The 72,089-nt window shown below is 33.3% G+C and overlaps 1 protein-coding gene across 1 annotated transcript; it reads right to left on the bottom strand.

Annotated features, from left to right (window-relative positions):
• Positions 1 to 45,470: 45,470 nt before the first annotated feature.
• On the bottom strand, positions 45,471 to 68,937 carry LOC111047982 (transcription factor SOX-11). The gene is made up of 2 exons (XM_022333824.2): positions 67,622 to 68,937; positions 45,471 to 49,342 (listed from the first exon to the last, which is right to left on the bottom strand). Exons 1-2 carry the CDS (start codon positions 67,724 to 67,726, stop codon positions 48,293 to 48,295), a joined length of 1,155 nt encoding a protein of 384 aa, XP_022189516.1. The 5' UTR covers positions 67,727 to 68,937; the 3' UTR covers positions 45,471 to 48,292.
• Between the last annotated feature and the right edge of the window lie 3,152 nt (positions 68,938 to 72,089).

The following is a 72,089-nucleotide window of genomic DNA, read 5'->3' as shown; positions in this document are numbered from 1 at the left end:
TCCAAAGATGCCATCTGCAGGTGATGGTTGCCGTTTTTAAAGGAAACTGCCATCAAGAAATGGAAATCAATATTTTTTCAGTTTATGAATGAATCCTACGAAAGCTTGTGTTTTGCCTGTGGTAGTGGTATGACTTTATCGAACGATATCCATGCTTCCAGAGGGGTTCGAACCCACGACCAGCCGTAGCTATAGCAGATTGAAGGTGCGTTGCTCCAAACTACTCGACTAAACTATAACACAGTTCTAAAATCCACACATATAGAACGTCAGTTAGATCAGTGACAATCATTGTCAGAATTAAAACCGTATAGTCTCAGCCAATCCTCTTATCTTCTATCAATTAGTTGATACAGCTTGGGCTTTACAACCGACTCAATACTACCTGCTGATAACGAAATGTCAATGCTACAATGGTGATAAAATACTAATGAGTGTTTCACGAAGACAGATGTGTATCCCAAGGTTTTTGAACCTTTCATCCATTAAGAACAAGGAAGTTGTAGGAGTGAGACACTCGAATCAGTATGAAAATTGTCATCAGAATTATTCATATTACATCAAGATGAATTTGAAACATTACTGTCTTTGATTGGAAAAGCGTTGTACATATTTGGATTCCGATAGGAACGTAATAGAAACGTACTATTGGGGAACTTTGGAAGATGAATGAGACTTTTTGAAGCTTTAGAATAAACCAAATCACATAATAAGAATATCTTATCCATGATAATGAATAACAAACTAGAACTATGTAAAAATCAAATAAGTTCTTACATCTCGTGATAAAGTTTTACTGGACCACATACTTTATAATAATATGCACGGTATAAATAGCAGATTTATGTAGTTTAGTTATCCTATTATCTTCCCATATTACTTGCTCTATTCAAGATAGAATTCAATAATACATATTCAGTCTGAAAATAAATATTAAATAGTTACTGTGAATTATCTCTCTCTACTCACCCTTGCCGAATGAAGAAGTTGTTGGCTTTTCTACAAGGTAGTGAAAGTTTTCTAAAAAATGGATTCAATATTCAATTTGATAGATTTAAATTTAATAAAAAGGGTGAGAATGTAACAATCTGATATAGAAAATTCTTCGAACCAGTAGCCGCGATAAAATAAGTTTCTCATTGAGAAGAGATACCTAAGTGCAGAGATAAATGAAGAGATTGATTGATTGAGTACTTTATTTATATGTAGATTACAATATATACTGGCTTATACACTTATATACAATAGCTTACAATACAGCAAAATTATAGATGAATTTTCCAAATTTAAATTAAGAAAATAATTATTGAGTTGTATATAACATGAAAAAAACAATTTGTAATAACTATAGATAAAATAGATAATATTGTTATTAATCTAAATAAATTGGTGGAGCTTTGGACATATCAATGTCCATTCTTCGGAAAGAATATCCGAAGTATTCTTCCCACTAACTCTCTACCAAAAAATAAGAGATAAGAGATTGGTAGGTGGATATTAGCCTACGCCTATGCAAATAAACAACTAGATTTTTATTGTATCTTGAATGTAAGGATAAAACGGGTGCTATATACCGATCGAAATATATTAAGAATAAATCGTCTGATAACGAAATATTCTTACTATTAATGCTCTAAAAAGGATAAATTTTATTGGAATTTTCAGGGAAGTGTCAAATGAATGATTGATCTTGCTTGTATTGTAAACAGTGCTTATTTCCGTCGAGTCACCATATAGTGTTGATAACTATAGCTATAACTATACAGCTGGGCCGAGAAGACGCAGAGTTGTCTTTAATCGTTTACAGAAAGACAAAATTATTATGTAGGGTGTGTCCTTTTCGGGCGTTGGCCCTTATTCTACACACATGGCGTAGAGATGCGTGCTCCTTTGAAATAGTTACATTATAATACCATGGCATTATTGAAGTCGAAATATAAATGATTTTAAATATTTTTAGAAAAAGAATCTGAACAACCCTATAATCTACATTGTCGAACAACTCTTTATTTTAATGAAAAATATTATTCTGTCAAGAATGACAATAGATCTGGTTTTGAAGGATACTTCTGATGTATTGAGAACACAAGAAAAGCACATACCTATCATTCCTTTCAAGCCAAAAAAAAGGTTTCTCAAGGAAAAAAAAACAATAGATATAACAAACTTCCATAATATTTTTATATGATAGATCAAGGAAATCAACAAATCAATTAATTTGAAAACAATAATAATGAGATACCTTCTCGATCTAAAAGTTCTCTTAGATTTTTTACCACCTATTTCTGTAGATTCCTATTATTATGATGAATACCAATCAACGGAAGTCGGAACACAAATTACTTGATAAGGCTATCGTTTATTTACAGAAGTTTGTGATTCTGAAAAATACAATATAAAAATTACATAATCTTCACTTGCTCATTTCATCAGAATTAGGAAGACGAGACCTTTTAAAAACTGTCTGTTTCATGTTTCCCATAGAATTGTATTGATTCCATGAATAAAAATGAATGAAAAGTAGGTGAAAATTGAAAAAGACAATAAATAAATTGATCGATATTAATTCTAGTTCATTAAATAAAAACTGCAAGATGCAGGAGAGAATATTGCATTAGAAAAATGATACGTTGCCATCAAAATGGCCTAGAGAGCTGTTGAGCAAAATAACTTGAAAAGCACAATTACAACATTCGTGCCATTAAATGAAAGCATGATAAATCACTTCTTCATTTCAAGAGCACTGAACATTAAGGAGTATTGCAAATAGGAATACTTGATTCACATCATGCCATACACCCAATTTTAGATTTGATCAAGAGCAAATTTATTTCTGTTTAATTTTTGAAAAGATAATCCTAACTTAGTCATTTCTCATTGCCACAAACACTTGATTCAAATCTAATGAACTGAGGCGAGTGCACTTGAGGCTTGAGGCCCACCCACTTGCCTCATAAATACTGCATTTCTATTTTTAGTTGAAGTGTACAGAAATTTCCATTTGCCCATTTCTTTTCGGAATTATCAACAAGATACATTCCTGAGTGGACAATCATCTATATCGTTGAACAACATACATTTAGTATTGCTAATGTCTTCCTATGAATTATTAAACAATAATTATTCAGTTTTTTTAGTTTATTGCTGAGATTATTTGGATAGATTTGAGTTTAATGTTGAAATTGAATATATTATCGATTCTATGAGCAATATCAACTAAACCTTCATATTCAACACTAAAGTAGAATTTAGATTAATTTACCTGAAAGACCAGAATCAGAAATCACAAGCCAGATTGATTGAAATACCCTACCCTGGTAGTGGTAATTTACTATCCACATACATCGTTTCAATTTTATTTTATTCTGTCCCATTTATTTATCTTAATTGGTATAGAAATTGCACATTCAATTCCATACAGTTCGGAAGGATTATTCATAATTCTATTATTAGACCAACGTTGGATGAATTATGATATGGAATACATTTTCCAGTTTTGAATCAAGAAACTGAAAAGCATGATTTGATTGTATGGTAGGAAATGTTGTGGTATTTCTCCATTATTGAAAGATTAAGACGTTGATGTTGTCAATACCACTTCTATTTATTCGAAAATTAATTCATTATACAGAACCAGGTTTTATGGTAATACCTACCACATCTTCACAATCTTGACAATATCTTGACAACATCTTGGCAATATCTTGACAACATCTTGACAATATCAAAGTCTTATTCTTCCAATTATGAAAAGCATGAGGTAAGAAAAATATTAGTTGGATATGAATTTAAAATTGAATTAACAATTTCGTAATTAGAACTTCTATTTCGGAAATTACCTTTAGATTCTGAAAAACAACAATAAAATCAATGAAGAACATGTTTTTTTTTCATTCCATGACACCCGTTCTAGATTCTGAGTGGACAACACATCAAGCTAAAGATTTTGTGAAAATGAAAAGTGAGAAGATCTATAAAGGAAAACCTAATCATAATATAGAATAGACGGAGACTAGCAGTCTATCATAAACATTTAATATCTTCTAATTTCTCAAGGACATCACAGTATGTTTCATTTATTAGTCACATTGTTATCTGGAATACACTTCAACTCTCTACCATTGAACCGCAGTTGCGTGGTGAGAGTACTTGACAGTTGACCACAAAGTTCCTGGTTTCATTTCCGGCTGAGTCTCAATAATTTTAATCATTTGTCGTTTATCTCATTTACTACTTCTACAGTTTAGATTAAATTATCACTCAAACCTCAGAATTCTGTAATACTCGTACATGGTCCAAGAAATAATTAGTGTAGTATTTAGAGTATAGAGAATTCAGCAATCACATTACCACCCCATTTTATGTATCCTCATAATTACAACAGAAACGCAAATACAGTATATAATTATGCAATGGACGTGTTCTGAGCATTTGTAGTTGCACACTAAACAATCGAAAGATTTCATAACACTTTTTTTATCATGAACGTTATTCATACTTGATGTAGATTTGTAAGCTAACGTTTGAATTAATTACAAATTGGTATGAAGATAAAAACTCAAGTCTAATTAGTATTATGTTGCTGAAATTCCACAGAGAGTCTGAAAGGGTTTTTCCAAGGGTGATTATAACAAGTATAAGAACTCAATGATGAAATCATAATAAATATTTACCCGCAGAATCTATGTAAAGATATAACTCTATATTTATTTTCTATCATTAAAACCTAACCGAAAAGCCAATCAATTAGATTGAATATGGTTCATATAATTATTTTTCAAATTAGTACGTAGTATAATTATACTTTTTGAAGAAAAAATAACCAAACAATGAACTCTCAATAGACTCCAACCTGTCTTTGTTTGATATCCTGGAGAATCTCTGATATTCATCTCTCAAATATCATGCTACTGATGTCACAATTTATCAAAAGGACAAATTATAAGGAATTGAGTAGTGATACCTGGAATGAATCATTAAGAGCATGCATTTACTGCAATGTTGAGTTGGAACTCGCTTCAGAGCGAGAGTGCATCCTATACAAATTAGACAATAACTCCAATCACGTTTCAAAATGATGCCGATGTATGTGCTCCATTTGAGTGAGTGTCTTTACACACGGTGACGCCACTATCTTAATGAATTCTATTCAAAGCTCTGAATGTAGAAAGCAGAGAGGATCTTGTTCTTGAGAATGTACTCCCTTACTCCACTTACTTCCCTTGAACAGGGATGGGTGCTACAAGCGGCGAGAGAAAGCCCAACCAGACTCATCTTCCAACATCAGAATGAGACAGACTGAGTGGGAAATGTGGAGAGGAAAAGAGAGAGTGCAGTCGAGAGTCATCAGGGAGAGTCCCTTTATTTATTGACAGCATCCTTCAACGACTCTCATTACCATTCGTCATAACGTTTCGACTGTGCATTACAACTGAAATTATAATTAACACGTTATTTAATGTCCCGAAAGCCCTTCACTGTCCATTGATTACGGTTATTCACTCTATTGAATGTCGAATTTCAAAGAGCGACTTAATTATCGACAACAAAGCTAGTTGAAATTTGAATTATGATCAGCATTCACAACCACACAGTACGGTAGTCGTCTCATCATCCGCGTTCATAATTCAAAATTCCAAATATGACAGCGATATTGAGTGGAAATCGGTGGAAAACGATAATTAACTGAACAAAGATTACCTATTGTTAGTATGATGCGGGTTCTATGAAAAATGCTGTGAGAGTTTGTATCAACCTGCCGTATCAATAGAAATTGGAAATAGAACACAATTTTCATCATTGTACATTGACTATGATGCAAAATCTGAAATTTTAAACGAATTTTGTTTTCGATCCTCCTAATATACTTCACTTGTTATAACCTTTTTAATTGAAAGAATTGTAAGGAATAGTTTTTGATTTCAAATCAAAGTGGGAGATGATGTGTAAAAGTGATAGATGAGTGTGTTATTCAAATTATCACTTCTTTGTTTTGATGGATCAAAATATCTCCGAAATTTCCTTTCAAGATAGCTAGTGATTCTTCATAGAACAAACTGCACTTTGATTATCCTGTTAACGGGAAAACCTACCATCAAAACCAGAAAAACCTACTATCAACGAAATAATGTAGCCATGCTAATACATAACCAATTCCAACAAGATGTAGTTAATAAACCTAAGTTCTGAACAACATTTAATAATGTAGTATGGATGTTGAGTATTCATCTTCCAAGTATATTAATGTATGATCAGTGATCGGTTACCTGCTTTTCTAAGTTTACTGTAGTGTAACTTCATGATTTGTTTTGAAATGATTATAAATCAGTTAAGAAATTTAGTGAGGGAGAAGAAAATTATTTCTCACCCCTCATTAAATTTCATTTCTGATTTCAATTCTCCTAGGAAACTTATATAAATTAAATATTTTTCTTCGCCATATTTTGAAGTGCCAAAGTTATTTTGAAAGACGCCAGCGACTCATTAGCTGAATAAAGACACAGAGGCATTTGATTATGTGAGGCGAAGGGAGTGAATAGTTATTAGGGTCTGACTTGTGCAAACCTTGAGGTCCGGAAAAGCGAAGTTCTCACGGCGAAACAGAAAGTTTCTCGCCAGGAACACAGTAAGCTCTTACGGCCGCCGTTCAAAAGGATGTTGTTGTTACCCAACCCTTGCGCTGTCTCCTGCGTTTATAAGCGGAATTTATTCCTTAATTATGAAGTAAACAGTTTTGTGAAGTTTCAGAGCAGCTCGCTCCCGCGAGCAATAATCTACCAAGGGGCAGAGCGAACTGGACCAAATCTTTTCACTGAAACAACAGAATCTTTTTAAATTATCCATTCACCGTGTGGTCTTCTTCCAGAAATGAAAATATTCAGATTCTCAACAATATTCTAGATTGTTAGAGGTAGGGAAAAGATACCAAGAGAATAACTAGTAGTTATGTGAACAGTAGACCTCACGCAGTATTCTCATCCACAAGTACCTGATTGAAACTATGACCTTACAATACAGCAATCAGCAAAAGACTGGCTTCTCCACACATCTGTGTAATCACTTGTCAGCTGATTTATGATGAATAATTCTATAGTCTGATTTTTACTCTAATATTGGCGTATGAAGGAGGCTCCTTTTTCCTTTTATAATATCCTTGAAATGCAAAATTTTCAAAAACCTTGTATATAAGTCGACGCGCAATTAAAAAAGGAACATAAATGTCAAATTTCATGAAAATCTATTACCGCGTTTCGCCGTAAATGCGCAACATTTAAACATTAAGAGAAATGCCAAACCACCGACTTGAATCTTAGACCTCACTTCGCTCGGCCAATAATTCACTGTTATTGTAATGTATTACTTTAAAATACTATTTATAACTATATTTCAAGCTTCAGGTTTCGCTTTCTGATTTACGATATTCATTGGTCAAAATTTTAGGCTAAACATTCTAACAATCTTGTTTTTCATAGATAAATAAATAAACAGATCACGCAATAACGTTATTCTTTCAGACTACGAATAATGAGTAAAATAATGAGTTCAGGATAATGAGTAAAAGTGAATACTACAAGTGTGAATAGTCGGATGTCACTGTTCATCTCAATCATCGATCTCAACATGATCAATTCTTGATTATTGAGCCTGTATAAGAAAATTTACTATTTGTTCATCCCACTCAGCAACAAGTGTGGCTAGAACTGGTAAAGGTTTCTGGAAGGAAGTGCAATCATACGGAAGCATCTGATAGAATAAATAAATCGAGTATTGGTGGTTTTATTTTTTAGTTTAAGATACCAAGTGAATAATAATTCACTTATAAAGTAATATTTTACTCTAAAATAGTATCTATTATTATATTTCACCTGAACTCGGATGACTCTACTCAAAGATGACTCAGATGTTTCTTATCTCACTCCAGCAACAATGACTATACTGTTTGGTGCATGATACAAGTGTTAAAAATTGAAAAAAGTTTACCAGTTTTCTCTCTGTGCTATGGTACTAAATCATTTTCCAACTCATAGGTTCATTGTCGTTGATTCAATTAATTTATGATAACTCAACTCAAATCTTTTAAATTCGACACTCATTTCTTATTTAATAATACTTCAGATCTTATATCTTGAATAAAAAAATAACAATCTTGTTTGTAGTAAATCTCTGCATACTTTGTTGCAGTGCCTGGTGTTGGCCATGGAATGGCTCCAACGATAAGGGAGCATAGGCCTACAGCTTCGTGGAGCAAAGCAACTCCTTATTGGACTGTGTTTATCTATTTCTGTATTGGCTATATTTATTCTGAAGATTTATAATCTACACTCAGCACGTGGGTAAGTGACGATGATACTTGCCTGCAATGAGGAGGGGCTGAGGAGGAGGAGGAGGAGTAGGAGGAGGAGGACTGAACGCGATGCGAAAGGAGATTAGTGTCGTTTTAAATTATGATTACGGTGGTTCACAGTGAACTTCCTTAGTCTCCCAGTAACTCAACAACACGAACTTTTCTCCAGCTAAATCAGATAACTTTGAAGTTAAATAACACTTGCCATGGAAATGTATGTTTCGAGCTCGAGACCTAAAATTGAACCAACTGTTAGTTTCACTATCAAAAGTGTATTTTTATAGTTTTTTTTTCAAATTTGTTTCATGAAACGCTATTAAAATGTATGAAACCGACTCAGTTTGGAGAGCTTTGTCTACTAAGTTCCAGATTACTAAATTGTCGGGCCCTGCATGAAGCTGGTCATCTATTATAGTCTGTGTAAAATAAGTTGAGACTTGGCTCAACAGCTTTGCCAATTCGTGTAAAATTGCGACCTTCATGAATTTCCAATTTGATCACAGAATTGTATGAAGAATATCATCCTCGATAATCCAGTAGTGCTGAAAATTTTTCAGAGTCAAAGGTTCAAAGAATACGTGTTCAAAATTTGAAGCTGATTGATCAATTCTCACTCAAATTCTTGTGGAACATACAAACAGACGGACAACGACTTTGGCCTTCAGTAAGTCAAAAGTGAGAACTCGCTGACACTCGTTCAATTAATAATAATTTTATTATTATTATTATTAAACAATAATATATTGAGATAAATAATATTACACATCACAATCATAAATAAAATAAACTCTCAAAAGAGCTCCTTGTATACTACTAATAAAGTATCATGAACAGTATAAATTATAAAGAACATTCGATATTCGATAATATTTCAGTTCCATTTACTTATTGTCCCAATTAGTAATCTCGTTAATAAGTCTCGTCTGATAAGAATATTTTTTGAAATTTTACATCAATTCCAGAACGACTATCCACTACTCATCTCATCAATTCAGCATTGAACCAGTAGTTTATCAAACATTCAGCCCGGCAAAATCACAGCTCAAGGTCAATTAATAAAATAAATATAGTATAGAGCTCATTACGAAGTGTAGATAGAGCACGCTTCTCATAAGAAGCTGAAAACTAGTAGACTTCCTTCTTTGATCTGAAGGAAGCTTTGAATTATTACTCACAACTATCATTACCTCCAATACAAAATATGATTAAATAATCTGAAGGGATTCCCTCTAGCACTAATTCAGGCGTGACTTATCTGTCTGACATAGTTTCCGTAATACGTTTTTATTTATCCCTCATATTCTCTTTTCCGATTATCTATTGAGTTCACGAAAACAAAATACGGAAGCTGTTTCGTGAGAAACTGATGCACAATAAGCTTTTCAGTGTTCAACACTAAATCACTACACATTTCTCAGTGTTTGAAATGATCCTTGAAATAGAAAGCATTTAGACTGATTGTCTGAATTTGAAATACTGGAGGATGATTGATTTTCTATCAATATATTAATAAATTTCCCACTTATAGTTTCAACACTTCAATTTCTCAATTGTTATCTTATTATTTATTTCAGCAATGTAAATATATTTATTTTACAATACTGTTATTTATAAACTGCACATCAGATTATTCCTACCTATTTGATCATTTTCGGCCCTTGTTTTCTAAAAAAAATAGTTGTATGTAAAAATAGACGAAACCTATATCCATGCTGGAGACATCTAAATATTATCTAGAATATCAATAGACTAGTTATATGATGTAGGAGCTACAACAAAGATCATCGATAATGAAAGGGAACTCACAGTATATTATATAAATATTGAGTAGAATAGTTTCTATGTTCCTTCGATAGTCTATCGTGACTAAATTAAATTTTTAACCTATAACATGATGATCATCATTAACTGGATTCAACTATAAAGAAGATTTTATATCAGTTATCAATTTTTCAAAGTGAAAAAGTAAGTATTGGAAATAATCCACAAAAGATATTGAGCATTTGTAACCCGGAAGCGTATTATATTAGATGATATTTGATCCATTTTTGTCAACAAGAAATCTCAAGGATCGTTCCAGTAATTTAGGCAAAATCCTGGTCCTTCTTTCTTTTGTGCGCAAAAATTAATTAAAACTCTTTTTGAAAATTCCGTAGCATCGAAGAAAAGATTATGTACACAGACAACATGGTAGTAGAAATTTGCATTGGCGCGGAATTACCATATTTTTCTCTTTTGAGGGTGAATTCCAATTATACTATTGGATGGGCCCGTTTAGAAGGCAGTCCTCAAGCCAGACATTTGTGATGCGATGATGAAAGAGCCGCAATTTGAATATTGAGTATCTAATTTTTAATAACTTCCTTTGTAAGAAATAATGATACACTTGGCCAGTGACCGGCAATTTCGTGCGAAACCCTAGTTTTATTTTTGTATACTTCTATTTCTACATCCACTCCTTTATCAGCGCTCGACTTTCGGAAATTACTGGACATTGGAATGATGAAACAACGATAAAAAATGTTTGGCAGGTTGATTATGAATTCAGCCAGGTCCAAACACTTCTGTTTCAATAACGTAATCACGCGAATTTGGAAAGAAAACTATTTTCTGTCGAATTAGGTATTGATCTTCCCATTACCAAACGATAATCCAATAATAAATGTTGTCAATTTAGATACTGTACATTGTTCAACTAGTAATGGTCAAACTTGGTAATGAGTCTTCAATTTATGACAGGAGAATAAATTTATTTCAAGAGGAATGAACATTAGAAATAAGTACCTTTTTATTCATGAATGTGTTCTGTTCTCAGAAACTGAATCAAATAATTCAAGAGTGAGTCTGTGGTTGCAGAATGTATGACTTTTTCATTAATACAATTCATTTACTTTAGGATATAATCTTCCATGCATGTTAGAATATTATACTTGTATTATCAATTATAACTCATGCATTCATTTTATTGTTCCTAAAATAATATCAATTTAATAGTGTAGGATAGTTGCCTCTAAACATAAGTATGAATAAAGAGATGGTGAGAAAATAAAAAGTGTTCAGTTGAAAGTTTTGCAGACTACGAGATGGTGTGGAAGAAAATATTCAAATGCTGTTTGAATGGAAAATGGAAAATGACCTAAGTTATGATCGGAACTAGTCCTTGAAATATTTAGAGATACAAAGATGGGAAGTAGTTCAGGAGGAACAGATCACACAACTCAGAGAAATTACAAAAAAAAAACACACATCACAGCTTGAATTGAAACATGAAAATGAAGAATCTTTTTTATTAATAATAATATTATGTCTATACAGATTAAGAATAATCTCATATGAAACACTCACTGTTTTCCTGTTTTCTTTGATGCTGGGATATTTGAGAAAATAACGCATTGCAAATATTGGTGATTGGTGTCAATTTTAGTGGTATATTTCTGTCAACAACAAATATATCATTTTAATGTTAAAAACACTTCACTTATATGTGCTACTTCTGTGCAAATTAATAGAAATAATATAAAAACTTGTAGTACACTTTATTTTTAAAAAACTTTAAAATATTTCAAGGACTAGTTTCGACCATAACTTAGGTCATTTATATGGAAAATAATAAATAAATATAAATGGAAAATAATAAAGGGTACTACAAGTTTTTATATTGTTTTTATATGGAAAATGGAAAATGGCCTAAGTTATGGTCGAAACTAGTCCTTGAAATATTTTAAAATTTTAATAGTGAAGGGTACTACAAGTTTTCATATTGTTTTTATTCATTTCAATGTTATATTTCGAATCAAATTCCCTACAAATCTTGCTCAACTGCCAAAATCAATTAACAAAATTCATTATGAAGAACTTATTGTCGATTTTGACTCTCCTCTCCAAAGTAAGATCTGTTCTTCTGCATCTTCATCTATTCTCCCATCATCCTTGAGGTAGGAACAGAGCGGTCAAGTTGATGTTTACTTTCCAGTGTAGGTCGCGCTCGCTATCGACCTACATTATTCGCTATCGACCTACATTATTCGCTATCGACCTTATTCATTAGGACAAAAATACATTGTGAAGCATGGAAGTACGATCAACTCTCGATTTTGGCTCAGCACGATGACACTCAAATGTTTTTATCATTTCCAGCAGATTAGAGGCATCGATCAAAACAGAAATCTACACCGCGACCCACTCGTTCTGTTAGAACCTTTACAGTAATAGTAAGATAATGTTTAGTCTGAAGAAATAGCGCGAATATTAAGATCCGAATAGAATGTTGAGGATCAGAAGACCTAAACTAATCATTATGTCAAAAGTATTCGGATTTCTTGTGTTGACGTCAGGTTCAAGTCCATAGCTAGTATTCTGCAAGCTATATTTCAAGCCACGAGCTCTAATAAACTATAGACAAGAGACTTAATTAACGGTTCGTGAAATTATGAAAAACATGTATATAAGTGGTAGACTGGGTTCACTAACTTTCTCGACGGAAACGGTTGAATCTCATCAAGGTCATCATCTTCATCGGCGTCGTGGAGATGAATAAAGTTGACAACTTTAAATTGGAGGTCGCAAGTTTTGAATATTAAAAAGAGTCTCGAAGGTTAAGACCTTCCTTGAAATCTTCCGGTATGTTACATCTTGCATTGCAATGAATTTCATTCGCCAATACGTCAACTTGATGGAAATAAATTCACACCAAGCAGTGGCCAGCTTGCAGCTTCCTGCAACGAGTTCAGCTCTTCTAACATTGTAACGGTCTTCATCGACAAATTCTTAATTAAATCAACTTCCCAACTCGTTGAGTTTATATGGATCACCTCGAATGCTGATGGGTATCCCACTTGAAAAGAGAACTTTTCCACTTTGAAGTTTATCAAACTAATGACAAAAGTTGATAGCTTGGGAAAACACGTAATCTATTCAACAGAAACTACCTGGAACAAGATTAATTATTGTCTTTCTTCTTGTTCAGGTTTTTCAAACAAATTTTAATATTATCTGTACTGGAAGTATGAGGTGGTTGTTCTCTATAATATTATAACACTGCATTCAGTTTCAGACGTCTTTCAATTCAATAAATCATCATCAAACGAAAATAGAAATTTACTGCTATGAACCAATGTACCTATAATAGCACCTAAAATACCTAGTAATGTATTCTAGGTTCCTTGCTATGGACCATCCTGAAAATTCCTATTGTTACAAATATTGACAAGAAAGGTAACCGTGTCCAAGCTTCATAGCAGAAAGAACCGGGAGAACATCCATAAGGAAATCCGATAGTTATCAAAATTCACATTTGATTTTAGAATAAAAACAAAATTTTATAACTTTTAATATTTATAATCATTAATACTTCTGAGAATAGTAGTTCTTCATCAACAGCATTATTGAGAAGGAATTTTATCACAATTTATAGAACTTTCAATAGTTGAATTATCAAGACATTCACTTGAAATATTGATATTCGAATCCATATTATTATACTGTTATTTGACGTTTATAAAAAAATGTATACATTTGATGCTAATGTTGGAGTTTCTACTTCTTGCTCCAAGTTAACTGAATAATTTTAAAAATCATGGTTATGCGATATGGTTCTCTTGCCTCATGGTAATGTCAGATCTTAGAGAAATATTTTTTCCCACTATGAGGTATGTTCATTAATTTTCTTCTATTCCAGAGTTGTATATTTTAAAATTAAGCTTAAGAAAATGTCTAAATAGATTACATGATTACTCCACTCTTCAATATTCATTCATAAGAATGAGAAGGTAATCTTTAAAATTATTGAGAATTGCAAAATATGAAATAATTACATTGCCACGATTAGATTTAAGACACAGCTTGTTCAACCTTTCAGTATAAATTCTAGAGAACCTGTGAGTCATTGCCAAACAGTAGCGTCATTTCTAAATGAGGAATGAAAGTTTCATCGTAAAATCCAAACACTGCACGTTTTTAGCGAAATCTCACTTTTTATTATTCCCTCAATCTTAGATCAGTCACGCCGATACAAATAAATTATCAGTGATTATCATATTTACAATAGACTATAAGATTAGAGCCTGTATTCGAGTCTAAATACGTAACATAGGTAGCACCACTAAAAGCTGTGGAAGGATTTTTTACATCTTATTGTTACAGTAAATTGGACCAATAGTCATTTTACAACCCATCATTAAATCATCACTAATACTTGGGTTACTGCTACCACTAATCATTATCCACCATTAACTCATTACAGGAGAGATCAACTTCTGCATCCTTCATCCAACCATAACTGAGAGTTGGAAAATAATAGACAGCAGGAAGCTAGAAACGCTCGCCTCCCTCGCCCTCATTTCTTTTTTCTCAGTTCTCATCTCTTCTTATCAACAAGTTGATTTATTGATCCAATAATAGTTCTCCATCAACACCATTATTGAGAAAGAATTTTATCACAATTATTTATTTGACCGAGCGAAGTGAGGTCTAAGATTCAAGTCGACGGTTTGGCATTTCTCTTAATGTTTAAATGTTTGAATGTTAATGTTATTGAATGAATGTAAATGTTAAATTTACGGCGAAACGCGGTAATAGATTTTCATAAAATTTGACAGGTATGTTCCTTTTTTAATTGCGCGTCGACGTATATACAAGGTTTTTGGAAATTTTGCATTTCAAGGATAATATAAAAGGAAAAGGGAGCCTCCTTCATACGCCAATATTAGAGTGAAAATCAGACTATAGAATTATTCATCATAAATCAGCTGACTGGCGATTACACAGATGTGTGGAGAAGCCAGTCTATTGCTGTATTTCCATAAGGTCTATAGTTTCAATCAGGTACTTGATGTGGATGAGAATACTGCTTGAGGTCTACTGTTCACAGAACTACTAGTGGAACTATTAATTGTTAAATGTTCAAGACAAGACATTCACTTTTATGATATTCGAATCCAATATTATACTGTTATTTGACGTTTAAATAATAATGTATGCATGCGATGCTAATGTTGGAGTTTCTACCTCTTGCTCCAAGTTAACTGAATAATTTTCAAAATCATGTTTATGCGATATCGGTCTCTTGCCTCATGGTAATGTCAGATCTTGGAGAAAAATTTTTTCCCACTAAGAGGTATGTTCATTCATTTGCTTCTATGTCAGAGTTGTATATTTTAAAATTAAGCTTAAGAAAATGTCTAAATAGATTACATGATTACTCCACTCTTCAGTATTCATTCATAAGAATGAGAAGGTAATCTTTAAAATGATTGAGAATTGCAAAATATGATATAATTACATTGCCACGATTAGATAGATGTAAGACTCAGCTTGTTCAACCTTTCAGTATAAATTCTAGAGAACCTGTGAGTCATTGCCAAACAGTAGCGTCATTTCTAAATGAGGAATGAAAGTTTCATCGTAAAATCCAAACACTGCACGTTTTTAGCGAAATCTCACTTTTTATTATTCCCTCAATCTTAGATCAGTCACGCCGATACAAATAAATTATCAGTGATTATCATATTTACAATAGACTATAATATTAGAGCCTGTATTCGAGTCTAAATACGTAACATAGGTAGCACCACTAAAAGCTGTGGAAGGATTTTTTACATCTTATTGTTACAGTAAATTGGACCAATAGTCATTTTACAACCCATCATTAAATCATCACTAATACTTGGGTTACTGCTACCACTAATCATTATCCACCATTAACTCATTACAGGAGAGATCAACTTCTGCATCGCATCCTTCATCCAACCATAACTGAGAGTTGGAAAATAATAGACAGCAGGAAGCTAGAAACGCTTGCCCTCATTTCTTTTTTCAGTTCTCATCTCTTCTTATCAACAAGTTGATTTATTGATCCAATAATAGTTATCAAAAGAGAAAAAATGAACAGGCTTATTATTTTGAGCGACCAATAATTATTATTGATTATGTGTTGAGACATATGTCCTATGAGAGTTGCCCGGCTACCATGAGCTTAAAGGTGCTAACAGGACAAGTAAGTCGCGGTGAAGATCGATGCCATTGAACTTCTGTGCAATTATAATGACATTTGGAGTCATTGATATATCATAGATGTAATAAATAGATATAGAAGGTCGATAAAGAGCTGAAATCTATTTATATCGACCTGACCGTTCTGTACGTAACCTTAGTGAAGTATCATTACGGTATATGATAGGTAATTTATACGAATTGATACTGATGTGATTTCAGATGTCTTTTATTTCGAGAACTAAGATTCATTCAATTTGATTCGATTTGGATAGATCAGTTTATTTCGTGAAATTAGAGACTTACTAAAATATAAGTAAGAGGGAAGTGGAATAAGAGATTACGAAAAATTATAATTTATTACGGTATATTCCACCAGAATATATTATAAAATTAATTTACATTGATTGTAATTTGTTATCGATTTTATGGTTCACTCGTATACTATTGATACGCTTTCATAGTGTGTGAGTGCATAAGCCTGAGCGAATCTTTTTAGCTAATCGTACAAAACAAACCTTGTGGCTTATTGGAAGGATAAAAACCAGAGATGTTGTTAATACTACTTTTTTCATTTCTACCACACAACATCTCATACAACAGTGTGGGATAGAGAGAGTCAATTTCCATCAGGTTGTATTCAGAGCTCTTATTTATGAAAAATGAGAGGGATTATATATATAGATAGATAGTAAACATGTTTGATATTAATGCGATAATATGTATGAATTAATTATGGTATAATATGGTATATTAATAGCTTTGATATAATGCATCTTGATATAATACAAGTGACAGGGTGGAATCCCTCTCATTTTTCATAAATAAGAGCTCTGAATACAACCTGATGGAAATTGACTCTCTCTATCCCACACTGTTGTATGAGATGTTGTGTGGTAGAAATGACTGACTGACTCACTCACTCGCAGAACTAAAAATCTACCGGACCAAAAACGTTCAAATTTGGTAGGTATGCTCAGTTGGCCCTTTAGAGGCGCACTAAGAACGGATTTGCAATAACGTCAAAGATACGCCCAAAATTAGCGTTTTCCAGCGTTTTTTTGGCTTTTTTCAGATTTATCGAGAACAAATGAACAGAAATTGTTCAAATTTAGTACAGAAGCTCAGCTAGGGTGTAATAATGTTGTGTTAGAAGGAATTTGAAATAACACCAAAGATACGCCCAAAATCTGCGTTTTTTCAGCGTTTTTTTTTTTTTTGCTTTTTTCAGATTTATCGAGAACAAATGAACAGAAATTGTTCAAATTTAGTACAGAAGCTCAGCTAGGGTGTAATAATGTTGTGTTGAAAGGAATTTGAAATAACGCCAAAGATACGCCCAAAATTATCGTTTTTTGTGTTTTCTCAGTTCTTTCATCAAGTAATAAACAGAAAATGTTCAAATTTGGTACAGAGGTTCAGCTAGGGTCTAAAAAATTTGTGATGAGGTGACTTTGATATTTCATCAAAGATATGCCCAAAATCAGCGTTTTTCCAACGCTTTTCTCAGTTTTTTTGCGTTTTCTCAGTACTTTCACTTTCTGATAGAATGGAGCATTCTCAAATGAAAAATGCAGGCGAGCGAAGCGAGGCCACTGATCTAATTTTTGGACGATCCAGTCGGGGGTCCAGGAGGCGGAGCCCCCTGGCTAGACCGATATGGCGAGCGAAGCGAGCCTGACGGTTAGTAATATAATACAAATCATTATTATGCGGTCACTTTGTATTATAATGAAATATATTATATGGTGGCTGTTTAGTACCCCATTAAGTGAGAGGAGCCAGTTTTACAATTCCAATTTTGATGAATAATGATAATCACGATGAAAATCCATTAACCTTTATCCATTACAGACAAAATAACCAACTATTAGTTTCATAATCAATGCTTGAATAGAAAGTGGTTACTGTTAGTGCAAACTGGAATTGCAACTTAACAATGATAGCACATATTTGAAAATCTGAAAGCATCTTTCTTATTCCTCCCAATAAGAGTCGTGAGCGTGAGCTTAATCTTTCCTAATCATATTATCAGCATAATTAATGGATTCGTATTGAGCGTCTAATAACGATGATAGAATTCATTTCATTCATTTTAGATCATCCGAAATTGATAAGCAAATAAATTATCATCCAGCATACTTTGTAGAGTAAGGAGTGTACGGTTACATTGTGCAAGTATGTACGTCTCTGTAATAACATTTTCATATACGTTGCGTTATTGCATAGAATAACCAAATTGTATGGCTATCACTGATTATTACCAGGAATCGTTTCAATTAATATGATTACAAAATCCAAATGAATTATCTCAACCCTATCTAGTACTCAATAACATACTAGACACCCACATTCAATTTGCAAATTGCCAATTGAAATTTATCATTATGATACGATCAATATTTACTAAGCCTATGGCTAGCGTTTTCATCTATCCTTTGTAGGAATAAGTGGAAATCGGCCATTCGGCTATCAGTAGAGTTTCAGTCTGTCGAGACGGTCGAGACGTGTAGTGACAACTTGAACAGCATTGCTAGAGGAGAGTGATTCCACATAATTTCATAGTATTTCTGAAAGAAAATTGAACAAGAAGTTTCAAAAACAAACATTACATTACTCCAATAAACTATCGGTGTTTATTTGTTCATTGATGATTATTTTTATACTTATCCAATACAAGGATAATTCACAATTACTTCCCAATTGTAAAATGATTATATAGTAATAATCTCAAGCTCTTCCATCCAGAGAGATTGATTCAGCGGTTGCAATTTTATCTTATCACTGAAATCAGACAAGTGAACAAGTGAACGTGTAATTTCATTTCAAGTTTGAACTCTTAATGAGCTTCACCTTTTCTTTCCGAGTGAAATAAATGTATATTTATGAATGTATAAATTTATATCTTTCCCGATATAAATCAGTAGGTCAACTTATTTCTCTGTAGATCACTTCCATTACCCCATAGTCTACAGGAGGCAAATTGGGCATCATTCTGAAAAAATTGACTTTCATTAGAAAACCATTTATACATTATTATTCTAGTACCTTCATCCTTGTTCTTTATATCATTTGTTCTATGTAACCGGTTTTGTTTGAAACAATCCATATGATAATATTAGAGATAAATGAGTAACTAAATAAATAAGTAAGTAGATTAATTATTTTTAACTATCATAGATTGATGATGAATGATCGAGAATCCTATTATATTAAGCGAGCAATTTCTGTAAATATCTGGTTATTTATGTTTTACTGATCTCGAAAACTGCTCTAACGATTTTCACAAAATTTGGAACATAGTAGGTTTATGATATAAAATTGAACAAGAAGTTTCAAAAACAAACATTACATTACTCCAATAAACTATCGGTGTTTATTTGTTCATTGATGATTATTTTTATACTTATCCAATACAAGGATAATTCACAATTACTTCCCAATTGTAAAATGATTATATAGTAATAATCTCAAGCTCTTCCATCCAGAGAGATTGATTCAGCGGTTGCAATTTTATCTTATCACTGAAATCAGACAAGTGAACAAGTGAACGTGTAATTTCATTTCAAGTTTGAACTCTTAATGAGCTTCACCTTTTCTTTCCGAGTGAAATAAATGTATATTTATGAATGTATAAATTTATATCTTTCCCGATATAAATCAGTAGGTCAACTTATTTCTCTGTAGATCACTTCCATTACCCCATAGTCTACAGGAGGCAAATTGGGCATCATTCTGAAAAAATTGACTTTCATTAGAAAACCATTTATACATTATTATTCTAGTACCTTCATCCTTGTTCTTTATATCATTTGTTCTATGTAACCGGTTTTGTTTGAAACAATCCATATGATAATATTAGAGATAAATGAGTAACTAAATAAATAAGTAAGTAGATTAATTATTTTTAACTATCATAGATTGATGATGAATGATCGAGAATCCTATTATATTAAGCGAGCAATTTCTGTAAATATCTGGTTATTTATGTTTTACTGATCTCGAAAACTGCTCTAACGATTTTCACAAAATTTGGAACATAGTAGGTTTATGATATAAAGATTCAATTGCACTCATTCTTTGGAAAACTCGCTGAACGACATTAAAAGGATAATTCATCTTTGGAAAACAGATGATAATTTCGTCGTCTCTCGAAAGGTGCGTGTGCCTGTGTGGGAGAAAGACAGAATTATATCCAGCTGTGTAATCATAATCAATCAGCGAGAAATTTTATCTAGCTAGACAATTTTTAATCGATTTGATCAACATAATCTGATATGTTGACATGACATGATAATCCTCCTAAACTAGAGTATATCATAATTATTCTCAAAGTTGATCATTATTTGACAATTTCAAGTGATTAGTGAGTGTTATTTTGTTTCCAATTTGGTTTGTATTATAATTTATTTAATGATAAATACCTGCTTAGTCCTTTTATCAGTGGTAGAGTATGAGATCTTCAGGGGCTTAGCTGCCTTGTTGAACGATGATCGATGATATTCACGCACCCAATTGAAAAATCTTTTCATAGCATGACGTATACTTCTTGGTAATTCACAGCATTGATCTAATTGATATAAATATTGAAGATACCTAAAAAAAAATCATTTACACCTGTAGATTTCTCCTAACTTCTCGTGTCGAATTTCTTCTGCAAAGTGGGAAGACCCAATTCACCCAATCCTCACATAGCTGGTGTTTGTGGCCAGTATGACCAATGAAAACTTTGGGACTAATGGCGCCTGAGTTATTATTTCATAAATAATTTTTTTTGGGCTTTGGAATGCTCTTACAGTTAGCCTATTTTTATTAATACAAATAATCCTATTAATTATTTGATGAAAATACAAGAATTAAGTTGGATAACATGTACCACATATATAGTAGAATAAGTCGATAGATTCATTCAAAATTATCAATTTATTGATTTATCGATATTGCTGGTGACAACGATAATAAATTATCGATATTTCCAATTGACAATGACAATTGAGGTTATGTCCAATTGTTTTGGTTTCTTTGTTCAAAATATGTATCTTTATGACTAATATTTTTTGAGATGTCACAGTATATAATCTAAATTATAATTTTTTTTGTTTTCAAATATGTTTGAACAGAAAATTGAACCTGAATTCAAGTGTATGGAACATAACCTACTTTCTGGACTATTTATAGTGCATAAATCAAAATTCGGGAAAAAAACAGTTTTGGTCTGTGCCTGTTAGTACTTCCCCAATCATTTTTAAGAATTGTGTTCGGTTTATCAAAAGTCAATAAATAAATAACGAGCGAAGCTCGGTGCCCCGATATTTATTAATGTTACAAGAGTATGATATCTTGTACAATCAAAGCAAAGTTTAATTAATAAAGTATTTAAGTAATTAAGTATTGTGGATTCGCAAGAGCCTCTGGACGCTTAACACCTGTAATTCGGATAAAAAATAAATCAGCCGGCAGAGCTGCCTACACCCGTCCAGAATATCCTACAATTCCACAAGAAATAATATTTCTGCCGTACTCTGATATAAACCGCCTGAGAATCAGGTGTGATAGCCTACCAATATCTCCAGGCAATTCAAACCCGAGCACAGCGAATGTAATTTATTTCTTATGAATAACAAGTAAATTCAATATTGATATTCCAATACCTGAAATAATTCCTACAGAGGAAAACCAATATGGTAATCATAGACCGAACTGAGCAGGATCTAATTAGAGAAATACTGAAACTGGTTAACAATTATGCAAATTTATTGATGAATTATAATCGTTAAGAATCAAATAATAATAATTAATTAAATAATTGACAAATTGGAATAATAGAGTTTTCAAAATTTGGTAATAAATGTTCTTGATATGAGATAATAAAATGAATGTTCTTGGTAATATAGTGCAATTAGGATTTTAATAGGGGTTACACGGTATTATAGGAGGATATAGTCCTGCACTCTTTCACAATAATTAATTGATAGAAAATTGTAGCTTTCTCAATTCACTGATTGGATAGAATAAATATTTTTCGCTCACCAACTCGATCGTGGGGCCCCAATTCACTTAATAATTTTATTTCACTTGAAGATCTGGCATGGAATGGCGACACTCAGGATTTAGTTTCACAATTCTTCCTCAGGAATAAGCTTATACAAATTGAACTTGCCTTCCAATTTAATTTAAGAGCACAAGACTACAGAGGAGCTACACATTTAACACACTGGATATATTACATTTAACAAGAAGAGAAACCATTTAAACATTAATTTTAATAGGACAAATTAAACGAGTCCTGATAATTCGATTCTCAGAAGGCAAGTGTCTCTTCTTCCCAAAAAGCGGAAATCACCTGGTCTTCTTCTGAGAAGAAGAACCACGTCATTTGGGCAAGAACCAATCCTGTGCCTAATAAGAAAAAGTCCACCAATGGGAATTTTTCCACGCGGTTTTAATATTTAAATTAGACACAGAGGTTCGAAAAACACAGAAAATGACAAAAAATTACGTTAAACGGGAAGACTATAAAATTAAAGCAGATAAACAGAAAATAAACAGGGGTTGCAGAAATGAACAAGCTTGAGTTAGTTTTAAAATGAAAACAGACAATATAGAGATATCACAGTAGCACAGTAGCCGGCAGTATCAACAGCTGACAGATAAGGCTTGTCATCAATTTTGGCGCAATTCACTCTAACCTAATTATTGAAAATAAGGTAGTAAACAAACATTGGTAGGCAGTTGACGAATGACTCTGATAATAAATTGGTAAATTATACGAAATAATACTGTAAGAATTTAATAAAACTATAATTAAATGAGTTTTACATAATTTGACGTGAGTACATTTGATTTATGTCTCAATTATACATTAATTTTAGAAAATATGCTGGCATAGGCTTTGTATCCTGACATAAAGCCCCCAAATTAGAAAGGTTTTAGGCCATTAAAGGCTTTCTAATTTCAATCAAGAAGGGTACAATGACATATGCTAACTTAAAACTACGACTTAGGGTCTATCACAAAAAATTCACAGCCAAACAACAATCTGCACAAAAAAGCATGATGTTACAACAAATATGCATGGCTTTGTGCCGCAGCAGTGGTGCCAGAAACCACAAACTAAGGTCCCGGGATTTTTGCCCAGTCAGACTTACAAAGGAAGTACAGAGGTGGGATAATACCACATGCACAGAATCCAAAAAATCCCTACGGTGAGAGGATGGGTGCACAAGCCCCCCATCACTCCTCACAGAATAAAGAGCAGAGGTGCATGAGTGAAATAGACCTGCATAGAGTGCATAGAAGATGCCAGAATAACAATATCAAAGGGCCATGCCAACAATTAACAATTTTTATCAAAAATTTACAATTTAACATTAATAACAATTTTAATCCAATATTGCAGGTCTGTTAAAATATAACTATACCAAGTTTCATCAAGTATGCCAGCTTACAAAGATTGATAATATCTCTCTGTGATTCAATACATTTAACTAGTCTCCACTTGTTCAATCAAAATTTCTACCCTGTTTATTTTTAAAGCTTGATTCCAAAATTCCCTTCATTTCTCAACATTTCTATACAAAAATACAATAAGTAACATAATATTCAAATTTTCCTATAAATTAGTTGCTGAATGCATGTTTTAGATTTCTGATGCATCATATTTTTTTTTCAAAATACTAATCACATTCATGTGATTACAATAATTTCATTAAGTTAATAACAATAATAACATATGAATTAAGAATTCGAATCTATAGTGAGCTTTCATGCTACAAATATAATCAAGATAATTTTATCACCAAATGATAATTAATAGTTAATAGTGCATGTATAATGCAACAGCACAAATGATAACAACAATAATATTTCAAACAAACAATACTAATAATAATGAAGACCATTTAATGGTTGATTTTCAATCACAAAAATATCCTACACCTAAAATTATTAATAAATATCACAGCAGACTATTTTTCTATTTTATCTTCAAATTTTTTTTTTTTTTTTTTTTTTTTTTTTTAGAGTAAGTTAATAAGCTAATTTTTCCAAATTATTTTATATAATTTTTTTTTTTTTTGTCTGGATAATTCAAAATAATTTTACTTTATATTTTAGAATTAATTTCAAATTTAGTTGTAATTGCGGGTAGGCTTAACTTGCCAGTGAGCAAATCTTTATATTACAATAATAAACAATATAATACAATAAATAAACAACTTGCTTTGAGTTGTGGGTGCTGTGATGATAATGTGAAGATCCAACGATCTGATGTGGAGCAGCTGGTGCGATGTGGAGCAGCTGGACCGATGTGGAGCCGGAGCATCGTGGAGCAGCTGGTGCGATGTGGAGCAGCTGGTGTGATGTGGTCAATGTTTGGGGGCTTTATCAGCTTCGGGAGGCAGAACCCACAAACCATCACTACTAGTAGCCTCGTGTGGCAGAACCCGCAAACTGTCACTACTAGCTGACGCAATACGAGCAGGCAGATTTTTCTCTTCTTCATGACTGAATTTACCGCTGTCACGTGGTTGGGAGCAGTGTGAATTTTTTCCGCCAGACTGCAGCACCTCACGGTCGGTTACTCCTATGATTGGAATAACTTTTTTTCTGACTGTCTCGTTTTTATGATGATTGATGCCAGAGACAGTCGAAACTGGTTGTCAATTATTGTTATTACGACGCTGAGAATTATTTCCCTTCTGATTATTAGAATGGAACTGCTTTTTGTTGGACTGAGATTGTTGGTTGGGCGACGAACTGGTTGTTGATAAAGATGGCTGCGGTTGAGTGACATCATCGCTTCTGTTTATGTTTTGTTCTGGAGTTGTAGTTGAGTCGACTGATTTATTTGGAATAAATGAACTTCCCTCATTATAATTTCTCCGATGATTATCTCCAAATCCACGGCTATTATTTTGAGGTCGACTCGGTTGACTGCCTCGATTATAATTACGATGAGGAGTTTCAACTTCATTCACGACAACACCTAACCTCTCATCTTTCTGATGGTTTGTTTTGAAATTCCGTGAACCAAATTTATCGTCTACACTCTGTACTCGACTCAAACAAGCCTCAAACTTGTCATAGGATTCAAAACTTTGCGAGCTTAATGCCGTCTGAATGGAATAAGGTAACTTCCCAATTAATATTTCGATCAAATTTCCATTCTCGATTGGATTATCCATCAGATTGTTCAAATAGCGAATGTGGGCTGAAAAGGCACTCATGGACAGTCCCGTATTCTGCTTGTCATATCTGCGTGTAATGATGTAAGACAATAAATTTCTTTGTCTTGCAGGAGACCAAAAAGTAGCTAAGAAGTTGTCAATAAAATCCTTTAACGAGTTGAATTCAGTAATGCGACTTCTGAAGTGTATCAGTGGTTCTTTCTGTAGACATAGTAAAAGATGCATTCTCCACGTAATCCATGGTATAGTAGTAACGGAATCAATAGCCTGCAAATGCTGAATGAATGCCCGTGGTTGAATGGGGCACTCAGTATCATCAAATATTGGTAAAGATGACAAGATTTGTCCAGTATTATGATTATTACCACCAGAAACGTTAGCCAAACTATTCTTTATTTGTAGACACTCGGCTTTAGTTTGATCTAGCTGAGTTTTCAATCCCTTAATTACTTCGGGATTTAAAGTTTCAGCTGAATTCTGTGTGACATCTGCTCTCAGCTGGTTTATTTGGGCCGTGTGATTTGTTTGCTGAGCCTCCAATTCACCTAACCTCACATCATTCTGAGCTAGCTTAGCATTGGCCTGGGTAATCTTGCTCTCCAATTCACCATTTGCTTCAATATTTTCCCGGTGTTGGTTTAGAATTCTTTCACCAAATTCACTTCTCACCGTTTGTATTTGTTCATTTGTATAATTCTTAGCTTCAATTTGTTTTTCATCCATTTTTCGATGTAAATCCTCAACGTTACTTTTGAGTTGCAAAAAGTTTGCGGTCATTTCTTCCACTTTCTTGTCCAATCTATTACTGGTTTCTTCTATTTTCTTGTCCAAACTATTACTTGTTTCTTCTATTTTCTTGTCCAATCTATTGCCGGTTTCTTCTAATTTCTTTTCTATTCCAGCAGCAGTGGTCTTGAAAACTTCAAGTATGGTTTCGATCGTCCCAGGTGGTAGATATGGCAGCTTCTGCGGCTGTTTGGTCTCCAACTCAGCAGCAACGACATCATTGGAAGACGTTTGACGATCTACCTCGCGCCGATCGACGTTGGCGATTGGTGATGATTGCACCGAATTAAGTATTGGCTGACTTTCCTCTAGCTGAGTCGATGACAAACGCTCTCGAATGCCGCGCTCAAAGTCAACTGAAGTCGCGCTGGTTGCCGGTTTTGGAGAAGTTTCGGGTGAGACAGGATCTGCCGGTGTAAACAATGTGGTAGACCCATCCAGTTCCGTGGCGGGGTTTGCCATGATTCTCCCAAAAAGTGAAGTGTAGACGAAATCCAACAAGTGAAAAATAGTGAGTGAATGATAGTGGTGCGCGCAAATTGGAATAACAGAATCAGGTCAGTGCAAATTATCTTGTAGTTCTGAAGAATTAATACCGCTGACTAATTCCCACAACTTCAAAGCAAGACAAAATCGCGACAATAATACGTTTTAGAATACAATAATACTCTACAATATAATATACCGTAATGATCAACATAAAATTCAACACAATCAAAATAATATCCAGTGTATAAACAATCACAAATTAATAAATAAATCGACTACCTCAAGCTTGTTCATTTCAGGGATTAATACATCAGAGTAACACCGTGTAGCCCCCATTAGTGCAACAAAAAATACCTGCTCAATTCGATCAATAATTATTAAGAAATAAAATTGAACAACAATATTGAACAGAGTATTGATGGCTAGGCGACCCACGACTCCACTGAAAAGAAATATTTATATTTCTGCTCCCTCTCAAGCGTAGATAAGTCGATCTCTGAAATAAATTTATGATTATTAAGATGAAATAAGCTCCCTCTCCTTCACCGTCTTGTGTTCGGGCGCCAATCTTGTGGATTCGCAAGAGCCTCTGGACGCTTAACACCTGTAATTCGGATAAAAAATAAATCAGCCGGCAGAGCTGCCTACACCCGTCCAGAATATCCTACAATTCCACAAGAAATAATATTTCTGCCGTACTCTGATATAAACCGCCTGAGAATCAGGTGTGATAGCCTACCAATATCTCCAGGCAATTCAAACCCGAGCACAGCGAATGTAATTTATTTCTTATGAATAACAAGTAAATTCAATATTGATATTCCAATACCTGAAATAATTCCTACAGAGGAAAACCAATATGGTAATCATAGACCGAACTGAGCAGGATCTAATTAGAGAAATTACTGAAACTGGTTAACAATTATGCAAATTTATTGATGAATTATAATCGTTAAGAATCAAATAATAATAATTAATTAAATAATTGACAAATTGGAATAATAGAGTTTTCAAAATTTGGTAATAAATGTTCTTGATATGAGATAATAAAATGAATGTTCTTGGTAATATAGTGCAATTAGGATTTTAATAGGGGTTACACGGTATTATAGGAGGATATAGTCCTGCACTCTTTCACAATAATTAATTGATAGAAAATTGTAGCTTTCTCAATTCACTGATTGGATAGAATAAATATTTTTCGCTCACCAACTCGATCGTGGGGCCCCAATTCACTTAATAATTTTATTTCACTTGAAGATCTGGCATGGAATGGCGACACTCAGGATTTAGTTTCACAATTCTTCCTCAGGAATAAGCTTATACAAATTGAACTTGCCTTCCAATTTAATTTAAGAGCACAAGACTACAGAGGAGCTACACATTTAACACACTGGATATATTACATTTAACAAGAAGAGAAACCATTTAAACATTAATTTTAATAGGACAAATTAAACGAGTCCTGATAATTCGATTCTCAGAAGGCAAGTGTCTCTTCTTCCCAAAAAGCGGAAATCACCTGGTCTTCTTCTGAGAAGAAGAACCACGTCATTTGGGCAAGAACCAATCCTGTGCCTAATAAGAAAAAGTCCACCAATGGGAATTTTTCCACGCGGTTTTAATATTTAAATTAGACACAGAGGTTCGAAAAACACAGAAAATGACAAAAAATTACGTTAAACGGGAAGACTATAAAATTAAAGCAGATAAACAGAAAATAAACAGGGGTTGCAGAAATGAACAAGCTTGAGTTAGTTTTAAAATGAAAACAGACAATATAGAGATATCACAGTAGCACAGTAGCCGGCAGTATCAACAGCTGACAGATAAGGCTTGTCATCAATTTTGGCGCAATTCACTCTAACCTAATTATTGAAAATAAGGTAGTAAACAAACATTGGTAGGCAGTTGACGAATGACTCTGATAATAAATTGGTAAATTATACGAAATAATACTGTAAGAATTTAATAAAACTATAATTAAATGAGTTTTACATAATTTGACGTGAGTACATTTGATTTATGTCTCAATTATACATTAATTTTAGAAAATATGCTGGCATAGGCTTTGTATCCTGACAGTATATAAATAATTCATTAGCATTTGAATAAATGCAATATTTCAGTAATTTCCATCTGTAAATATAAGGAATATCCTGAGTAAAATATGAAAATAAGCCAAGTTTGTTACTACCTGCGGTAGTAACTGATGAATTCTTGTTGGACAAGTATATTTGTCATATAAATATTTTTCCGAAAGATGAAGAACTATTTTTAGTATTCACAAGTTCATGGGAACTGTATGGTCTGTATTATTTGTCCACATCTCCACAAAGATCTCCAGTAAGGTTTATCAAACAATTGTGCGGAAGAGAAGCGAGCGTGCGGAGGCAAAGGCAATATCGCAGAGCCTTGAATCTCAAGATTGCTTACAGTTCAGTTACACACAGCGAGTAACAACACCTTTTTTACTTAACAAGCACCCTTTGTGTCCTTTTTGGTCGTTATTGCGTCCGAGTCTATTCCGTTCACGTACGGAATCCTTCCGAAATTGGTCACACAAGTCTCCCGGTCCAAAGGCAACGACATCCCTTCAAGAGCTATCTTCCTCCTCATAATCACCATCCGCATCCCCGTTATCGGCTCTTCTTATCATCCTCGTTTCGGGATGCGACCAAACGCAACGCATGTGTGTGTAATGTGCCGCGGTTTCGTATATGGAAATATCCGCAGCGAACAGATGCCAGCCAGATGGCTAGACTAGCAAATGAGACACTCTTCCAGTCTATCTCTCTCTGTCTTCTCCAATAACTCTGATTCATGTTTACTTCCCTTGTATATTTTTTGAATAGAGTCAATTAAGGTGAACCTTAACAGTCACTTGTCCTGTCTCGTAGGTGATTTTCCGATTATATTATTATTTTGTTCTGTCTATTTCCACGTTTTTCACACACCTGTTCAATTAGTTCAATAACGCTCCTAAGTTATTGACTGGATAAACAGCTTATGGAACGACTGGGAAACCGGGCATATAGTTTATCGAGAGATTTTAGGATTCAATAAGTTTATGGAGCGTTCTAGAAACGCATGTTTATCGATTCATAAAGTTATTGAATGGATAAACAGTTTATGGAACGACTGAGAAACCGGGCAATAATCTAATTAAAACTCATATTGTTGATCTGTCATAAACTGCTAATCAAGCAATAAATGTTCTCATAGTGGTTGAAGCTACAACATTTATAAGACCAGCTGAAAATACAATCAGGGATCGTCGTATTAGATGAGGTTAGGGTTAGGGTGAAGCTAGTTGAAGTTAGGGAACGTTAGGTGATCAGGTTTTAGCTTTTAAATGGCAATATTCTAGTATCATTGAGAATATTATTATTTGATCATTCTGGTTGACAGAATTCCCACTTAAGAACTTCATATTTTATCTCCGTTTGAATAGTCAGCCTCTTGTTTATTATCAATTTTTTTTCAAAATGAAATTCTAATTTCAATAGTTCACTTCTCTTAGTTACCTACGTATTCATTTCAAAGTCTGAAGATAATAAAAAGTAATAGAAATCATCAGATATGTGAACATTGATAAATTTTCATCCTTTAGACACCAATAACTTTTATTGAGGGGATAACTGAACCATGAAATTGAAATTAAAATATTCATTCATTAAGATAACATGAAAAATATTATTTCTTGTTAACCAAGGAACTAGAACTCATATTATATCCTACAGGGATAGAAGCTTTTTGTTTTTTAATTTAGTTGTAATTTCATCTCAATCTATACTGATATCAATATCCAGTGTCACAATTATTTTTGGTTCGAAAATGGTACAAGCACAATATTCTATGATCAGATCATACAGTCTTACCACAAGCACAACAGACATCACGATGGTGTTATTCAAAGTTTAAACCTAGGAAATATTATATCATGAAAGTTTTCATCAGCAGGGAAAGGTAGCTCCACGAATCGTAACTTACTCATAACTCATAAACTGAAACCATAGGTATATAGCATAAAACAATCTCAAGTTTGTATAAGTTTTCTCTACTATAGGTAACTCAATCATTCATCTCAGTTGGATGCATTCAAGTAAAGTCTAGGAGCTTGTTCATTTTATAGTACTTACTCAATGACTAAACAATGTGCTACAATTCATCCATTGTGTAAGATCAGCGATATGCCTACAATATACATTAATAAATAAGTTGACGTGTATTATAGTTGGCGAGGATTGAGTGTGGGGAACAAGAGGTGACTGCCATCGGATAAGACAAAATAACCAACTGGTTTATGTGCTGGGCGGCGGTTGCCAGTTCCCGAGTGCTAAGTAACAGGGAAAGCAAAAGGAAATAAACAGTGCTCTATCGATTGCCTTGTTATGTAATTTCTGAAGTGTGAATTTATTCATGAATAACGCGGCCGCATAATTTCCCTGACTGCGCCCTTTGCTTGTAGAGCTTTATATCATTAACTCTGAAATCAGTTTGTTGCGTGTAAGAAATTTCCCGAGAGCTGAAAAGATGTGATGTTATTGGTGGGGAAGACGCGGCTCGTCTCGATATGCACGGACGCTATTAGCAGCCATCTATACATAGCTAGCGATTTGAAGCCCGTTCATACAGATATAGAGAGCGTCTTGAAACGCGAAGGTGAATCAGATATTGAGAAATATGGCCGCTTAATGTGTTTCCATCGCGGTTTACACAATACAATTCGATTCTGAGGTAGGGTCGTTATATTTTTAACCTACAGTATTTTGATGTCGGTTCTCTCGATCTGTATACAAACCGGGTTCCCCGATTTTGCTCAGTGCTAAGCAGAACCATAGAATAGAACGTATAGCATCATTATTCCCACCGTGATGTGCCTGAATATTACCAAAATAATATCGTTTGGGAATTCTAGTTCCAAATCCATCAAGGAATACAATTGTTATTTTGGATGAATTAGACCTTACATTACATTGCCAGCATACAATGTTCTGACTGATCTGTTTCATCTCCTGGCAACAGCATAAACTGTTACATAAACAGGTAACTCATAAGTCTCCCGGTTAAATATGCAAATTCCTCAAAGACTATGATACTCTAGCAAAAAGTCCAATAAAAGCAGACTATCATAAATAAATAGTTTATGTTTATTTAATAGTAAATATCTTGACAAAATTTAATTTTGAAGAGAAGATCAACATTCAGAATGGCCGTAAACCATCAGAGATAAAAGAGATTTGGAGGAAACGGAAGGTGGTGTAAAAAATCAACCAATTTCACCTGTTATGTTTTATGTCTGTTAGATTGATAGAGATAAAGGTTCAGGTTCTGATGTCCATAAAAAAGGTGGTAATCCATAACTTCCTTGTTTTATAATCAACACTCTAAGTAATCAGATGACTTCCGATAAACTGAAAATGATTAAAGGTGATGGTTTTCGATCCATTCCGAGCTGCGATGTATTAACACACTTTTTCTATGTATTCAAACACTGTTTGTATACACTGTTATGTATTCAATCATTGAAAATGATATTTTTCATCATTCCAGACATCAAAATTTCAACAACGCATTGAGCATCATCAAGCGCTCCCTCTACAATCTTTGAAGTTTCTTGAAACATATCTTGTAAATCACACCCATAGAAAATCAAACAAAGATTTGGGTAAACTCAAGTGAATTGCTGTGTTCACTGGTTGAAAAGTATGCTGTTGCAAAGTACCTATTGTTGATATCTTACCTATATTTGGTTCATCGAAGTTCCCCAAGTAGAACACTGCAGTTGATTATTTGTTGATGACTAATCTGAAGCGACCAATGAGGCAACTAGTATCTGAAAAATAGGCTCAAAAGCGAGAATTGAAGGATTATTAATGTAAATTACGTAATTGACACACTTTTCTATGATCCATTGCATATGAGCTAATAGGCCCGTATCTTCAATTATTACACCGATCACCTACTTTACTTACACTGTTTTTTAATAGTGGAAATCAGTGTAATTGAATGACATTACTGACACTTGGTTTTTCAGCGAAAATGGATGTAAACTTTCAAATAGGGGCTTGGTTTGAAAATTACATTGAAGGTTTTCACTGTTTGAAATTTGATTGATACCATATACCTGTTATTCTTAAAAACACTTTACATACATGGGCTACTTTTGTACAAACTAATAAAAACAAAATAAAAACTTGTAGTACCCTTCATTATTAATAACTTTTTAATATTCCAACTTCAAATATTTCTATTATTTTTAATATATCCTTATAAGGTATATTAAAAGGTAAAGATAAGATATATTCTTGCAAGGTATTCGTATTTTTTGACACTACATATTAGTTGCCACCGTATTTGATTTCTAAACTAACTGACCTGATTTCAATTAAACCAATCTATCATAGCAATCCTGTAAAGTAATGGAAATATTAGCGTAATCTCGGGGAGGATTTGTGTATCCTGTATCACAACTTTGAACTCTTGGACCCTACTCTCCACTTTACTCCTAGCAGCTGAGATCCATGGAATTCATTACGCCACACTACAGGACTACATTTCATCCTTATTATGATTACATTTAAAAACAATTTTTTTTGTCAATTTCTCTGTTTCCCCTTCTACTCTCCTATCTCATTTATTCTACATTATTTATCCTCCTCTAACCATTCTCCTTTATCTCCTCTTTCGCTTTCGCTTACGCCTCCTCCTCCTTCTTGTCCCTCTTCTCTTTTCATCGTCCTCACACTCCTCTCCTCCATATTCATTATAATTATTATATTTGGTTCTTGGATAGGACCTGAATTCTCTGGACTCAAAAGATTGAAAATCCTATCCACGCTTCCAAAACAAAAATCGTAATTCAAAAAATCATAATCATAAATAAATCCATGTTCTTTTGAATGTTCTATACTTTCTCACATTCTATACTCTCTGGCTCTTTTCAAGATCTTCTTCCTTCTTTCCAAATAGGATTTTGGCAAATGATACTTTCAGTTTCAGCAACTCTATTAATAATAATAATAGTATTAGAAATACCCAGACATTATTGTTCAATATTCTTCATCAAGTATTAAACAATGAGACTTACAGTTGCTTCTGGTATGTATTAATATTGCAAAGCAGACAGAATTCCACGAGAATTTCCAGACAGGTAAAAGAGTAATTAGGCTACGAGACAAGAATTACCAGACAAACGAACGGATTGACGTCTTTCTTTCCAAGTAAATGAAGTTTGACGATCTGCTCGACAAGCAGACAAAATCAAATATTTAGGAGGGCACATTCTTGGAATTCATCACTTTCCTTCAAGCTCCAGACATTGAACCCTATTCTCAGAAATGGTAGAGATTGAAACGTAATACTTTTGTGATTACGCTGATAGTCGTTCACATTTGATGGGAGAGTTTAAATTTAATCTGATGAAATCATAATATCAATTCAAGTGACTTTATCACTAAAAGCTAAAACTACACAAATGCAACAAATAATAATTCAGATCAAATTAAAAAAAACTCAAGTGACTTAATCTCTAAAAGCTAAAACTACACATAGGCTATGCAACAAATAATATTAAAATCAAATTTAAAATCATCATCATCAATCATCATCATCATCTCATCATCATCATCATCATCATCATCATCATCATCATCCATCATCATCATCATCATCATCATCATCATCATCATCCTCATCATCATCATCATCATCATCATCATCATCATCATCATCATCATCATCATCATCATCATCATCATCATCATCACATCATCATCATCATCATCATCATCATCATCATCATCATCTCATCATCATCATCATCATCATCACATCATCATCATCATCATCATCATCATCATCACATCATCATCATCTCATCATCATCATCATCATCATCAATCATCATCATCATCATCATCATCATCATCATCATCATCATCATCATCATCATCATCATCATCATCACATCATCATCATCATCATCATCATCATCATCATCATCATCATCATCATCATCATCATCATCATCATCATCATCATCATCATCATCATCATCATCATCATCATCATCATCATCATCATCATCATCATCATCATCACATCTCATCATCATCATCATCAGCATCATCATCATCATCATCACATCATCATCATCATCATCATCAATCATCATCATCATCATCATCATCATCATCATCATCATCATCATCATCATCATCATCATCATCATCATCATCATCATCTCATCATCATCATCATCATCATCATCATCATCATCATCATCATCATCATCATCATCATCATCATCATCATCCATCATCATCATCATCATCATCATCATCATCATCATCATCATCATCACTCATCATCATCATCATCATCATCATCATCATCATCATCATCATCATCATCATCATCATCATCATCATCATCATCATCATCATCTCATCATCATCATCACATCATCATCATCATATCATCTCATCATCATCATCATCATCATCATCATCATCATCATCATCTCATCATCATCATCATCCTCATCATCATCATCATCATCATCATCATCATCATCATCACATCATCATCATCATCATCATCACATCATCATCATCATCATCATCATCATCATCATCATCATCATCATCATCATCATCTCATCATCTCATCATCATCATCATCATCATCATCATCATCATCATCATCATCATCATCATCATCATCCATCATCATCATCATCTCATCATCATCATCATCATCATCATCATCATCATCACATCATCATCATCATCATCATCATCATCATCATCATCATCATCATCATCATCATCATCATCATCATCATCATCATCATCATCATCATCATCATCATCATCATCATCATCATCATCACATCATCATCATCATCATCATCATCATCATCATCATCATCATCATCATCATCATCATCATCATCATCATCATCATCTCATCATCATCATCATCATCATCATCATCATCATCAATCATCATCATCATCATCATCATCATCATCATCATCATCATCATCATCTCATCATCATCATCTCATCATCATCATCATCATCATCATCATCATCATCATCATCATCATCATCATCATTCTTCATCATTCTTCATTTTGATCCGTTCATAACACTCATAAGACAACTGAATCCTGTACTCTGCTAGTCCTAATCCTGTACACGTCACACACATTAAATTTATTTTGAATAGGTACTTAGTTACAGAATGCAGTTTGTTACGCATAATTTGAAAATCGTGGGATCAATTACTAAGTATACTGAACTTTTTCAGATACAATATATAATGCATATTCTCTATAATATTATGAAGAGTATAATGTAGTATAGTAATACTCTGTATAATTTTCTATTTTCAATTCTCATGTTTATTTGGGTGATTTTATGGTTAACGTTGAACACCCACAGTCCATGTTATTTACATACAGTTGAATGCATGTAGAGCCTTGACATTTTCTGCAGCATGATCAATAAATTAGAAATAAAAGAAAGAAAAGGTAATAGATTTTTCCATGTTAATCAAATTTATACAATTTGTAGAAGCTATGTAAACTATAAATCAATGTTTGATTTCTAATTCTCGATTTTCTCCTACAAGTTCCATAATCAATGATAAACAATGTATTGTAGATGTAACTCATTGTAGATGTAGAATGTAACTATGTACAATATTAGATGAATTAATACAATGTCATCCTCTGATAGAAAAATAAATACCTTACTTTAAAAAAGTACCTACATAAGTTGAAAATGATCATCTTGGATCAATTCTTATGAATTTTCAATATTTTTATTCCTGTTGTTGAGCGTTTATTTTTTTAATACAATAGTGTGAATTTATTATTGTATGTTGTTTGGCTATGACATATTGAATTTCATCCGCAATAAATACCATCCCCATCCCTGATTCTCAGATTACTTTGTATAACAACTTCAGATATCATTGACAGTAAAATGATAAAAGATATTTCCTGATACATTTTTGTGCAGAATATAAATTATAAATAAAAAATTCTGTTCTTACCTCGCACTACGAGTTCAGGCTTCAGCTTATTATTATTTTAGTACTGCATAGTTTCAAAGGTTATGTGAAGTATCAGTTCGTGGACTTCTTAATTCGAAAATTGGTTAAGATATTTTTGTATTGAATATTTTCTAAAAATACAGTGAAACTCAAGCTCTTTGTAATATATTACAAGAACTACAACGTTTCTCATCCAAAACTTCCAATACGGTAATGCATACGGAATATTCGTTCATGCCTTTCCTGTAACTTACATAAAAATATATGATAGATGAGAAATTGAACTTCATAATAATTATTATATATTTTTTAATTCGTAATTTATCAACGGCTACGAGAGTTTCTTGAATTCTTTAGTTCTTGTAATTTAAAACTTATATTAGTGTTACTTATTCAATTATCGATCAATGACAATAATTATTGGTTAATGACTGACTAGTTATGAATATGTGATTATGGGTTACATAGGGTTTTGTGCTTTCTTGGTGGCGGAGGGTTGGTTTTTAGTGGGTGATGGACTATAAAGAAAACAAGAGTTAACGTTGATCAAAATTATCGATGATAACCAAATACTAATAAAATAATTTAGGTGATATATTTATAATGGTTTTGATGAAGGGAAAAGTTTATTATTTATTCACTATGTATTTCCTATTCATTATTTTTAAGAATATTGCATATTATTTTTATTCCTAGGATAACAGTATCATAATTATAATTATCAAATTGTTAACTTTATTTTTAGTTTTGTTGATCGAAGGATATTAATCAGTTGGGATAAAGCATTGTAATAATGATTCAGTAGATACCGACTCCTGACAGACAACCTTCCGGTTATATCAAATTAGTCTTTTATACAGTTTACTAGGTTTATTAAGAAGTATTTTTTTGTTTTGAAAATTTTTTGCTCAATATATTGTATGCTTGATGATTCGTTTGGTTTTTTTTTTTTAAAAAATAAAGACGCTTATTATTATTATATTATTATCATTATTATTATTATTATTAGTCTAATAAAATATAGAAAATACAATTTTTATTGTTCTTCCTCAAGCTTATAATCACAATAGAACAATAATTTCGGATTATTATTTTTATGTATTCCAATGATAAGGCGAGCACAGGCTCACCTGCAAATTTGCCAAGCTTGGAAATTCAAGGCTACTGGCGTGAATTTGGCAAGAAATCAACGAACTTATATCATAAGGTCAGGGAGTGCCACAGGAACCGTCTCTATTAAAAGACCACTCAAACAAACACTGTGGAAAGCCATTGACGCACGCACATGAACATGCAGCAGGCTACACTCTGCTGAACAGACGCAAACAGTCGTTACGCCGCGTTAATTTCCAAGAGTAAAAAGTAAAAAGAGTAAGTAAAAGTCGCATTTACTTAGTCATCGTCTCAATAGTCATGTTTCTCTCCTCGCAGGTAAACTAACTGCAGAAAATCCTACTCCAGGTTTACAGTCAATTTACTTCGTAATTAGACATTGGGATGAATAGCCTAGGTTCTCTATTAGATAACCCATCTACTCACTCGCGGCTCACACCAATCAGAGTCAGCCATGAAAAATTACCTGCATTTTATTCAGGCTCTAGGCTGCTGGCATTTCAACTCTTTTCAAGACCTTCAACTTCAGCTAATGTATGAAGATCTACCGTAATCATTCGATTATACATACACCTACAAAACTATCATTCCACGCTCTTCCATTTTCAACTATTTATGAAGAATAAGGAATCAAGATTTGCATCTGAATCTCCAAATAAGTATATTGATCCTGAATGATTGGATACTGTCTTCTTCTTCTTCTTCTTCTTCTTCTTCTTCTTCTTCTTCTTCTTCTTCTTCTTCTCTTCTTCTTCTTCTGGTGCCTATCCGTTACCGAATGTTGGCAATCATTCTGGCAATTATAACCTTGTTGACAGCCGCTCTAAAAAGTTCCGGGGTGGACACTGCAAACCATGTTCTCAAGCTCTTTAACCAGGAAATTCGTCTCCTACCAACACCTCTCCTGCCAAGAACTTTACCCTGTAGTACACATTTTAACAACTGATATTTAGTTCCATTCCTCATAATTTGTCCCAGATACTTTAATTTTTGTCTCTTGACAGTGCACATTATTTCCGTCTTCTTATTGAGTTGTTGTTGGATACTGTACCGGATTAATAATATTGTGCACGTGTATTCTTATCATTTCTAGATATTACGCAATTTGCACATGCTAAAATCCAATTATTGTGATAATAATATGATATCAGGCTCATCTATGATTTGAAATCCACCAATACATGATGCATAGAAGATTACAGTTAATAATCATCTTGAATTATTCATTAGTGTATGATGAACCATGATCTTCTGATATACAGTAGATAGATCGTGATATCCTTGATACCTACTGCTGTTGAGAAATTCTACTGCTTTCAAAACACTATTCAACTTCTTAAAAACTTCCTTACAACTTGCGAACAGCAGGACCCAAGTGGAGAGGGCTGAAATATTTCAGTAGTAGGCTATTCGAATGTCAAATTAAACTCTGAAACACGTTTGCAGTACAAGTCAGACTTTCCGCAGTGTAGTGAATGATTTATCAACATAATCATGACGGACAAGACATTCATTGTGACAAGAACAGTCGTGGCAAGTATCCCTAAATGGACAACAGTCTACAGAACAACATTCATTTGTACAACTTCTTTTCGGTACTAAAACAATCCTTGAGATTTCTGAGATGTAAAATCTTGGATACTGCATTACCAACTTATTGCCAGTGTAATTTCAGTAGGCAGAACTTGTGTTGAAATAAATTGCATAATAATTGAAAGACAGAGAGAGAGAAAAAGAGAGAGCACAATCAATATTTCTTTACACTTTTGAAAAATAAAAAATATATATCTAAATTTTTTAAGTAGCCTACCTATATTTTATTGCCAAATTTCAATAACGTGTACTCTCAGAGCTTTAGTTATAGTCTAGATGGAGAATAGAAATAATTATATAATTCCAAGTGTCGGAAGTTCAATAGAGTATTGAGTTGTAACAATACGTTGTCATTTTAGCTATTGATGTAATAATAAATATATAAAACGTTGTATAGGAAACTGTATAGGCTATTACCGTATTATTTTGTACTTATTATTTGTACAGAATGTATTCAAGATCTAAGTGAGCTCTAGTACCCTCTGTCATCTTCCCCGTTAAAACTATAACCTATCTATACATAAATTTTATGATACACAAATCTTTCGAATGATTTGGAATACAATAATCAGTACTTGTAAATGTGTATCTGCCTATCCAGTATTGAACCTTGTCACACCGATCATTGCTAGCTCGCACTACCGTGAGTTATGCCCTGAGCAACCTGCATATATTTCCCTTTTTATTGTTGAGCCTATTAAAATTTGCATCATCACGTTCGTAAATCATTATTTGAAGCTACCTAAGAAAACTTACTCGGATAAGATTGTTCATTCTATGCTACAAACCATTCCAATGTGTGTTTAATGTTTAAGTACATTCAATGCCTGAAAAATTCACTCAAGCACATTTGGGCATCTTAAAATTGTCAACCCTATGCACTTGTAGACAGGACCAAGGGAGATATAGATGCACTGAACCCTTTCATATAGACTGAGGCCTGACCATATATGATTATCTTTTTCTTTTCAAAAAACTCATCTCTTCTTTTTCTGGAGATCCGAAGCATTGAGAACGTCTCTTTGACTTGGTGATAAACATAATTTTGGACTGAAAAATAATTTTCAAAGATAATCACACAGTCTTTAATAATTATTAGAAGTGCAGCTTGTGAGGAGCTACATGTGGAATAATAGTGGAAAGAGCTTTTTAATACTTCTTGAACAAGTTAAACTAAAACTATGCAGTACTTGCTTGGTACTGAATACGCAGTTCTTTACTTTTGCTCAGTTTAGTTTCACAATATTCATTTATTGGCTTGAAATTCCTCAATCAAACTTGTTACTAACTTTATTATTCTAAGAAAAATCAATGGAACCAATTGGGAAAATTACCTCTGCAAATTACACTGTATACGATTTTCATGAAATAGGCCCAAGCCATGATTGGAGGATTGAAGCCAGAGTGATTCATAATGAAATGCTGCAATAACAATACCGGTTTATAATTTCACAGTCGATAAACATTCCATCAGCATCGCAATATATAGGTAAGTTATTGAATTGTTCCACCAAAACGTCAGTTTCAACTTCTTTTCATAGCCTATACTCAAAATCAGACAGCGCATAATATGGCATCAACGGCCAGGAAATGTGAAACTTCACTAAATCTTAATTTTCCAAAAGTAGCTATTTTATTATATTCTATTTTTGAAATTATATTCTATTTTTGGAATTATATCCTATAACAAACTGAATAAGCAGGTTTCAAACAAGACTGTACTGTTCATGCCCATATAACTTCAGTTTTAATCTTGAAATTGCCAATATGGATATCTACCACAACATCACCTTCACAGCACAGAAAGTCAGTAGTTATTGAAAATTAAAATATTCAATAAAAATTATGTTATGAATATTTTTTCAATGAATGGCTACAAATTTGAACCATTCAGAAAGTACGTCTGCTGACGTAAAGTTACAGTAATACTTGAGAATCGACTCATTGAACGTCAATTATTAAAAATAGTCAGATTAAACTTTCAACACAAACTTTTCAACAAAGTGAAATATCATCTAGCAGTTTGTAATGGGAATGGAAGTGAAATTGATGAAGAATTTAATCTTGAAGATTCTCTTAGAAATATTTAATTGGATTTTGGGAATCAGCTTAAACTCCAATAATTTACTTAGAATCGGTAACATTACAACTGAATCCGAACAGGAGAGATAATTCTCGATAATTTATTCTATGGTCATGTTCTTACATCATTCACATGTTCCAGTCATGCGTGTGGGCTGAGGGATAATGCAATAAATGCCAAACGTTATGGGAGTCGAACAGATAATCAGACTGAAGTCGCCACACTCTGAAGAATTACTATTATTATGTAGGTATTCTAGAAATTCAAATTATTTGTTGTACAAGATTGATTGACAGAATATAAAAGTGAATTTGACATTGATAAGGAAAACATGCTGGAAAACTAAAAGAGGTCTTCTCCACTTTGAATCTATTCACTTTCAAAAAACAAACTGGATTGTCGGAATCAAAAACAAACTGGAAATTCTAATTTCGGATCTTTCTATCATTTTTCTCATTACCATCAGGGAATATAGAATTGAATAATATAGGATATATCTATATTTTTAAAATTAGAAACACATTCTATAGGCCTACTCTCTGACTACCATCCAACTTTTCCAATACAAAAGTGCTTTTCAAAAAAACGTATGTTATTCGATAGTATCAAATCACAAGAAATGTTTAGTCTCATATGAAACAGTAATAATTCACTGTATCTACAAATCGAGTGCACTGTCATCAATTATTTATTATTAATTTCCTACTATACTCAATACTAGAGTCAATAATCATTACATAGACACAGGCTTGATAAGAATAAAAAGTATTGATAAAATGTGTTTACTTAGTTCCGTAATTGTTTAAAGAGCTAATAAAATATTGTCTTTCAAGTAATTAACGGTCATTGACATATAATGTGGATATATCCACCCCCAAATATAAGTTTAATAGTTTAATTTGTGTCTCATCGGTTTTTATTTTCTCAGTAAAATGCTTCGAAAGTAAGACATTACACAAATTAGGAATCCTCCAGTATCATAGAAATTGGTTGACTCAATAAAAATTGTAGCCTACTAATAGGGGATAGACTTGCTTTTCTTACTACAGTTCTCTTTACTCAATTACAACTAAAATATTTATATTATTTTTCCAACTGACAAAAATCACCAACTGAGAATGGTTTTCATCACTAATAAGATATTTTATAAGAGTGATAAGGACTAGGAAGCTCCCTGCGATATGTTTGCATTGTAATTGGATGATGCAATATTCGAAATGAATTGCTTCAGTATTTGAGAATAAAGTGAGAGAGTTTCATTCTGATGAGACAGAGAACAGAATGAAGGAGGATATGAACAAGGAATATTATATTGTGATGGATATTTAAAAATTCTATTTGATATTCTCTGTATGATTTTTTTCTCATAAGTGAATCGATTTTCTTCTCCAATAAGAAATGAAAAAATTATAAATAATCAGGTCCATATTCAATGGAATAATATTTTTTCATATTTTTAAATCTTATATCAAAAGAAAGTTATTTCCATGACCGGAAAAGTTTTTGTAATAACTTACCATTAATTTATTACTCTCAGGCCCGGTTGCACAAAAGACGGTTAAATTTTAACCGTGATTAATTCCACAAGAACCAATCAGAGAAGCCGTCTCTGATTGGTTATCGTGGAATTTAATCTCGGTTAAAATTTAACCGGCTTTTGGCACTCATTCATCAATTAAATAAGTTAAGATAGGTACTCTAAGAATGAAATTACTATTATTTCATCAGTTTTGATTAGTTCAGATATGTCCATCCGTGAAATGTTAAAATGAAATGACAAGCTTGTTTGAAAAGCTAATTAGTGCAATACCACTGAACTGGTATTTAGTAGTTTTATCCTCTTATGAAATATCAATCCTCTTATCAACTTACAAATTGTATAAATACAAGTATAAGCACATTGTATTAATTATTATATCGGTTCAATTTTGTCCAATTTCCATATTCCATTCTTGTATGGTTTCTTTCAGTAGCTTATTTCAAATTAATCTCTATGATGATATTCAACTGTTTATTGTATTGTATTACATGGTTGTAAAGGTGCGTACAGATGAGCAATTCACTTTTAATCAGCTGATGTCAAGCTTTTTATATATATGTATCTTACCGTTTCTGTAAAAATACAGATATAGTCAGCTGATTAAAAGTGAATTGCTCATGTTTGCGGCGCGTATATCTGTACGCATCTTTAGATATACTCTGTTGAATAAATTGATATTTTATTATACAGAGTGGCTCAAGAGTCCTTACCTCTGTTTTCGATTGAGGAAAGAGTGCTTGTTTTAAAAACACTTTACAAAGGTGGATATAATATCAAATGAGTAGAATAACACTACAAGTTCCACCTTCAAGAAAGACAATCTACAGTTGCAATTGCAGACACCATTCCGTTGCAATATGATCCAAATTACAGCAGATCGAACATCAGTCGAAAGGTAAGGTGGGCACCGCTAATAGAAACTAAAATACTACAGGTTTACAAACTGTTTGAGTTGCAAATTCTCAAGCTCTTGAACAGCATCATGGACAAACGGATAGTTTGATGAAGTTTCAAGTTTATTCAGATGTTTACTAGGCCAGCTGGCCAGAGGAAACTTCTATAATGCTGTATTCTGTGACTAGGCTAGTTCCATATTCAAGTAGCCTAAGCTGTATACCCATAATATATAAGTCATTTAGTGACTGTATTATTGGTCCACTCTGTATATTATTTGCTTACTTATCTCTTTGTCTGTAGTCATTACAGTCACTATGATAGCTTATATTCTAGTTATGAGATGCAGGAACGGGCAAACTGTAGTGAAATCCAGCACAAATTAATATACTTTTCAGTTTTCATGTTCTGCATAGTTTTGTACTAACTATTGGTACCTACCATTCATAATTAGCCAAGTACTGGCTATTCATTCTTAAAAATCCAAGATGAAAATAACTAAAGGTCTTCTCATTTAAAAGAATCTTGGGCTCGTAATTATCAACGATTTTCAAGAGCATTCTTAGTCGAGACAGTTTTGAGAACCAATCAGAATGTAAATCAGCTACCTACTATAATAGAATAGAATAGTTCTGATTGCTTGCAACCCAGCTCTTCTGAGAACATTGTTAAGAATCGTTATAAATACGGCCCTTATTGACAAATTGTAATTAATAACATAAAGTACTTGAATAAAGTTCAAGAATTTAAAGGAACTCTCAATCGTTCCTCTTGAGATAAGTTGGTTTTCGCCACGATGTCCATGAATAAAGTTCAAGAATTTAGAGAAACTCTCAAACGTTCCTCTTGAGATAAGTTGGTTTTCGCCACGATGTCCATGAATAAGTTTCGATAGTGTAAAAGTATGATGGATTTATGTGAGATAAGTATGGTCGGACAAAATATTTATCTTCATGAATCTCAACCTACATCAAAAAATACATGAGCTCATATTACAGTTTATACAAAGTTGTATACTGTAAGGAATATGAGATTTCTGACCGACCGGACTGTAACAGAGTGATTGAGTGCACCCTGATTATTGGCATGGTCCTGGATTCCTCAAACTTTGGATAGGTTGCACAAAAGCCGGTTAAATTTTAACCGTAATTAATTTTACAAGAACCAATTAAGAAAGGCATTTTTGAAAAGGAGGCTTCTCTGAATGGTTCTCGTAAAATTGATTACGATTAAAATTTAACCGGCTTTTGTGCAACCGGGCCTTTGGCATTTAGTACCAAATCCCTCACAATTGTGTACAAATCTAAGCGTAGACTACTTTAAGTTTTTCTTAAAGAATAATTGAAATCAAAGGAGCTTATTCTACTGGAATAATACAAATTTTATTTAAAAAATGATGGTTTATTCACCATAATAATAATAATAATATTCTCATAATGTATAAACAAAACTACAATACAAAATTTACATTTTTTATAATACGATAGCTATTTATATAAAGTGAATATTATACATGGGCTTTTAATACAAAATGCTTGTAGAATGAGGAAATACATGCTTACTTTTCCATTCATATATACCCTCACATATTTGCAAAAATATTGACATTTCATAAAACGCAGGCTACTATACTCTAAGAAAGAAGCTGGACTCTATGAGAAAATAGACAAAAGAAAGCAAATACAAGACACTAGTAATTATATCTATTAATTATTATCGGACTGGCTTTGTGAACAAAATGCTCATGGAAGAAATGCGAATGATAGAAGAATACATCATTATTCATCATACCATTCGGATTTTATCCATCAACACTTGAATCTTTTATAAATACTAATCATCATGGTACTTTATTTTTACAGGCGTTCATTGAGAACACACAACCTGACTTAGACAAATCAACACTGCTATCAGTTTTGCTTCATTAATAACTTTAGTTGAATAAACTACATTTCTACCAAATGCTAATGGTACAGTTAGTAGGGAATAGTAAGTACAAGAATGAAAGAATTTAGGGTTAAGAGATACTCAATGTCCTAATTTTACAAAATATAAATCTGTTATAGCAATATTTAAAGATATAATCATAACAAACAGAAATTACATGAGTTTTGTACATTTTTAAAATTTCTCAATTATAAACTTGTATTTATATATATTCAATAATAATAATAAAATGGTCAAACAACATAACAAAAAGGCTTCAAGTGATATAAAATATACATGGTTTTCAAGAGCTCTTGTTAATTTTAATTTTTTAAATTCAATACCTAACCCTACACAAATGTATATGCATAATCGTATGAATAATATATCAATTCCCAGAAAACCATCACAACACATACAAATAAATAGAACAGCGATAATTTTCACACCTTCGTGAAAATGCAGTGTTGTTCACTAATGGACTGGTTGTTGACTATTAACATAGTGAATGTATAAATCATGCAATGAAATACTGAATTGGATATTGTGAATCAAGTGAACATTGATTGGTTCGCTTGTTACAATAATTATTTTTTTCCAATATTTATTTTCAATAGTTATCAAGTCAAAATTTCGAGAACTAGGCCTGCCTACTTGACATTATCATACTGTTTTGAATTCCAGTGGGAATTCTCTGAATTTTGGCAAACATGATCATAGGGATTTGTATGAATTGTCAGCCATAATAATCTCCATTTTAAACTGAACTGATTCAGATCGACTGGCATAGTAGTGCCACAAATATATATAAGCGTATTCTCAATTTTGCTTGTGTTTTCATATGAAAAGTCAAAATGGTAAGACGTTGAAGTGCTGTATTGCATTTCTTATTATATACGGTCGGATAAATGAAATGAATAATTACAATGCAAAAGATTAGGACGAATGAGAAAAAGTCCAAGATAGGCTTCAACAATGGACCAAGGATTTGAAGAGTATAGTGTGAATTATTGTGTGAGAAAATAGATCGGGCGGTTAAGAGACGCAATGTTACATAATTTCAGAACTTCTAAGTATTGAAGCAATGCTATCAGATTATGAATTGAGCAATAAAATGTCTTGAGTTATTCCAAAATACTAATCAGTTATAACTTTCTGTACACATATAAAATTCAAATATAAAAATTGTAACATCTGCCGTATAGAAAAAATCAATGACTTACAAAATTATGAAATTATAGACTAGTAACGAACATAAGAAATGGTAAATTATAAATAGAGTTTACATAATTATTCGCTTGTTTCACGAATAATATTCAGAACCATCTTTTAACAGTTGTTATTGCACATCAATATCGGAGATTTATTCTGCAATTTTTGCTGCTGGAAAGATTTTGATGGATCGAGCAAAAGAACAACTGATGTTTCCAACTTACATGGGTCAATGTAGAAGTAAATATTGTTATCACAGCCTGGTAGCATTTTTCCCTGGAGATTTATCATGGTCAATTTAACGCCCTAGGGGCTGGCAAACAGCAAGTATTCGTGGGTTTATTCTCGAAACCGCCGATTGGTCAGTCAAATCTATGAATAATCGATAGTGGTCGTTGCATTGAAAGGAGAATAACAGAGAACTGGATCAATAAGCTGCAGATTGAACATGATGCTTGGTGAAGATGCACCGGAAATTGTAAATGAAATATTCCACAAAACAGAACCGATGTTAAAGAGGGAACAAACGAGACGATGGTGTTGGGAGTCGAGTAGGATGAGGAGGAGGAGGAAAGGACCGACATATGAGATCATCGCTCGCAAGAGCTTACAAACTTGAGACATGAACCGTAAATACGAGATGCATGCCCTTAATTCGGACCAGAATAGTTAATTGATTGAACATTGTTCCCGATAAATAACATGCCACTATCATCAGCATCATCAACATCATCTAAGTCTACTGATTTTTGAAAATATATAACTAAAATCTTACTATTTGCTGCCCTAACTTTAACATTACATCCAATGCGGTTGATAAAAACATGATACTATCTGAATGAATATCAAATGTCAATAATCGTTCAACAGGAACAGTGTGAGCTTATAATATAGCAAGTAACAAATCGATGATTACCGGCACTGTTTTTCAAGTCTAATGTAAACTACACATCGAATATTTTTTGAAATGACACCGTGTTTTTATTGAGAGAGCTCACTAGCGCAAAGTCGAACAGTTGTTTGCTGCACTGATGAGTTTGTGTGTGATGGAATAGCAGCAGCAACTAACAGTCGATGAGGCTGGCAAAGGTGGAGTCGACCCATTCACCAGGAACAACGACGCCCATGTCGGACAGCATGTCTGAGCAGGAGAATTCAAAGTGCGAGCCGGAGCAGGGAGGCAGAGGCAGCGCACTGCTGAACTCGAGTCCGGAGGTGGCGAGGGCGTCGAGGTCCATCCTCATGTCGGAGGGGCAGGGGAAGAGGTCGGTGAGTGAGTCGAGGTCAGCCAGGCCGGGTGCTCCCGTCTCGCCCCCGGTGGCGGCCAGCTCTGACTCACACTCCATCGGCTCCTGCTTCACTTCCAACTCCACGGGCTCCGACTGCTCACTCTTTATCGTCAGGATGGGCAGATCGACCAGCTCCGACTTGGCCGTCGACATCTGTCTTCGTTCTACCGGATGATCGATCCTCGTGATGATCTCGAGCATCGGCTTGACGTCGGACGACGCGTGGACGACATCCTCGTAGAAGGTGGCACTCTCTGGCGAGTCGGGTGTGTCGCAGGACGGGCTGGACGGCACTTTGGCGTGGACAATCGACGGTGGAGGCGTGTAGACCTGCCTTAGCGTGGGTCGCACCATCTCCTTCTTGCGATCCACCGACAATCGCACCTTCAGTTTGCTGTGACCGTCGACGACTGGCGATATCGACAACAGGCCTCGTCGCACCACCTCACTCTTACTACTTCTCACTTCGCTGTTGTTGTTACTGTCATTCCTCTGCAGCAGACCACTTGCTGTCAAACACGATTTCTTCACTTTCTTAGGCCTAATAGTCGCTGCCTTTGGTGGAGGCTTGACCGCCTTCTTCCTCGGCCTGTATTTGTAGTCGGGGTACTCCTGCAGGTGCATCAATCTTAATCTCTCCGCCTCCTCGATGAACGGTTGTCTCTCCTCCTCCGTCAGCGTCTTCCATCTCCTTCCCAGCCTTTTTGAGATCTCAGCATTGTGCATATCGGGCTGCTGCTCACATATCTTGCGCCGTTCAATCTGTGACCAGACCATGAAAGCATTCATTGGCCTCTTGATGTGGTTCGGATTATTCTTCTTAGTCTGCAACAAACAAATAAAAACAGAGTTAGGCAGTTATCAAAACAGGAGTTTTTGGAATACACTCAGGGCCGTTCGCACAGTCAAAGCCTAAACTGAATTCAATCAGATGTTGGCTTATACTCAAGATGAATCACATTATTATAACAAATGAAACTTCATATAGATTTAATCCAGTTTGAGATGAAATTTAGTTTAAACTGGGACTGTGCAAACGGAACTTAGAATAACACATATCAAACAGGATACGCTTTACAAGTGTGCACTAGAATTATAGATAGTAACATCGTCCTAGAAAACATATGTTCCAATGCACTCGTTGTAAACCGTACATCATTTGACCATGTTTAAATGTTTTGATCAAGCTTGGTGGAACCGAGCAGTAGATACACACTCGAATACACATATCATACATATATAAGCACTAATTGTTGAAGAGGTCTCACATAAAAAACATCAAAATGGCAATGCAGTTTTCACATGTAAACCCTGTTTGTTCATAGAGTGATCGTTCAGCTTTTAGACAACATTATTCAACAAAGGAGAAACTCACAACTCTCAATAATTAGTCTTTCAAATCTCATGAGCTATCAAAACTATCAATTTGAGGCTGAACCCAATTGAACCACGTGTTGAAAGAATAATTACAAGATAAATGGAGAGGGATTGGCTAATTTCAGGACAACATGATTCAGCTATTGAAACAGAGGTAAGATGTAATATTTCAAGTAATAATGTTTCCTAGAGTATCATGTAAAGTAGGATTGCATTAGCTTTACGGTCCATAAACTTGAACGATACGAACGTACAGTTTTGTTCCATGACAGCCAGAGGAAAGTGAGCGTGAGCACAGGTATCAGCTATCTGTGCAGATTGACTTCCTGGTAGGAGAGTGAGAGAGACTAAGACAGAGAGAGAGAGAGTGCGAGAGAGCGTCATAGATCAAGGTCACAGCACCAGCAGCTGCGGGTTGTGCAAATGACATCACTCTCAAGGTCATGCGGATATTTACCCCCGCTGGTGTGTCTGCTCAATACAACACTACTTATATTATATCACCACTCCGCATACTAGTTTTCAATTTGGCAAGATTTTTTATGTTGGCAAGAACCAGTCCTTACACGGATTTATACAATAGATTAGTACTTAGCAGTCAAGTTCTACAATATAAAATTAGTCTGTTTTTCAATTTGCTACAAGAGTCGTACATGACTTACGTAACTGAGTCTATCTAGTTCTCACGAATAAAATAAGAGAGGATTTCGCATTTATCAGTAGTTTATGAACAACGATCTCCAGGTCTCCGATATTGAATTCTAGAAAACGTTGGAGAAAATTGTACATATTTAGCGAAATATAGCATAAAAAAAACTCAATTCATTTCCATTTTTCAACAAGTTTCTTTTATGGCTCTTGTAATATGGTTGAGCATGGGTTATGGTAGATGGTTGTGCATGGAGTAGCAAATAATATAAGTTGAGTCAAGTTTATGACTTTGAGTAAATCTCGAGTAATTATTGCAATCAATTAACTCCTATTTTAAGAAGTCCATCAAATATTTAGAGATTATACATCATATGGAAATGATAAATCATAATAAAATTTCCCTGAGACAATAATCATAAGATCAAAATTCGAGGAACATTAATACAATTTCAATGATTGGTAAATGATACAAGATCTGTTAATAAAACCATAATGTTTAGAGTAATGTTGAATTTATATTTCTATTCTTTCGTAAAGAAATATTCAATTGAAAACATAGATTTCGATATTTTTGTATTCTATTCAAAATGGTTAATATACCTATTCATTCAATTATTTGGAGAAAGTGTATTATGAAAGACTGTCAACAAATAACTACTTAAATTAATAGCTCCTTTTTCATCAGCTAACGCTGAAGAATCAGACCACATTGGATATTTGGATGGCTTAGGAAATTTGCATATTTTCTTCTATATTTGGAGAGTTTGAGATTCTTATGCAAGAAGATTTAGATGGCTTATTTGTTAACAAAATGTAATGATTATTATAACTTAATTTGATCATCACGATTCGTTAATAAATTAAAATAATAATAAATAGTTGATTCTTTTTTCAGTTCTCCAACATTGTTCTCACGGCATTCAGTGAACTTGATTGTGAATCATAAATGAAGTGTTTTTGCTGACAGCTCTGCTATTGATTTTTCTAATATCAACATATAATTGGAAAATACAGCAATTCTTTAGTAAAATTGAAATTATTAGATGTATTGTAGTATTGTTGGCATTATGGAATGAAAAGAGCAAAGGTTTTTTCTACTTGTTATTGTGGAGAATAGAAGCCTATTTATCTCATTACTTTTGCTAAGTCATAGGAAGCTTCATAAAACATTCGTACGTATTGGATAACTTCACTATTCAGTTCTGGGTTATTAAACTGAAACACTGCTTACATACAATGTAATAGATTGCAGAATTTTTTGAATAATGAAAAGCAGTAGACCAAAGTTAACAACACAGTTTCATTAAATATGAAATGTAGCATAGGGTGGCCATCTATTCTCTATTGTATTATCTATTATTGAACTCCAAGTTAATTAATTCTCAAGTTTTGCTTGAGACATCAAACACTAATTTAGGAAGCATCAAAATTCATAATGCATTTGGCGAAACGGAAAAACTTTCACTGTGAATGCAAAGAATAATGAAATTGAATGCGATAAGATTGATACTGAAAAGGTGAACAGTTACGAGAAAGCTCAACGGTTGAAAGGAACTCAGTTTTGAAAAGTCAATGAAATGTGTACAATGGAAGGCCATCACACAATAAGAACAGCACACTAATCGATTCCTGGAAAGTTGCAGCTTTACAAATTTCTGGGTTTCAGGATTTTCAATTCTATGTGAATGTTGGAGATAACTAATGTGAGAAAGAAAGGACATTCTAAATCTGAAAATAAACTCATTTTGTGAAATGCGGCAAGTAAGCAAAAGAATTCCTGGCGAAAGAAAATTTCACGGATCCAACAAGCAACAAAGATTAATGGAGTTATAATTGACGACTATTCAAAGATAGAGGTAATTTTGAAAAGCGTTGAAGGTTTATCTATATAAAGCACACCGTAGTGGGTGGTACAAAGAATTATAACGGATGATTATTCGTAGAACCATGGTCAGGTAGAATAATAACAATAGGGGTTACTTCCAGCGTACGGGAAAACGTACAATGCGATTCTATATACGGGAATACACTTGAATAGAGACTGAATTTCATTTTCAATAGGAATTATTAAAATACGGACGAGCTATGTAGTATGCATAAAAGGGAATATCTGAGAATTAATTATCATATTTAGTGGATGAAAGACATTCAAGTTTAAAAATATGCTGTTCTATACAAATTATCTTCAAAAGCATGCCAGTGGAAAATCTTCATAGGACATTACATTTTTACATTTTTCAACAGCTGACTAAAAGTATTAACCTATAGGATAATAATATATTGACTTTGATTCAGTAAATTCAAAAGCAAAACCCAACAGAAACCCATTTATTTTTTTATCGATATTTCTATTGCAATAAACAGTATTACGATGATTATTTAGCCACGTCTTTAGATTTATTTATTTTGAATGGGAGAGTACTATCGGTATAATGATCATATAAATAATGATTATTATGATCTTTATTTGATGAGTGAAATAATAATTTTCAAAAGAGGATAATTATGTTAATAAGTACCATGTTCAATATAATGAAATCTTTGTAATCTATGTTTAATATAATTAGATCGAACAAAATCAAGATCTTATCGACTCTCAGATGCATTGGGTCAAGAGAGAAGAATGTAATATGAACAGAATAGGAGTAATAATTCTTTCACCTATATTGTACCATAGTACAGGACAAACAAAATCATTGAAATAAACATCAATATAATATGAATGGGTTTGTATCTTATCATGATGAATAATGTATTGTAACTATTTATAATCATGGAATATCAAGAACCAAAATCCGTATTATTCCCAAAAAGAGATATTTGGGGAATACAGTCATATATTATGCGTGTAGATGGATGCATTTAGATTTCAGATTTAGACAGACAAGTAAAAAGAAGAAAAAACTGTTTTGCCGTCTGAAACAAGGAAGACGAAATGGTGAAGATGGAAAACCGGTCTGTTGTCAATTTATTTGATATAATAATGACCATTATATAACTGTTAAACCGATCTGAAGCTGGTGAAAAGGAAGATAAAACTGGTACCAGAAAGGTAAACTAGATGTCCACATACAGCAGAATAAACATTCAGATGATTGCAGGCACTAATTCGCGGCAATAAACATAAGTAAGCACGCATGAGTGAGAAATAACACGAGTGTGACAGAGAGAGAAGGTATGAGAGAGATCTGTTCCCACGAGGTATGTTCATGAGAGTGAGAGAGCAAAATCGAATGAGAGGGCTCAGCATTGACCTTGCACTTATTCTCGACGTCAAGCGATCAATTAACACCAAACACTCCAGCGTTTTTAGCTAATTCACGAGAAGAAAACATGATTACAGCTTTGCTAGAACCTATCTGTCCAAAATTAGTGGAATTGACTAGTTTTTCCACAAATTAGGTTCCGTGATTACTATACACCAGACACGAACACCGAGGATGAATACAATATTATTATGAATAATAACCCTGCAATTGTTTGCTCTTCTATATTCACCAGATTGAAAATCCATGTCAAATTGTAGAGTGAAAATTTATATAAAATCGAAGGATTGAAATTAATTTAAGATTCATCAAGTGATCGAGGGGCTAGTAATGATAATGAGTGCATTAAATAAATGACTCAACATAAGAACTGCAAAGCATGGTAAAGAATATGTTTTATAGACATTGCTGCATATTAGTTGGAAATATCCAACTGTGAGATTTTTGATTCAATCAACATTTTGAGTCTGAATCGTTTTTCATCTATGAAGTTGTGTAGTGAACGTTTGAAGGGAATTTCGTTACCAGATATTTCAGAAGACAATCATGTAGGCTATCTTAACTTGGAATAATTCTGATCTTTTCTACTTTATTACTTATTTGGCACGAAAAAATCATTTTTTCAATCCTGTAAATGGATTTTGTATCAGTCGAACACCTGTTCTAGGCGTATGCAAGCCTAGGTGTATGCTAATGGATGAGACTGGCGAAAAACTGTAGTAAAAATTGCAGCTAATTCATTTTGCTATTCAATGTGCTATGAAAACTCATGGTACCGGCCATAAAATCTTGTGATTATAGTACGTATGGGATTTAGCTCCATACCTATGTATTAGTTCATTTATTAATTACACATTCGAGTTGCGTGTTGCATTCATCAAAACGCAAATGGTTTAGCCTAATGCATGCATCTGCGTGCTGCTGCTTGCCCAGTTTATTAAATAAATTGATAGACGGAGTCACTTGTAACATGGGGTTCAAAGATTGTATAAGTGAGCCGCCACTTGAGACTTTATTTTTACCTACTCTGATAGAGACCCTAAAGTTTCCTCACTCAATTCACATAGCATGATTGCTGTGAACTGCTCACGGTACTAAGGATTTTTTATAGTAGCATACTGTACAAATAACTTTGCATAATTCCCTTACAGAGAAATTATCCTAGTGCTCTATTTTTCTTAACTAAAAAGAGTCATGATTTGACATTTTTCCACTCAAAAACACTCGAATTTGGTTGTTACATCATGGTCCAACTTGCAGGCAGACCTATGGTTCAATCTTGACGATTTCATCCATCAAGCTACACTAGAATTATTTTTATTGATGTAACTTCTGAATTTGAATACACTGTATTCGCTATTTTATATTTGTAGATCTCGTGCTACACCAAGTTGAATAGTTGGAAGTTACAACAAAAAGAGTATAGTATTACAGTGAAATAACTCTAATGAGCCCATAATAATTCAAATGTTTGAAAAGTACAAATTCCATTTTTCTAATAAATACAATCAATAATAATATTGAGAATCATATCTGATTATTATTTTCAGAGGCTGGCGATGAATACTCAACGTGAAAAAATGAATAAGAACAGGCTGTCAGTTTGATTCTGAAATATCTAGGTCCATAACACGGAAATATTTGAGTAGAAAAAATTAGTAAACTGTGAGATGTCTGGCAGAATGTTGATAAAACTCAATCTGTCAAGCGGTCATCGAACTAAACAGTACTATACCATTGGAATATCTATAAATAGAATGTTTCTAAATCAAAATGATGTTGACAGCCGACTGTCTGAAACAGTCGGTTGACAGAGCACTTGAATACATTCAGTTCTCAGCTCTATGGAGACCCATGTCGGGCATGTTACCATTGGTTCAAATACGTTTAAAAATAACAATTGTGACGCTAAAGCCCATACCGTAGCATAAAATGCGAAATGTCAATAATACAGTACATCCATTCTTGACAAGCTATTTCTGACCCCAGAGACTCGAAAAACGAGCCTAATGGTCGAAGCAAGTTGAGTTCTCCTACCAGTATAAACTCGATAAAAAAATAAGTGAGAGCTAATATTCTAGTAACACTGACAGGCCTCTAATAATATAATATATTTTGGAGTTGTGTGACCGTGGACAATATTTATTATCGAAATCAAGTAATATATATATACCAAACGATATGTTCCAAGTAAGACCTCTGAGAAAGCACCAAACTGATCTCAGAAATGCTATTTCTTGAGCTTTCAAAATGGACATGACCATTGTATAGAGTGGGCTCTTCACTATGTTCTGATGGTGGACAACTGTAAATACACTATCATTATAGCCTACACTGATCAATTATTATGGAAAATGACTATCACCCTCTTTATAAAAATTAATACTAGCTTCAAGCACTTATGTTATTTTCCATAATAGCCTACTTAAACATTAAAGTAACACTACTGAAATACAGTACAGTATTTAAATATAATATACACTGTATATAATGTACTTGGTACAATATACTGTGTATACTATAATACTAAATACTGTATGGTACACTAAAAATAAATATTTTTATCAATAGAGCCACAAATTGGAACTAACTCAATTTGTCTGCCTATTTTAAGGTGAGCTGAAAATTGTGTCTGCCCAGACATAATTTTAAAAGGTGAGCTGATTTAATTTGTAATGTGCAAATAATTCTCAAATAATCTGTGTTTAATGAGAAACCAGCTTGATTGATATTTTGTTCTAAATAATCAGATTATTGTTCAAGGTCAAATAATCACCTCACAACTATAATACTGGCAACAGCTATTAATAACCTACCTTCAATTTGTACAATGGCAATTGTTTTATTGTTATCCAACATCTTTAACCAGATCTAATGATTTTGCAATGGTTAGTAAACATACTGATGATGTGGTTTTCTAATTACTGAATCATTATTATTAATGCATGGGATGGAATCATTGAAATTGAAGACAATAATAATCAGTCCCCTATTATTTGATTCTAAATCAATAAGATGATCAACAATTACCTCAAATTAAATAATATTGTACCTGAAGAAGTAAATGAATAGAAAATAAGTACACAACAATCCGGAAAAAAGATAAATTAGCTGAGAACAGTTGACTATTATAGATGAAAATGATTTACATCAAGTTACGGTGAATACTCGTAACATAATGAAATTGATAATAGCTCAATTAATGTAATTATTATATTTATCCCAAAACTAGAGGTAATATTTGAAAAATATAAACTTCAACTATAATCATGGAGTTATTGGACATGATAGTTATAAACAATATAATATGCAGTATAGGGAATCTGTACTAATAATTTATTATCGAGGTTATAATTAGCACTTCATACTTTCACTCAAATTTGTGTGCCAGGTGTATTCAAGCCAAATATTTCTTCAAGGGTCTTTAATTAGTGCCTAGTCAACCGATAGTTTTTCCTTTTACCTAAAACAATTAATTCAATTGAACCAGACAAAACATGACGAAATCGTTTGTAGATGTCAGAATGTATACTCAATTTCAGCTCAACGTCCATTAAGGTTTATTTGCTATGAGACATTGAAGTTATAATAATGTGGTTGTCAGCTCTGAATAGAAACAGGAGCATTACTGGAAGGATGAAGTTGGGCTTGAAAGCATTTGCGAGCAGCATTCTACTCTAATATCCACAAGTAACATCTGGTTCAACCACAATTTCGTACTTATTCACAGTTGGCTACAACTATACACCAAGCACTAACCACAAATGCGAATAAGCATAATGTTAACTGTGCAACTAACTGTATCATAGCATTTCATCTCATGACTGTGCAGTCTAATTGAACTGTGGGGGAAACCGGAGAAATATTATAATCAAGTCGAAATAATATATAGTGATACAATCGTTATGTAGCTCTGAAATAATGGAACAGGTCAAGTTAAATTTAGCTAAACCCGCTTTCACGTTGATAAAATCATATCATTATCAGTTTGAACTAATTAAGATTACTTTGCACTCGTATAATCAATAATGGATGGAGAATGGAAAGGAAAAGAAACAAAAACTAGATTAAATAAAACCATGATGATAAAAATTCATAGATTTGGAATATCAGAACGATTGAGAAAACCAAAATAGAGTGAAATTGAATTGTAAAATCGCGGAAAAAGGTGAAAATGTAAATTCATAGAGCAATAAGTGTACTTCAATATAGGACATTGTGTGTAGGACAAGAGTGTGCTTCAGTATAGGACTACACATCAAACAAGTTAAATTTCCCATAAAAGATTTAATCGTGATTCATCTCTTCCTAATATAAATAGTAGGATAAAATATTTCAACATAGTACAGTGGTAGATAGTATTTAAATGTACAGATGAATGAATAAAGTCTTCGGAATTGCCCGGATAGGTATTTTTATGAATTTTCAAATTTAATAACCGTCTTAATTGTTTTTAGAAGAGCAAAAACTGTGGTAGGTGATAGAATGAGCTGGCGTTCTAGGTCGAAAATTTTCAATTACTGGCACACATCAATCAAATGGATAACAACAGGACCCCACCGTATGCCATGAATAGCAATGACTTTGATGGGCAGATGATAACTGATTGCTCTTATTATATCTATATCATCCTCCATCACTCTCTTGTATCTATATCGATCGATTAATCACTCTATCGTATGAGGCATGCCAAAAGCAATGCACTGCAGGCAGCCTGTGGTCTACTGGATTATAGAATAACACTGATAGGGAGAGGCTAACAAGTTTTGATAGCAGAAACTACAGTGACTATAAATACAGTGATGATATAGTCACTGTATCAGAAACACATAGCTTCTGAAACGCTAATGAGCTCTGGTGAGGAAGTGATAAACTAATTGATGAGCCACAAATTATGTAACAAATAAGCAAGAAAGTTTAATTTTAGAGAGTATAATATTTTTGCTCCTTGTGATTTCAATCAGAAAATCATTTCAAAAACCTTTTTGATTCTGTTCAACTTTATTTAACGGATTTCAGCCAAGAACTACTGGACTGAACCAGTAGTTGTCTCCGAATGATTTGTGTTATACAAATAGATGGTAAAATGAAATGAAACTATTAGGATGATAGCTAAATTAATCCACCTAAATTATTCATTAAATCAGTTTGAATATGTGGATAATCAAATGTAGTTGATTGAAGATAATGTTCAATATCTTGTGAAAGTTAATTGTAAATTCAGTAAATTGTAAAGTGGATTACAGAGTGGATGAATTGGAATACAAGAATTGTGATAGAATAAAACCAAGAAGCCAAAAGACTAAACATTTTCCACAACCAAACTAACTTGATTATTCTAGTTGAATCCTGAGCTTTAATCTCGAACAATATGTAATTCATATAGAAAGATCAAATTCAAGTATCTGGCTCAAGTCCAAAGTCGCAAATGGAATGGATGAGAAATTAGCATGTTTTTCTGCCTCAGAGGAAAAAACTAAGATGATGAGAAACATTAAAGCGATTCGTATTGTGGAGGATATACATTTTATGAGCACGATTCAAAGGACCTTGAGATTTGGGCGTTGCATTTGATAAGTTAGTGGAACATTAAATAAGAATTCATTTCAATAGAGTAACAAAAAAGCAGTTTGAATATTTTTATGGATAGGATGTTATATTTCTAACACCGAGAGAATAACGTCTCATAATGCAATAAATACTTGACAGTTTAATATCCTTATAAAACTTCAATCCATTACTAACGGTTTCAGTATAAACGACTTGTAAAACGTTCTTGAATTCATTGGAATAACAGCCATTCAATTATAAAGTACTGTACAGTGTATCAATATTTAAGGCTAGTTGGCTGTATATCTTTGATTAGGTACTTCCCGAGCCCAAATAATATTATAGTCTAGTCTTCAGCTCTGCTCAGCTTGTGTAACTAACATTGCCATCACAAAATTATTCTAAATGAATATTATAGGCATGAAAATGTCTGTAAGCTATAAAGAGCACATACCATACCGATGTTGTGTTGTGCTTGAGTCTTGTTTCAAAATGTACAAGTAAAGGTACTGGAATATACAAATATATTCCACAAAATTATCATGATCCTGATATTTTATTGGAAAAAGTCTCTGTCATAGACATTAGGTAGGAATATGGTGTTGAAGGTACTGTTCTAAATCCACTGACAAAAGCTTTCAAATTAAGCTGGCATTATCAACTTGTTAAAGATATAATTTTCTCCTACCATACAAGATACATCTCCTTCCACACAATCAATTTGTTAATTTATTCATTTATTCATTTATTGAGAATAATCAATTACAAAGTTTATTCGAATAATTTTGTGACTGATGAACTCGTACTAGCAAGAGAGCCACGAGTTTCAAAAGCTGAATTTAGCCACATTCTACAAAATCAACAGCTACATGACTGTCGATAAAATTCACCATTCGGATTTTTATAGAAACAGATGTTTTCGGTGCTGCATATCAAACAAGCTGACGAGTGATATTCAGCAAGGTCTGCAATAAAAGCGGATTTTGGGGAGTAAACAAGATTAATTGGGATTAGCTCGGCTAGTCCTGACGCCACAAAACATGCCACAACCACCAATGGACGATCTGACATCTCAGTGTCAAGAGCGTTAAGGAAGATCAGTTTTGCAAAACTTCTCGTAGGTCTTCCAAATGACCGCAATGAGGTTAAATTTGGAACACACCGACCTCGACTCCAATAAGCAAAATATTTACTGTTCATTCGACCCTATAAACAAGCGCTCAACAAGAACTGTCATCACATAACTGAATCTTGGTTTCTTCAAGTCATAGCTGTATTCGTATTAGCAAGGCTTTTCCTACGCGTCCAAGTGAGGAAAACTTCTCTTGAAACGGGCAAAGCTCGTTTGGCCTTGAGACAGGTTGACTACCTGTAGATCAGGTAGGTGGGACTGGCTTACATGTGAACTTCGTGATGATATAACAGTAATTATTCGTAATTTATAGCATGAGATAGCTCACTCACTCCCCTCTACTCTTTCACTTGCTCTTTTTATCTAGCCATCTACATCTACAACCTATCTATTTCCTATCCCTCTCCTCTCATTAAGTTTATTGCATAAATTTAAGACTGGAAAAGGCAAATTGAAAGTGCCCATGACTTTATCGCTTCATTACTCGGGATATACTTGGCTCGTTGCCTTTTTTTCGTAAAAATCATGTATTTACTGTTAGGTGCAATCAAACCCAGGAATAATAGTTTTGAATTGCAGGAGTACAGTGCACATGATTGAAAATTAGTCAGTTTGTTGAATAAAAGCAGTGAATGCTGAATCTCAGAATCCAGTAAGCTCCTTCAATTTTATAGGATTAACATTAACTAGAAAAATACACATGACGAGATTGATGCAGTTTTTTTCAACATTCTAATTCCTTTTCATCACAACGAGAGAAAATACTTATCATTGACAATGTGTAAATCGAAATAGAACTTTCTTATCTTTGAATAATTAATATCTTACTAATACTGTATCAGCATGAAATAAGCGTGGTACATTATTTTCTTGAGAAGCATAATTCAATTCACGGAGCTCTGTGATCATTTTGCAGTATAGTGCATTTATAAGTTACATTAATTCACATGTAAAACTCGAATTCACTAAAAAGCATTCCATGGCAGTTGCGATGACTTGGTGAGAAGCACATGCAATAGGCAGTTCACAGGATGATCAAAGCTGGATGTCATTGATAGCATTCATGGACATACATTGCTGCATTTATTGTAGGCTACTGGTCTTATTGAGAAAATGAGTTTGAAATGTATATGCGCTTGAAATGAGTCTGACTGGTCTCAAAAAATATTCTCCAGCTTGTTCGATGATGATTAGTAAGCAACAATGAGTTTCAGTTTTAAATATTGAAAGCCTTATGGTGAGAAACATTGGAGGCAGTAAGCAGGTGAGGTTTTATTCGATTCTGGATGAAAGATGCAAAATAAATTAAAACACATTGACAGATATTGAAGTGATAAAGGAAAAAAATAGTTCTATACTAGAAAAATCAAAGGTTGATGGGAATTAATGATAATTATAACAATCGCATTTAAAGGTTACAAGTTTGAAGTGTGCAAACACTTGTGATCATTTTCATGTTTAGCCTTGTGAAATTGTGATTTTATTTCATTATTACATTGATCGAAAGTAGGTCAATAGGAAAACAAACAGTCCTTGCAGTACATTCAGGATGCTCATCACTTGAAACGTGTATCAAGAAGTGTAGTGTATTCCATATCTTGAAATATAGGCTACATGTATTACCTGTTAAACAAATACTTCCACTTTCACGAACAAAAATAGTGACAGAAACATTGTAAATTTAAAGTGTTTTGAGTTATGAAATATAAAATTTCGAACACCACAATTCAATTTCACAAATATAAGTAATAACATTCAAAAGCCTAGCCTATCATATATTTTCTAGTATTTCTTTTTTTTTCGTAACTTGTAATTTTCTAGCATACATTTTCGAATAACGCATCTCAAAAGTTTTAGTTATGTAATTTTAAGGTTTTGCCTTTTATGTATTCAAATATAAATTCAATTTGAAGCGACAAATAAGGTTTATGAGTTATGAAAATTTCAATTGCAAACTAGGAATTTAATCAGTAAAGATGAAGCCCTGCACCATTCTAGCTGCATTTAAATCTCGAATTGAAAGATAGCGTTATAAATGTTGAGAATTGCAGGCTCTATGATTGAACTACGACAAGGTCGCAGTTTACTGATAAGAACAATCACAAGCTGTCTGCCTCGTTACCATATTATGAACACTATCTCGTCATATTTTGTCGCTAGCAGCAATTTGTATGCCACTGCTCTGCTGAGTAATAGCTATCTGATATCACTCGTAACAAAAATTATACTCTCTCTCTCTTTCCAGCATCTCACTCATTAGAGGTTCACACACTCTGGCAACACCACTATTCGAGTGCAATTTTTGGATTCCACTGGTTTCACGTGTAGTGCATGTTCAAATAGATAAAAATGTAATGCAGTTGACGATAATACATTTCTTATTAATTCGAGTAGCTACTCTCGAAGTGGCACATCATAATGATATTATTATTCTTCAACAAATGCACTCTATTTTCAGCATCTGATGGCAAGCAGGTATCAGTATTTCGTCAGTTGTAAATACATTGCATCCTATATCATATGAAAAATCTAGTATCTGTTCAGTTTATACATTATGATAAATATTTACATTGTGTTGTGAACACTATCTCGTCATATTTGATTTGTGTACCCGCACATTAGTCTAATGTACAATAATTAGCAATTAGTCAAAGCGTAGCAGACTACTTTATATCAATTTTGATCATTATTCAAATACTCTGAATCAAGTGAAGTGGAACGTTGTTGATAGTATCTCGGGTATCGATAATATTCCGAAGATATATAGCAGAAATACTCCTGGAAAAAATCGAGCAGATAAATTTCGTCGTTAATATCGCTTCAACACTGCCCATCAGTGTTATTTTAGTTTTATTATCAAGTAATTGCCGAGTTTATTAAATTTCTCTATGGGGTAGACACTTTAAAATGTATATAAAAAATTCAATGAACTTTATTGAATTTATTATTCTAGTGAGGTCCACTTTATAAAGGCAGTAGATAAAGATAGAAGAAGAGCGTTGCATTCTCTGCATTAATTAATTATATGTTTACATTGCCAAAAACAGATTTGACATCGTTTCGAAGCTAGAAAAGGATAGTACTACCTGTTTTGTCGAATGATAGACGAGGATAGCAGCATCAAAGTTAATCAAATACTGTCATTATAACGTGGACTTCACTATAGTTCTATTTTTATCTAATACTTCAAACTCTATAGAGTTATAATTGATTGATATACTTATAAGGAGATCGATAAAAGAGAAACTTCTTAAAGTGAATTAAAAGGACTGTACTTGTAGGAGCAAATTCATAAATTAATTGATGATAGATTACAAGACTAACACAGTTATTTTTTATCAAATAATATTCACATCCAGTACAAAGTGTGAGTTTTCAGTAGGTAATGACTATAGAATGACCCACTTACTGAACACAGAGCGGCCCAAGAGCCTTGGCAAAGATCTATTCCTTGCCGTGGCTCGATCTGTTCCTAAGGAATATTTACATTCTGATAGCTTGGCAGGTTTATTTCGTTATAAACCCTAAACCCCCGCCCCATCCTTCGAGCCCTCTCGAGTAAACTCCCTCAGAGACAGTTCTTGGGAAGGAACCTCCGACTGAAACGGAAAACTCGCAACTACGAGACCCGATAAGGCTAATCTAAAACATTACAACGCCAGTTCTCCTGGCAAAAGTTGTTTGTTTGCAATTCGGAGAACGTCTCGCTCCTGCTTGTTCTCTTTTCGGCAATATTTCTTCACTTTTCCACTTAGTCTATCTTTATCTACATCTTACAAACTCAGTTTGTCTTCTTACTACAAATTCGTTCTACGATTCATTGGAGTGAAATACTGCGCACACAAGAATAATATAGAGAAATGAGCTTTTCTCCTAAGCTGACATAACTTATTTTTATGACACAAATCATTGATACTATAAGCCAGTAAGATGTACTTAAATATAGTAAAAATGCTCAACTTCCCTAAAAAATTGTATCACCTAGTTGTTCCAGAGTTATCATCAAACATTCCAAAACCACATTCTATTTGCCTATTAATCCATTTGTTTGTATGATATTTAGCTTTGATAACTACTGTACACCATTTGAAAAATACTATGCTTTCCAAAAGATTCAGAAAATGATTCATTTTCAAGGGATTGACATTTGACATGAAATTACTACTTGATGGTCAGTCATGAAGAATGAGAAAAAAATTGATTGAACCTAGTCAATCCGCCAATTTTTAGGGGAGGGTTTTTGGAATCTTCTGAGAATGAGTAAAGATTAGAGGTAGGTCATGCTAGACTAGGGATAAAATAAGAATAATCCGATAATGCAAAGAGTTTATATCTCACAGTCACGCTAAGAAAAAGAAATTGGATTGATGTGCCTGGAAAATGAGGTAGCCTCGTTCCAATGAGTCACCAGACTAAAGAAAGCTTGAACTCACGTGGAAATATTCTACTTTAAGTTGTAATCGATAACTGATCGATGATCACTGTGTAATATCATCTAGCTCAAACGTTACTTCGAGAAATTTGCATTATGGAAAATTGTAGGCTAATTGTTTTGATTCACAAAAATAAATTTGAATTTGAATTTTGTAACTGGTTTCAATATTTGAAAAATATTTTTATTAAGTTTCAACACATTACATTTTTACAGAGATCCTTATCAGTGAGGTTAGAATGTTTTGAAAATAACTCATTTGGTTCTCCTAGTGTTTATTTTAGTAATTTGGCCTCAAATGTAACCAGTTTCGACAAGGAAAATGTACAAAAACACATATTTGACTAATAAAAAAATTATGTAAACTGATGAGGCCTCAATAAATTTACACGAGATTTCATTTTTATGTCATATTTCTAATTCGCCCGATAACATAACATCATGTAAGAAAATATTCTTGTTACAGTGATACTATATTATCTGTAGTTTTAGATTTTTATAATTAAGTAAAATCGAATTCAATGAATATTCATCTCACTCCATAAAAACCTTAATATCAGAAAATAATTAATACCCATTATCAGTTTATTTGACAATTGATACCTCTACTTTAATTAATACTATCGATTATGAGTTCATATTGATTTCAATTGAATTAAAATTTACTTATAAGATAGTTCAAAAAAATTAGGAATGGGAATTCAATTGATAAAAACTCTCTGCATGAGCATCCTAATTAGATTTTTTATATTATTCTATTTCTGAGCAAATTAAAAGAACATTGTAGAAAGTTTGTTTATTCTTTAAAGAGAATTAAATAGGAGTAGATGAAAATAACGCAGTAGATGAAAAATAAATCAGATAAAGATGAAATAATTATAGCCTCCCTGAATCTAATAATGTGGTTTAATACCTAATACTTGATTGAATTTGAAATTAGTTCTGAATGTTACTTACTGGAAAAAACCTATCTTCTTTATCATAAACTTTCAGATTGACAAATTGAAAAGGAATATTTCTGCAATACATATTAATTTATGTTTATGGTTTTCAAGTCATATTGATAAGTTAGTTGATAGACCCTTCAAATTGAAGTTAATAGTTCATAATTTAAAATATTCTCTTATCACGTAACTACCATAGTTCAAGTTCATTAACTTTTATGAATTCAGAACTTATGTTTTTGATGAGAATGAGATGAATTTTATGCACACCAGTTCAACGATAATGATAACGCATAATTGTTCGGAAGTAAAAAATTTAAATCGTAAATACTTCGATCATTCGGCTAATATCATCAATTGAAATAAATAAAGGGAATCTACATACTTATTTTTATTGACATTTCATAATGAAAATGAGATTTGCCGGGGTTGTAAATGTCAGCTCAACTTAGAAAACGCCTGAGTCTCTAGAGTTCAGAAAATAGTTTACCTGTTGGCTTACTAGAGAATGGTTGGCTAGTCATTATAAAAGTTTCTATTCTATAGATTTTGAATAGGTTACCACGTGGTAAGTTCAGAACTAGCTAGTCTTTTCTTTCTAAATAGATAATGAGCTTGTTCAAAAGATTGAAGCTCCTTTCAGAATTGCAAAACCACGTGGAAAACTATTCAAAGGCTAAAGCTGGGTTCACACCAAAGTTATTATCAAAATGTTAATAACTTAATCTTTATAGATTCTATTGGATTGAACGGAACTTGACAAACACATAATATGTTCATCATGTGTATGATGTTATGTTCAATTTAATAGAATCTATAAGGATTAAGTTATTAACATTTTGTTAATAACTTTAGTGTAAACGCAGCTTAAATGTAGCCCACACGAGAACTATATTCAGCTAGTTCCAAATTTTGTGAAACTCTGATTCTACGCAAATCTTCTATCTTTTGATAAAGAAATATCAACATGAACTGATTGTATAAATTCCAGCCAGCTGTATGAATTCTTATAGATGTATAAATTCGAGGAGAAATTTAATTTCAGAAATTGCATTTGAAATCGTCGATTTGCACTGAAACGGACCTTCTAGCTTTTCATTATTACTGGAAATTACTCAGTACCCATTCCACTAGCCTATTTCAGGGACGAGACGTTGTTAACAGTTAACCATGAGTACTTTAAAAATTTAAATACTTCATAACACTGTAATACACGCCAATAAAAAACAGTTACAGATATATCTCATTACGATTAGGATATTATATTTTGAATTGGACTTAATAATTTTTCTTTAATTTTGAAATTTTTTGTTTTAATTCTAATTAAGGATTCTCAAATTAAATTATTTAATCCCAAAGCATTTGATCAACTCTATTTAATGACTTGAGGTACCCTATTCTATTCCATCACACACCTTCAGGAAATTAGACAATTTTTAATTTCTCAGAAAAAAAAGTAAGAAGTCATGCCTATTGAAGTATATTTGAATTGTTTGATTTAAATCCTGTGTCTAATTTTAACCCCTTTAATAATATTGAAATGTTGAAATATTACAAGTCAATAAAATTTTGTTTTCACTCATAAAAGTTTTTATTTTTAATTTGACACTCACTAATTTTTAAATTAATTAATTGTCGGATAATGAAGGTATCACATGGGCACTTATCACACGATCAGGGAATTGTACCGAGATGATTGATCCCTATTATCAATCACACATTTGGGGTATATATGTTTTTGATATAACTCACCTGAGTAGCATCAGAATATGGTGTTGTAGAATTTTTATCCACTAGTTGAGATCCGAACAAGGGCAACCCACTATTGGGCTCCACTTCGCCTGTTTGGGGCACCATGACTTCTCATTCCCCACACTCACACACTCGCACTAAACTACAGACTGAACTTACACGAGAGCACTCAGAACCCAATCACCACCTGCTGACATTTTCAAACAACAACTGAAGCGAACCGCGTGGAAATGTTGTGGATATTGCTCGCCGCTGACAACAAACTCTTCCCCCACCACTAACCGGTCACGTGACTCAGTGACGCCCGCGGGTGATTGTGCGCATGGATAAAGTCGACCACTACGAATTCGTTTTCCTATACTGTAGCTTCTCTGCTTTGCTGTGGGTCTGAAATCTTGAACTTTGATTGAAAATTGAACTGTGATTCAATTATGATACTTGCTAGCAAACCCTACTCGCACCGTGTTATAATATATTGATTGGAAACGTTAAAACACTGTTGAATACTGTTTAAACACTTGGAAATCTTCCCTTTTTAAGCTTCTCGGTTCTCTCCTCTATAATTTTCAGTGCTTTCTTTCCTTACATTCCACTTTCAATGAAATAAAGCTATCAGTTTGAGATTGTTGGATGCTCCAATTTGCTTGCCGAGAATATACAATTCTACTCTTCAATTAATCCACATAAAATGTATACCTCCTTCATATTATGTATGCAATTATCTCTATTCTTACCTAGTAATCGAAAAATTTAGTTCTGTAGTTGTAAAAGCCTTCATTTTTCATTTTGTAAAATGACTTGTACCCACTATGAATAATGAATCAATAAAAATTGGGCTGTATGGTTTTCTGTTTAAACTAAAATGATATTTAGTGATCAATGTAGCCTATTAAACCGTAACGTTATGAATTATTTCTATATCAATATTTCTTTATTATTTATCTATACTCTCATGAACTCGATAAACCATATATGATGATGTGTGAGAGGAATTAAATTTATTCTTTATAATAACATTGGCTTCGCAATTTTTCCATTGAAAATTGATTATCAATATTGTATAGTTGAATTACAGTTGAAAAATTGCACTATATTGATGTATAGTTGGACAAGCTAAATACTGAGTATTAATATCTATGGTATAATATCTAGGTATTCGTATCTCAATGATACTAGATGGCATAGGTTACAGTCATAGACTTCATTTTCAGGAGAATTCACCTTCAAAATATCATCTTTTGGTGGTACAGAGCATTCAGAAACGCTGGGACTTGGTATCAGTACTGGGAGATGTGTTCAGTAGGAAGACCAAAAACGTTCTGAGGCTTTACTCACATTTTGCTAGACGGAACCGTCGACGACTAAATTAGTTTCTGGTTCGGCCGCTTCTTAGCAGCACTAGTCGAGCCAGGTTCAGAGCTAGTCGGCAGACCAGTCGAGACAGGTCTGTCGAAGAAAAAACGTAGGAGCCTGCAAGTTACGTTTTCGTGTTCAGACATGCACAGAGTATCTCCTGCAAAGAGCGTTGACTCCTATTGAATTGCACAACTAGAGCCAATTTCAGCACCAATGAACTTGGTTCAACTCTTGTATCTTGTTTGAGATTTTCGTTTTCTCATTGATGTATTACCAAAGTGTCATCTAATCCCAAAAATTTAATTGGGTGGTGCACCACCTAATAGTAAATTGTAGTACATAATTTATTTGATACTATTGATTTCGTCACAGAGTTCATAGGCTATAGAAGCAAGATCCACTACCAAACGTTTTTGGAGGTACCACATTTTTCCAAGACTTAAAATAAGATAGGTTGAATATTTTTCTCAGACTTACTTGAGAAAGTAAGGTCTACTTACACTCTTACTTATTAGAATATAAATAAACTTTCTATAATGTATTGAGTACGAAGGTATTCTGTTATAAATAGCCTGAAAACTCGATTCAAAATATATGCATTGTAGTATATCCATTTTGAGTTTGTATTTCTCAAATATATAGATAACTCCGAGGAAGAAATTCAACTGATCCCCTGATCACTACACAGGAGTTAGCTGTGGGATTTCTATGTTTAGTGTCTGCCCTGAGAAGATTGCAATTGAATGTCATGACCAAAGAAAGATTTCAAGGTTCAATGGAAGATCCCCAGAACCCAGAGATGAATGAGCTTGGTATTTTTTGGTGCTGGGCCTCTGATAACGAGCAAGTCAGCTGAGCTGGGATGGAAGATGGAAGATAGAACCTCATCCCCAGTTCTTCTACCTGATTCTTCACAGCCTCTAGAAAACCCGAAACCTGAAAGCTTTATGAACTTAATAGGTTCCAATGATGGGGAGAGCATTCAAAATTTATAACAAAATAAACGGCCGTGACAAAGTTGGCAAGATTGCTTCTCCAGTCAGGCATTTCCTTTTAACCACTTGTTACATTATGTGAGAGTGAGCGAGAAAGTAAGAGCTTTCTATAAGAATTGGAGCAGGATGGAAGATGAGTGTCTTTCATAGCAGCACCGGTAAGTTCAGAAGGGCAGAATCCAGGCGAATAGGCCCTTGTTATTTATTGTGGCCGCCTTGTCAGGACGAAAACATATCCCTGGTCCACAAACACACACACACACACACACACACACACACACACACACACACACACACACACACACACACAAGCCCACAGGAAGAAGAGAGATTTCATCACAACTCTGCACAGCACATGTGCCCATGTGCTATCTATCATTGAAATATGATATCTTTAAAAGCTACTCGACAACCTTTTCAGTGTAGTCACTCTTGAAACCTGTGCCACTCTTTTGAAGACCAGTTTGTGTATTATCTGTATTTTCACCAAACCATATCTTCCCACATCCTCCGCAAATGAAATCTCTGAGAATGACAACTACAGTCAGTTGTGGTGGTTGCTTGTATCAGCCTACCTGATGAATTTCAGGGTTATTTCAACTAATTTGTAGAAACACTCGTCAAAATCCAAGATTTCCTAAATTACTTTTAGCAGTTCGGTTTCTCTATCTCATTTAAGTTCAATTTGAAACTTATCTTTGAAGTTCAACACCATAAAATCATCGAACTCAATAGTAGAACTGTACTTTTGTAGAAGTACAATACATGCGATCTATTCCATTTCCATTTTCATTTCGATCTATTTCCATTCAAAATATTATGGTTACATGCATTCCGTAGGGAAGTTGGGGATTTATTCTCCATTCCATAAATTTGACATTACTTAGAATAAAACTAGAAAATATTGAAAAGCTGTCTTGAAAAAGAAAATTTTCGTTCATTGATTTCATAAATATTAGACTATTGTAAAAAAAACTGTAGAATTTGACGATATATATAATTATGTGTTGATTCCATTATTTCAATATTATTGTGATTGGAGGGGGTGATTGCCTCCCGATGAGGACTGATAGGCTTATTCTTCATGAAATGATAGAATATTGAAATTCTATAAATTATTCCTGAATAATGTGGATGGTGAGTAACCACACCCACCCCTCACCTTCCTTTAACTCTAATGGTAACTCTAAATGCAACCCAGGTATATCGGATTAAAATATCGTACTAAAATATTTTAGCACATGCGACTCCATAAACGTTTCCAGGATCTACAATTTGTACGTCTACAAAATGAGTTTCTAACATCTTAAATTTCAGTATTGTAATCTTCATTCACCAAAGAACAAGAAAGAATCAAAGTTTGATTGAAGAATCAAAGAATCAAAATAGTTGATGTGTTTAAAAATCGCTTTCTGGCGGTTCAGATCTCACCTACAACTGTAGGTCCATCATATCTCATAATTATCAGCATCATAATAATTATAATCATCATCATTCACGCTCACGCCTGGAGCTTATGAAAACATCACTTTTACAATCAATCCCAATCACATTATTATAATATGATCTGGGGCCTATTTCACAAGGTACACGTATTGTTACCAACCATGGTTACGCACAATTATTTGTAGTTTGCAAGTACTCACGTTTCACAAAAATTTATGATCTACAAGTTTACAATTTTACAAGTCTACAAGTACTTCAATAGTAAACATAACACATTTTCATGATAATTCCCTTTTTTCATCCTTTAAAAAGGTGACTTGTACTTTTTTATAATTACTTTTAAAATATTTGAAAGCAATATAATGTTTTTGTACAGTCTACCTGAATTTGTAACCTACACAGTATATGTACTGTGTATATATATAAAGTATATGTACTATATTTATAATGTATACTATATATACTGTGTATATATACTATAGTACACATAACCTATGAGGTAACACATTAATGATTATTTTGGAAATTCATTAAGTTTAATTTCCTGATTCATATATTTCCAAAATAATGAATTATAGAGGAATATAGGGTATTTTCGATTATTAGAAATATTTATCGAATATTTAAAATCATTTTAATGATCACTTGTAAATCCTTTACATAGCTTTCCA

Source organism: Nilaparvata lugens, chromosome 2 (assembly GCF_014356525.2).
Source record: "Nilaparvata lugens isolate BPH chromosome 2, ASM1435652v1, whole genome shotgun sequence".
Taxonomy (NCBI): Eukaryota; Metazoa; Arthropoda; class Insecta; order Hemiptera; family Delphacidae; genus Nilaparvata; species Nilaparvata lugens.
The sequence above is the reverse complement of the archived record's forward strand: the minus strand, read 5'-3'. Positions and strand labels throughout refer to the sequence as shown.

Bases quoted from the DNA above. Each gene is read 5' to 3' on its own strand.
- LOC111047982 (XM_022333824.2), bottom strand. From the start codon at position 67,726: ATGGTGCCCCAAACAGGCGAAGTGGAGCCCAATAGTGGGTTGCCCTTG. The intron at 49,343-67,621 runs GTGAGTTATATC...TGTTTGTTGCAG, and splicing joins CATATTCTGATGCTACTCAG to ACTAAGAAGAATAATCCGAA.